The sequence below is a fragment of the Lampris incognitus genome, chromosome 17 (genome assembly GCF_029633865.1).
Source record: "Lampris incognitus isolate fLamInc1 chromosome 17, fLamInc1.hap2, whole genome shotgun sequence".
Lineage (NCBI taxonomy): Eukaryota > Metazoa > Chordata > Actinopteri > Lampriformes > Lampridae > Lampris > Lampris incognitus.
Window position 1 is genome coordinate 30,681,244 of NC_079227.1, and position 72,089 is coordinate 30,753,332.

A 72,089-nucleotide genomic window follows, 5' to 3' on the forward strand; every position below is an offset into this window, starting at 1 on the left:
AAATTGATCACTTCAGATATTTTGCGCTAAACATTGGTTAAAAAGAGAAGACAGACTTGAACTCCCACCTCATTATATGGAAAGACAAATCGAGGGTAATAATCTTCATAAATAATCTTGTACTCTCAGCTTGGTATAAGATGTTAGTACAGTGAAACACCACATTGCTGAACTAAAACATGGAAGCAACGTCGGCGCATGAGCATCTCTTCTTGTTGATTGACTGGAATAATGTATGGCTGAGTCCGAGCCACTTTATTTGGCAAATACAAGACCATCACCACCACTGTATGTGCAGGCCAGTGCTTCCATAAGGACCCTGTCTACATAGGCCAAGATGACTGGCCCAGACAAAACTTCTGCAATGGGGAACGGTCATAGGAGCCTACAAAAATCGAAGACTGCTCAGTGGGTGTCACCTACCCTGTAGCCAGAAACTGCATGTGCAGCACGGGTGAAACAGAAAACACTTTCGGTGAGCGTTTTCACAGTGATGAGCCAAGTTGCCGGTCCTACTATAAAGTCCTAAATAAAGTATTTTCTTGTCTTGCATATGCGCTGTAGAAAGGCCAAAAGCCAAACAAGGGTGATGTGTGTGTTGCATTGTCTTGCCACACGTTAGCGTTTCTTCTTGTCTTTCTATCTTTCTATGTAGCTGGGACAACAGTTAAAAAAGTAGTGGCGCCCCTATTGTGGTCACAGACGGAATTCGTTGAGAAAATACGGCAAGAATTCCCTCAAGTTCGGGATTCTGAATTCTGTTGACTACTAAACTTGTTCTGAATAAACACGACGTTTATCTTCAGTGAAACCGACTTTATTCACTCCATTTCCTCACGATACCAAGTGACCAGCAACTTGCTCTCAGCATGAGCACCACCACAACTGCGCATGACAAGAGACTCCCGCCTAGAAGGGGCAATACACTGCACATGCATAACCTGACCAGAAGGGGAGCTGTCCTCCATTACATTAACTAAATAGGGATGCATAGAGATAACAACATGTTAACAATCTCATTCTCTTTTTTTAAAGAAATAAACAGAAAACAAAAAATGAAATTCACAGCGTGAATTATGGAACATACATTTCCAGAGAAATCAACATGTCATGGAAACATTTGAGAACAAAATCAATTGTCCATCCAACACCCTTTTAACCCAGGTCCCATTGTCCTTCACAGAGTGCCTTTAAGAGCACAAGAGCCGATGCTCCTTTCTTTGTGAGACAGTCAGCGAGTTGAGTTTTCGTGTCTGACCAACGCACCTCCTTGATCTTCTTGCTTTGTATGAGTTCTTTAATGCTACTGATTTCCAGCCTAAGTCTTTTCTCTGTGACTTGCTTTGTAGACTTGAGAGCATCATACAGAGAGTGGTTATCAGTCACACAGAGCACGGAGGGAGCATTCAGTTCAGCATTGCCAGTAGTTAGTTCAGAAAATAGTGTGGCCAGAAACATTGCATTGTCTACTCCATCTGACATAGCAAGAGTTTCCCCTGCGAGTGTACTGCGGACCACACGTCTGATTTTCTTAGAGTGCCAGCTGAGTGGGGAAAACTTCCCTCTTTCTCCCATAAGTGTTATCAAAGTACCTCCCTGTGAACCTCCATCAGGGAGGTTCCCAAACGAAGCATCACTGAATACTATCAAGTTCAAAGCATCAGTGTTTCCCAGACGTTGGAATCTGAGTGTTACCTTTTCAGATTTAAGCTTACGGATAACCTTATTAGCCTCATGAATAGATTGTACTGTTGCCCCTTTTATATTAGAAGCCAAACAACACGAGTCAAACATAACATCAGGTCTTGTTTGTTTAGCAACCCATAGGATTTGTCCTATTTTTGACCGTAGCTGCTCTCTTTCAGTGTCATTAAGGGGCTCACTTCTCTGTGTGGCCCGACCTGCTTGAATGGGTATAGGCTGCAGATTGTCAATGTAACTTTGTTGGTGTACCTGTACCTCACCGTTTACCGTTACAAAATCCATTCCTACATAAGAAAACTTTTCATGCTCCTCACGACCAACCTTAAACACAGATTTCAGTTGCGGGATTACGTTTGATGAAAAGTTTGATGTGCCTGCCCAGAGAAAATCATCTACATGACATGCAAGCACCCCAGTGACCTTACATTGCTCATCCAACCAATAAAATATTGCTGGATCCACCTGAGACACTCTACCACCAGTAGTCTGCATGATTTCCTTCACTTTGTTGTACCAATATAGTGATGCGTCTGCAAGTCCATAAACACATTTCTTAAGTTTCCATACAACATGTTCACAGCCTGCTTCTGTAGGGGGGCGGATATAAATATCCCTGGATAGCTCCATACCCTGTAAAAATGCCGATTTGATGTCCATAGAATGCACTTCCCACTGGTTTTGACATATCACTGATAACATAACTCTAAGTGAATCAGTAGCACATGTAGGGGAATCTTTTGTAGCTCTTGAATATTTATCTCTTCAAAACCTCTGGCAACCAGTCGTGCTTTAGGCACAATACCCTTAGGTGTTTCTTTAAGACTACAAACCCATCTAGTAGAGATACATTTCTGACCTGCATCTTTAACTACCTCGAAGACATAATTATTGTGCCAGTTCTTTATTTCTTCCTGTTTAGCTGCATCAAATGAGATGTCTTTCGTTATAAGTACATCAGCTTCTCTGTCTGTTTCTATGTGGAGATTATCAACTTCTGAGATATCAACTGATACCTTTTGCCCATCACTTCCATTATTCTCTAGATGTTGCATGTTATACCATGTTTTATATTTCCCTGTAGCTTTGCCTGCTCTCCCCAAGACTCTTGCTCTAAGTAGAGTATTGTCACCTCTGTTCATATATGTTACAGTCTGTCCTGTTTTTAAACTCATACCTGCAGAGGGGACAGGATTATCATGTGCATTAGGCTTATGGGCCATTTCAGTTTGTGCAACATTACTTTCAGGTAACTTATTCTCTCTATTTTGTTCACTGGCTAAATCATCAGCTACATTGTTTATACCTTGTTGATCATTTCCTGTTTCTGTGTCTTGTTGATCATTTACTGTTTCAGCATCATTTTCATTTTGTACCATTTGTTCTTCGTTAACCCTTGTGTTCACCTTGGAAAGTCTAGAGTGATGTACTCGCACTAAGATTCCACCATGCCTTACAAAAACAACAGCTCCATCCTGACCAATAACAATTCCTGGTCCTTTCCACTCATTACATTCAGCTCGTTTGTAATACACCTTGTCACCCATGTCATATTTTTCATCTGTAGCTCTGAGCTGTTTACGTAGTGCTCGTCTTATCCTTTCTGAGCACTCTGCTTCAGTGAATGCTTTTCTAGCAGCATGTAGGGCCGAAATGTGCTCTCCTACTCTAGCACTCATAGTAGTACCCTCTAGTGCGGGTGGTTTATCAACCAGTACAGAAGGAAGGTTAGGATTCAAACCATACACAAGTTGACGTGGACTGTAGCCGTGCACATTATGCATACTGTTCTTAGCCATAAGAGCCCAGTCCAGGGCCGTTTCCCAGTCACAGCCACTTTCTCGCCTGACCTTCAGAATGATGTCGGTGAGGGTCTGATTATGCCTCTCCAGTAGTCCGTTGCTCCAGGGACTGTATCCCGCTGTTGTTTTCGTCTCAATGTTAAAGTTCTCAGCCATATCACGGAACTCTGCATTATTGAATTCTCCTCCGTTATCGCTGTAGAGCTTCTGGGGGGCGCTGTGGATTCCTATCCATGTATAAAGAAATGACTTGACGATCTCTGAGGACTTCTTGGTTTTTACAATGCTTCCTGCGCTGAACCTTGTGAATTGATCAATGATGTGGAGGTACCATACCCCTGGTTCCAACTCATGCAAATCTACTGCCACCGTTTCATTAAACGTTGAAGCAAGAGGCAAGCCCACAGCAGGCTTTGGCTTCGTCTTGCTGTATCTATGGCAAATATCACAGTCCTGTACTATGTGCTGCAAAATCGTGTCACACTCTGTGTCTTTATTTCCAGAGCTATGGATGAGCCGCTGCAGCCTCTCGGCGGAGGCGTGACCGAACTGTTTATGCAATTTCAGAAGAACTTTGTGTTTCTCATTTGCGGTCATATTTTCTGTGACTGTGAGGACCTCATCTTCATTCAGGCTGTTCTCTGGAGCCGTCAGTGCTTCAGTTTCTATTGGCTTTGTTTCTGTGCTCTTGTCTCTGATATCTATACAATAGTGTCCCGAGCTGGTTAATTCAAGAGGGATATTTTGATTAAACATCACAGCACTATCATTCTCCATATCCAAAATGGTCCCTGCCCTTTTCAGTGAAGTCTTACTCAGAAGCAGTGGGATATCAGCTTTAACTACTTCAGTTTCCACTTGACATTTTGTCTGTCCTATTTTTGCAGGCAGTTTCAGTATTTTGGAGGAATGTACTATATTCCCATCTCCAAAGCGAAATGGTCTGCTGCTTGGAATTTCACTTTGCGCTATCTGGTTCACTTGGCTTTGACTGAGGTCTGCGACAAAATTTTCCAACCACTTTTCTCCGCATACTGTGCGGGTACATGCAGTATCAATGATAGCTGTCCCTAACGACTCAGTCAGAAAGATCTCTGATGCTGATTCAGACAGCGAGGCTTTGGTAAACAATGTGTCCTCTACTTTTGCTGGCTCTTCAGTTAGCTTTACTTGCTCGCTATTCTTGTGGGGACAGTCCTTGGCCCAATGGAACGTGCTCTGACATACAGCACATTTTGATCGCCTACCGAACCTATCCAGTGGGTTAGTACCTTGTAACGGTGGCTTTTGTTGTCCAACCTGTGTTGTCTGTGACTCTTGTCCAGCTTGCTGCACAACGTTACTTGTTCGTTTAAATCTTCCTCGCGAGCGCTGCTCTGTGTAGAACACTTCATCTTTTACTTGTATGCCATTAGTCGCGTCGACTTGTATTTTCCCTCCAAAAATCCTCCTGAGCGCGGACTTCATTGCCGCAAACGTTAGATCCGTACACGCTGTCAGCGCCATTTGCCTACTCCTCTCGTCTAGACAAGCCGTATCCAAAAGTTTAAAAGCCAATACGGCATCGGGAAGAGTCATATCATACTTTTTCATTCTATTGTATCGCTGCTCAAAGTCAATCACATAGTCCGCCATGGACACAGAACTGTCCTTCTTGATACAGTCAAAATACGAATAAGCATCGTAAGCGCGGTCCCTCTCTTCTTTGAGAAACATTCCATCTAGTTTTGCAATTAAAACGTCCATACCCCCATCTGTATTCAAGTCTGCAGCGGGTATTTCCATGGCGATATCCCTTGCCCTTCCTTCAAGCCCCAGGACGACAGCAAGGGCCTGTTTCTTCTTATCCAGCTCAGTAACGAGCTTCCACATAGCAACTTCATTTTTCCAACTCTCGTACGGTCGGGACTCATCGAACTTCGGTGGAACTTTGTAGCTAGCAGAAGCCATTTTCTGCTAACCATCGACTGCTACCAATGTTGACTACTAAACTTGTTCTGAATAAACAAGACGTTTATCTTCAGTGAAACCGACTTTATTCACTCCATTTCCTCACGATACCAAGTGACCAGCAACTTGCTCTCAGCATGAGCACCACCACAACTGCGCATGACAAGAGACTCCCGCCTAGAAGGGGCAATACACTGCACATGCATAACCTGACCAGAAGGGGAGCTGTCCTCCATTACATTAACTAAATAGGGATGCATAGAGATAACATGTTAACAAATTCAGCCTGTGCAAAGGAGACAGGCGAAAACGGATTATTCCTCCCGATTTATTCTCAGACCACTGACATTACTGACAGCTGAAAGGGCATTATGGCATTTTTTTACCAAATCAAACACAAAAAAAGTTACCAACTGTAGCTTTAATGGTTCTGTTTCGATCAGGGTGACAGACGGTGCCCACCGAGTTTCAAAAAGGTATGGGGTTATTTTCAGACTCTAATCTGCACATGAGTATAAGATTTGAAAGTGGTGTAAGCAAGCGCAAGAGAAAGACACTTGAAAATGATGTGGTAAAGAAGTTAAGACCAATCACTGCTTTCTTGCATCAGCCACACTGACAGAAGCAACAAGCGCCAGCGGTGAAGCGGATACATTGACACCAACAAGGAAATAAGTGTGGTGGAGCTATCCAGCCAACCGCTAACATTCAACCAGAAGAAAGCCTCCCAAAAACAGAAACAGCGACGCAGGACGCGGAACAGCAAGCTGATTAGGAAGCAGCCATGATGCCGGCTCAAAATGAAAATCTCAAACTAATTCAAGAGTCACTTACTGGACAGAGAGAGGCTAAAGAGCCACAAGAAAATAATGTGGATAGAATTTTCAGCTCACACCTGGTAAGACAGGCCAAGTCCAAGGTATTCCAGACGCAGATATAGATGATGCCAAACATAGACCTACTGTATATAACAGACGGTTTGTGGACAGAATTATCACACGAGGAAGTATCCTATTGGGTAGACATTTTTGTTCATCAAATGATCAGAAAATAACAGGAAAATGCATAGATTTCGGTCAAATACGTAAGGCAACAGAGACTCAATGGCTTTACTGTTGCGCACAGTCGCGACACAGACCGATCATGCTTACTGTTGAGCTTAGTCACCCCGGAAAGGCTCATTCTGAGCCAGCAAAACCCCTGAAAATTGCTGTTTATTCCACAAAATGTTTACCGGGTTCGGTTATCGCAACAGTTTTTTCACAGCGTTAATTTTAACTTTTATGCTTTTTGTTTCCCAATCACTGCAGGATTTACAAATAACATCTCATGTCCTTGAGAGGAGGAATTGTGAATTGAGGAATTTAAAACAGCCGTCATCATCCTCGGCTTTACTCAGTTTTGTTTAAAACACTCTTCCATCTTCCTCTTGTCAAATCAAGTCAATTTTACTTGAATTGCCCAACATCACAAATTACAAATTTGCCTCAGTGGGCTTAGGCGTGAGCTTGGGGGATTGGGAGGGGCCTTACATGTGGAATAGGGCCTCCCTTCATCTAAATCCGGCACGGATTGTAGCTTTGTCATCACTGTTCTGTCCTGACAATAAAAACTTGATACTAAAAAGACAAAGTCTGAACTATATCCAGTTGATTAGTGTAATTCAAGACCGCTGAAACCTCATATTTACTTCGGTTGAACTTTAGAAGTCAATTTCACACATAACGAGGACTGGATTTAGTCCTCCATCTCTTAAGTGTAGTTGTGTGATGAAGGGATCTCTTCACAGCCAGTGGGAACAGGAGAAATGATTATACACACCAAAAATATTCACATGGACCTATGGCACGTGAGTCTTGTATCAGGACTGGTTAAGATTTTTTCAACGCTATCCTTTAAGTGAGGTTCAGGTTACACACATTTTTAAAATGTGCTTAAAAATCAGGTCTGATCATGCACATAGACTTATTTAACAGAGTATCTGCTCACAAATTTGGAAGACAAATTCAAAGTTTATAAAATAACTGAGCACCATAGACTTCCTACTCATCTCTTTCTATTTCTGCCTATGTACTTGATATGATAGTCACTGTGTATTTTGTTTGTGTTCTTCTAAACTATGTAAGTTTATACAGTAAGTCCAGATCCTCACAAATATCAGAGGTTTGAAATGATCGGGGTGACCTTGATTATGTCTTCAAGCAGTTCAAAAAGAGAAACCTTATCCGAAAATTGATCACTTCAGATATGTTGCGCTAAACATTGGTAAAAAAGAGTCACTTACTGGACAGGGAGAGGCTAAAGAGCCACAAGAAAATAATGTGGATAGAATTTTCAGCTCACACCTGGTAAGACAGGCCAAGTCCAAGGTATTCCAGACGCAGATATAGATGATGCCAAACATAGACCTACTGTATATAACAGACGTTGGTTTGTGGACAGAATTATCACACGAGGAAGTATCCTATTGGGTAGACATTTTTGTTCATCAAATGATCAGAAAATAACAGGAAAATGCATAGATTTCGGTCAAATACGTAAGGCAACAGAGACTCAATGGCTTTACTGTTGCGCACAGTCGCGACACAGACCAATCATGCTTACTGTTGAGCTTAGTCACCCCGGATAGGCTCATTCTGAGCCAGGAAAACCCCTGAAAATTGCTGTTTATTCTACAAAATGTTTACCGAGTTCGGTTATTGCAACAGTTTTTTCACAGCGTTAATTTTAACTTTTATGCTTTTTGTTTCCCAATCACTGCAGGATTTAAAAATAACATCTCATGTCCTTGAGAGGAGGAATTGTGAATTGAGGAATTTTAAACAGCCGTCATCATCCTCGGCTTTACTCAGTTTTGTTTAAAACACTCTTCCATCTTCCTCTTTGTCAAGTCAAGTCAATTTTACTTGAATTGCCCAACATCACAAATTACAAATTTGCCTCAGTGGGCTTAGGCGTGAGCTTGGGGGATTGGGAGGGGCCTTACAAGTGGAATAGGGCCTCCCTTCATCTAAATCCGGCACGGATTGTAGCTTTGTCATCACTGTTTTGTCCTGACAATAAAAACTTGATACTAAAAAGACAACGTCTGAAATATATCCAGTTGATTAGTGTAATTCAAGACCTCTGAAACCTCATATTTACTTCGGTTGAACTTCAGAAGTCAATTTCACACATAACGAGGACTGGATTTAGTCCTCCATCTCTTAAGTGTAGTTGTGTGATGAAGGGATCTCTTCACAGCCAGTGGGAACAGGAGAAATGATTACACACACCAAAGACATTCACATGGACCTATGGCACGTGAGTCTTGTATCAGGACTGGTTAAGATTTTTTCAACGCTATCCTTTAAGTGAGGTTCAGGTTACACACATTTTTAAAATGTGCTTAAAAATCAGGTCTGATCATGCACATAGACTTATTTAACAGAGTATCTGCTCACAAATTTGGAAGACAAATTCAAAGTTTATAAAATAACTGAGCACCATAGACTTCCTACTCATCTCTTTCTATTTCTGCCTATGTACTTGATATGATAGTCACTGTGTATTTTGTTTGTGTTCTTCTAAACTATGTAAGTTTATACAGTAAGTCCAGATCCTCACAAATATCAGAGGTTTGAAATGATCGGGGTGACCTTGATTATGTCTTCAAGCAGTTTAAAAAGAGAAACCTTATCCGAAATTTGATCACTTCAGATATTTTGCGCTAAACATTGGTAAAAAGAGAAGACAGACTTGAACTCCCACCTCATTATATGGAAAGACAAATCGAGGGTAATAATCTTCATAAATAATCTTGTACTCTCAGCTTGGTATAAGATGTTAGTACAGTGAAACACCACATTGCTGAACTAAAACATGGAAGCAACGTCGGCGCATGAGCATCTCTTCTTGTTGATTGACTGGAATAATGTATGGCTGAGTCCGAGCCACTTTATTTGGCAAATACAAGACCATCACCACCACTGTATGTGCAGGCCAGTGCTTCCATAAGGACCCTGTCTACAGAGGCCAAGATGACTGGCCCAGACAAAACTTCTGCAATGGGGAACGGTCATAGGAGCCTACAAAAATCGAAGACTGCTCAGTGGGTGTCACCTACCCTGTAGCCAGAAACTGCATGTGCAGCACGGGTGAAACAGAAAACACTTTCGGTGAGCGTTTACACAGTGATGAGCCAAGTTGCCCGTCCTACTATAAAGTCCTCAATAAAGTATTTTCTTGTCTTGCATTGGCGCTGTAGAAAGGCCAAAAGCCAAACAAGGGTGATGTGTGTGTTGCATTGTCTTGCCACACGTTAGCGTTTCTTCTTGTCTTTCTATGTAACTGGGACAACAGTTGAAAAAGTAGTGGCGCCCCTATTGTGGTCAGAGACGGAATTCGTTGAGAAAATACGGCAAGAATTCCCTCAAGTTCGGGATTCTGAATTCAGCCTGTGCAAAGGAGACAGGCGAAAACGGATTATTCCTCCCGATTTATTCTCAGACCACTGACATTACTGACAGCTGAAAGGGCATTATGGCATTTTTACCAAATCAAACACAAAAAAGTTACCAACTGTAGCTTTAATGGTTCTGTTTCGATCAGGGTGACAGACGGTGCCCACCGAGTTTCAAAAAGGTATGGGGTTATTTTCAGACTCTAATCTGCACATGAGTATAAGATTTGAAAGTGGTGTAAGCAAGCGCAAGAGAAAGACACTTGAAAATGATGTGGTAAAGAAGTTAAGACCAATCACTGCTTTCTTGCATCAGCCACACTGACAGAAGCAACAAGCGCCAGCGGTGAAGCGGATACATTGACACCAACAAGGAAATAAGTGTGGTGGAGCTATCCAGCCAGCCGCTAACATTCAACCAGAAGAAAGCCTCCCAAAAACAGAAAGAGCGACGCAGGACGCGGAACAGCAAGCTGATTAGGAAGCAGCCACGATGCCGGCTCAAAATGAAAATATAAAACTAATTCAAGAGTCACTTACTGGACAGAGAGAGGCTAAAGAGCCACAAGAAAATAATGTGGATAGAATTTTCAGCTCACACCTGGTAAGACAGGCCAAGTCCAAGGTATTCCATACGCAGATATAGATGATGCCAAACATAGACCTACTGTATAAAACAGACGTTGGTTTGTGGACAGAATTATCACACAAGGAAGTATCCTATCCTATTGGGTAGACATTTTTGTTCATCAGATGATCAGAAAATAACAGGAAAATGCATAGATTTCTGTCAAATATGTAAGGCAACAGAGACTCAATGGCTTTACTGTTGCGCACAGTCGCGACACAGACCGATCATGCTTACTGTTGAGCTTAGTCACCCCGGAAAGGCTCATTCTGAGCCAGGAAAACCCCTGAAAATTGCTGTTTATTCCACAAAATGTTTACCGGGTTCGGTTATCGCAACAGTTTTTTTCACAGCGTTAATTTTAACTTTTATGCTTTTTGTTTCCCAATCACTGCAGGATTTAAAAATAACATCTCATGTCCTTGAGAGGAGGAATTGTGAATTGAGGAATTTTATACAGCCGTCATCATCCTCGGCTTTACTCAGTTTTGTTTAAAACACTCTTCCATCTTCCTCTTGTCAAGTCAAGTCAATTTTACTTGAATTGCCCAACATCACAAATTACAAATTTGCCTCAGTGGGCTTAGTCGTGAGCTTGGGGGATTGGGAGGGGCCTTACAAGTGGAATAGGGCCTCCCTTCATCTAAATCCGGCACGGATTGTAGCTTTGTCATCACTGTTTTGTCCTGACAATAAAAACTTGATACTAAAAAGACAACGTCTGAAATATATCCAGTTGATTAGTGTAATTCAAGACCGCTGAAACCTCATATTTACTTCGGTTGAACTTTAGAAGTCAATTTCACACATAACGAGGACTGGATTTAGTCCTCCATCTCTTAAGTGTAGTTGTGTGATGAAGGGATCTCTTCACAGCCAGTAGGAACAGGAGAAATGATTATACACACCAAAGATATTCACATGGACCTATGGCACGTGAGTCTTGTATCAGGACTGGTTTAAGATTTTTTCAACGCTATCCTTTAAGTGAGGTTCAGGTTACACACATTTTTAAAATGTGTTTAAAAATCAGGTCTGATCATGTACACTGCTCAAAAAAATAAAGGGAACACATAAGCAATGCAATGAAGTCAATCACACTCTTGAGATATCAACCTGTCCAGTTAGGAAGCAACACTGATTTGTGAATCAATTTCACCTGTTGGTAAATTGTCTAATTTCCAAAAGGTGGAAATTAGACAATTTGCAAGACAACCCCTATAAAAGGAATGGATTTGCAGGTGGTGGCCACAGACAATTTGCCTGTCCTCATCTTTTCTGGCCGATCTTTGGTTAGTTTTTCATTTTGCTAGTGCCCTCACCACTAGAGGTGGCATGAGGCGGTATCTGCAACCTACAGAAGTTGCTCAGGTAGTGCAGCTCATCCAGGATGGCACATCAATGCATGCTGTGGCAAGAAGATTTGATGTGTCTCCCAGTACAGTGTCCAGAGCATGGAGGAGGTACCAGGAGACAGGCCAGTACACCAGGAGACGTGGAGGGGGCCGCAGGAGGACAACAACCCCGCAGCAGGACCGCTATCTGGTCCTTTGTGCAAGGAGGAACAGGAGGAGCACTGCCGGAGGCCCACAAAACGACCTTCAACAGGCCACTAATGTGCAGGTTTCTGCTCAAACAGAATGCATGAGGATGGTATGAGGGCCCGACGTCCACAATTGGGCCCTGTGCTCACAGCCCAACACCGTGCAGCCCGATTGACCTTTGCCAGAGAACATCTTGGTTGGCAGATTCGCCATTGGCGCCCTGTGCTCTTCACAGATGAGAGCAGGTTCAAACTGAACACATGTGACAGACGTGAGAGAGTCTGGAGACGCTGTGGAGAACGTTCTGCTGCCTGCAACATCCTCCAGCATGACCGGTTTGGCGGTGAGTCAGTGATGGTCTGGGGAGGCATATCCTTGGGAGGGCCGCACAGACCTCTACGTGCTAGCCAGAGGTACCATGACTGCCATTAGGTACCGGGATGAGATCCTCAGACCCATTGTCAGACCATATGCTGGTGCAGTGGGCCCTGGGTTCCTGCTCATGCATGACAATGCTCGTCCTCATGTGGCCAGAGTGTGTCAGCAGTTCCTGTATGTTAAGGGCATTGATGCTATGGACTGGCCTGCACGTTCCCCAGACCTGAATCCAATCGAGCACCTCTGGGACATCATGTCTCGTACCATCCGCCAACGCGATGTCGCACCAGACTGTCCAGGAGTTGACCGATGCCCTGATCCAGGTCTGGGAGGAGATCCCTCAGGAGACCATCCGTCGTCTCATCAGGAGCATGCCCAGACGTTGTGGGAAGTGCATACAGGCACGTGGAGGCCACACACACTACTGAGCCTCATTTTGAATCGTCTTGGAAGAATTTCCACATAAGTTGGATCAGCCTATGTTCTCATTTTCCACTTTGATTTTGAGTATGATTCTGAATCCAGACCTTAATGGGCTAATAATTTTGATTTCCATTGATCATTCTTAGGTTATTTTGCTCTAAACACATTCCTCTGTCTAATGAATAAAGATTTTCAGCTGAAATATTTCATTCATCGAGGTCTATATTGTGTTTTTAGGTGTTCCCTTTATTTTTTTGAGCAGTGTACATCCAGATACTGAGACTATTGCATGACAAAAATGTCAGCCACAGCACTCAGTGGCAGAGGAGATGAAACGGAACCCTTCAGGGTTCACAATGGAGTCAAGCAGGACTGTGTTATTGCTCCTACCCTGTTCTCCATTTTCATTTCTGCTATCCTCTATCTTATGGGTAAACACCTGCCACAAGGAGTCAGAATCATGTACAGAACTGACGGACAACTCCTGAACATCAACAGATTCAGGGCTAAAAGCAGAACCACCACCATATCCATCTTGGAGCTGCAGTATGCCGATGACAATGCCCTTGTGGCCCGTTCAGAAGAGGACCTACAGTGCATTCTGGATGCTTTTGCCAAGGCATACAAGCAGCTTGGTCTGGCCCTTAACATAAAAAAGACCTAGATCCTCTACCCGCCACCACCCAACACAAATAACCCTGCTCCACCCCCAACTATCTATGTTGACAAAACCAGACTGGAAAATGTGGACCACTTTACATACCTTGGAAGCCTCCTATCCTCCAAAGCTAATATTGATGAGGAAATACACCACCGACTCAGCTGTGCCAGTGGGGTTTTCTCAAGACTGAGGAAAAGGGTCTTTGAAAACCGCGACCTCCAGGCCAGAACGAAAATTCTGGTCTACAAAGCGGTAGTGTTGCCCACCCTACTGTACGGATCAGAATCCTGGACCACATACAGCAGGCACCTGAAGGCATTAGAGGCACATCATCAGAGGTGCCTTTGAAAAATCCTCAAGATCACCTGGAAAGATAGACGCACCAACACCAGCGTCCTGGAGGAGGCTAACATTCCCGCCATCACTGCCACCATTGCCCAACACCAGCTCAGATGGACTGGCCATGTCATCCGTATGCCTGACTCTCGCCTTCCAAAACAAGTCCTATACTCCCAGCTTCTCACAGGACAACGTGCCCCGGGTGGTCAAAAGAAAATGTATAAGGATAACATCCAATCGAACATCAAAAAATGCCACATAGACCCTAAGTCCTGGGAGGACACAGCAACCAACAGGGCGACCTGGAGAAAACTTGTCCGGGAAGGAGCTGCACTTTATAATAATGATCTCCGACATGCTGCAGAAGACAAGCGCAGACTCAGAAAGGAGGGAGTTTCCACCAAAAAGGCCCAAACCAATCCCACAATTACCACCGCCCACCCCTGCCCACACTACACCAAAATATGCGGCTCCAGGATTGGCCTCTTCGCCCACCTGAAGACCCACAAGGACCAAGAAGGAGGACAGTCATACTCGACCCCGAGTGACCGCCGATGATGATGACATGGCAGCTGCTGCCATTGGTGTATGAATGTGTGTGTGAATGAGACTATTGTAAAGCGCTTTGGGTACCATTGGGTGCAGAAAACAGCTATAAGTGCAGTCTATTTACCATTGTGTGAACAGATTCCTAGTATTACTTTTTTTTCAAATTACATTGGCGATCGTATTTTGATTCCGATTCTTCCTGTGTTCATTTTCAGATTACCAACTATGGCTGCGGGAAGCTTGTGAGACTCCTCGTCATCATCTCTGATGACAACAAATTGAAGATCACGCTGCCTGGAGGCATACCGGAGTCCGTTGACGAGCTCACTGAGGAGGTGAAGGCTGCTTGTCAAATACAAGGAAAGTTCCATTTACAGTACAAAGAACTTGCATTTAATGAGTTCGTGAATTTGACCTCAACCGCAGACATTGCAGATCTTAGCATAATCAATGTGATTTCATTGGAGAACATTGATTCAGTGACCCCCATCCTCGCACCACCTGCCTCTCACCTTTCTGTACTTGTGGAGGACTGCATCTTTACGTCAGTGATGATCCTCAAGAATCCCTGATAACCTCTGGGACTGTATCAGCATGCCACTCTTCAGGGTCTGCATCTTAATCCTCAAGGCCAGCAGCATCACAGCCTGTGTCCGCGAGAACTCAACTCTGGCCTAAAGAGTTCACCATTCCACGTTTCTCTTATGACACAGAAGTTCAGCTGGAGAAGGGGAATATGGAGTACATTGCGAACAAAAAGATGTTGCCTGTCAGTTCAAGGATGAAATCAGACATATTGGCTAAACTATCAGAAGAAATCTACAAGTTTAAAGCTTACCCAGATGATCTTCAATTTAGTGCAGTGGCATTGGTGAAAGCACATCCCTGTCTGAAAGAACCTGGGTCCTACAGTGACTGTGCAGGGTGGAAGCGCAACTTAAAAGTCAAGATTGGCAACTACCACACCATGCTGAAGACCCATGGGTGCCCAGAATTGTCCGTTAATTCACTGAAGGCCAAACCAAAGGATGATGCCTACCCAGCCAAGAAGGTTAAAAAGCCGAGGAAGGCTGAAGCCAACTTCTACCCATCGATTCCAGCTGGTGAGACACCAGATAGCCTCGAGAAGGAATAACAGCTTCTCCGGACGGAGGTGAAGAAGCGAAACAACGACCTGATTATAAGGCAGAAAATGGACCGGACGTTCGCATACAGGAGGCAGGAAGTAGTGGACAAAAAGCCACGGGCTGAAGAGTACCTGGAAAGGTGGCCTGCCATGTTCCAACTTGATGAGGTTTGAAAAATGCATAACCCCAATTCCCTTCATACATGCATGTCATACTTGCCTGTAGAGGAGTCCACACACATTTTAGTAGCCTACTTGCCTTATGCCCTGTGGGAAGTTGATTATTAATAATAAATAATAATTCACATGAATCACATGATCTTACACTGCTCAATTCCAAAAGCCAGGAGGCGGGGGGTAAGAGGGGACAAGGAGGGTGATACGGCACAAATTTAGACAAATGTATCGGCTATATTTCCTGCATTTTGGTTTGTCAAACACATGCCTAATTAGACTGTCCTGTCTTTGCACTGTCCTGTCTTGTCTGATCTTCCCTCAGATCAATGACGAGTTCCTCAGGATCACAACAGTTCCCCTGCACTCACGCTTCCTGTCACAGCTGGACAGGCACTCTGAAAACCTGCTCACCAGCTTCAAAGAGAAGGGAGGTGCCACAGGAAGAAAGATGATCGAAACAATGAAGATCTTGGACCAGGTGCAGCATACGCCCATTTCACGCCACGGCCATCTTGGATTAAAAAAAAAAAAAAACAAGTGGTGGGAACTTAGCCATGCCCCCTTCTTACTCAATCGGGAATCAATGCAGCCGGAGCCAGCAGCAAACATGGTTTGGACTACCAACCTCGAGCACCTACCGTCATTTACCACAAATGACATTGAAAAATTGGCAGAGAAGGGGCATCGGATCCCAAGGGATGTACTGCTAAAAGGATATACCAATTGGATAGAGGGCTACATCTTTGTTATTGAAGGTAAGCTAGCGTTTGTTATGGTTGTGTTGACAACGTTATCAGGATAGCCGATGTGACACCGTCCGATCAAACACTTTCCGCTGTAGCTTGTTAAGTTACTAAGTTAAGGTACACTGTATTTGTTGATAAACTTGCTAACCTTTTGTGCTGTCATACGATTTTACAGTCAGGCCGAGTGAGACAGGCATTGCTGTCAGGGCAAGGGCATATCGCTCAATGAGGAAGAATGAGCCGCCTTACCATGTGCAGGTAGTTGGTTAGTAGCCAGGCAAAGTTCAGACATACCTTCAGGAGAACACTTCCATGATGTTTGGTAACACTATGATCTAGTGCTTCCTAAATGCACACTATTTTTTCCCAAGTCCTTGTTAACCCAAACAACATTCTGTCAACATTCAACATGCTTTTAGTTTGAGGATAATAATTAAAGCCTATTCATGACTTCATCCATGATTCTTTCTCTGTTACCAGGTTGATTTTCCATCAGAAGGCGCATTCTTCGGGCAGTCGACATGTAATTGCCAAGCAGGACAGGGCCACTGCAACCATCAGATAGGGTTGTTGTACGTACTTGCACATTACATCAAAAAAGGTTGCAAAGCTGTGCCACCCACAGTCAGCAAGACCTCGCTGCCACAGACATGGCATGTTCCATCTCGGGCCTTGGGCTTTACACCACAACCTGTGAATACACTCAAAGTATGCAAATTGAAGCCACCCACAGATAAGATGCCCCCAAATAAGTACAAAAGAAGTAGTGATGCCATCAGGCCCAATGTATATTGCCCCGTTCCACTCCCCCTACCAAGCGACCAATTTGCACTTGACCTCCAAAAGAACCTTGCTGCCATTGGAAGTAACAGCCAGATGTTAAAGGTACTGCAGGCATCGAGCAGACATCCAGCAAAAAAGGTTGAAACTAAATATGGAGACCTGCCCCTTGGCTCAGTATTGACCTACCAAACACTTAACCTGCCCACCACTAGTGATGACCCCCACTCAGGGCTCGAAATTCATTTTGTCCCAATGTCCCGGGGACCATAAAAAAATCCTACTGGGACACAAATATATTTTGTCTGGGACAATTCCGGGACAGTGAAAAAAATGTCAAAGTAAACTTCGAAATAGGTGTTATTTGCAAAGTCATTAATTATGAGTATCTAGACGTTACTTTGTCGTTTGAATAATTTAATAAAAACGTGTGAATGGCGAAACTACAGAAGGCTTACGTTCTTGCGGCACCTCACGATAGGGCAGTCAATCGCCTGTTCGTGCAAATCATGGAATGCATTCTACGTCATCCACTCTGCCAGTGGCTGCTGCTTGACTGGCGCCAATGCAACATTCATAGAGCCAGAGCGGTAGACCATCATCAAAGACAGTTAAAAGAAGAAGAAGAAGAAGTCCGCGGTGGTGTAGCGGTCTAACCATCGGCTTTGTGTCGATGCAGTTGCCCACTGGGGACCGGGGTTCGCGCCTCGGTCTAGTCAGATCCGACTATGGCCGGACTCGATGAAGCAGCGATAATCGGCAACGCTGTCTTCGGGAGGGAGGCGGAGTCAGCTTGTGTTCGTCACATGACTGCGTCTCTGTGTGTCGGAAAAAGCAGTGGTTCGGCCTGGAGTCGTCTCGTCATGAAGGTGGCGAGGCGAATCCTTCGAGACTGCCGACCGGAGAGATGCAGTTGGCGAACGCTTACAGTACGAGGGTGGGCTTTCGAATTAAAATAGGGATCGATTGGCCACTAAACTGGGAGAAAAAGGGGAAAATGAGAAATAAATTTATATAAAAAAAAAATAAAGACAGAAATGCTGAGGTGGTTGAATAAACAACCCCCTGACGCAAGCCCCAATACTGCCGACTCCCGAAACTAATATTCATACGTTCAATAAAAGAATAAGTATTTTAAACTTATATGGTGGACCAGAGTCCATGGTGTGATGATTATGTGACAAAAAAAAGGATCAAATTATATGTATTCTGCATAATTGGGGGGGGGGGGGGGCGCGACAAGAATTAAAATTTGGGACACTGTTGGTTATATCTGGGACAATACAAAGTAGAATTCGGGACAGTTGTGGGACACTGACGAAAAAAGTTAATTTCGAGCCCTGCCCCCACTCTCCATTTCCACTGCCACCACAACCATCAAACTATGCCACAGCTCTCAACAGGAATGAGAGCATCTATTACGGTGGCATGGCTGTCACCCACCCTGATGCTGAGGCACTGGAGGTCGAGACAAGGGGGCAGAGCACAAGTAAGACCTGGCACCGTGTCCGCGCCCAGCGTCTTGACATCATCAGACTTCAAGAGTATAGTCTCAAGGTAAGACTGGACCAATGGCTATTTATTTCACAACAAATTTCAGTACCCTGTAGTGAATAAAACATCTTTCTAATACTACATATGTTGTGATGTATACATTCTGAAGTTGCTTTACCCCTCTGCCCCCAATATCTCAAGGGTGGCAGACTTCGAGACTCTGGCAGCCAGAATGCAGAGACCGAAGAGGACTGTACAGACACAGGCCATGATGAGAGGAATTGAGTTGGAGCCCGTTGCAGCTATACAGTATGAGGAAGTAACTGGACACTCGGTCTCCACTTGCGGTTTCGCCATCAACCCCAACGCCCCACATTTGGGTGCCTCCCCTGACCGAAAGGTGGTGGATGACTCCAGTCAGCTTCAGCGACTGCTGGAAATCAAGTGTCCTGATGTGGACAGCTTTGTGGAGTGCAAGTACCTTTCTCTAAGACCAGATGGATCTTTTGCTCTCAAACACAGCCATGGCTACAACAATCAGATGATGGGACAAATGGGAATCACAGGGATGATGTGGTGTGACTTTTTTGTGAAGTGCTGAGATGACTACCACCTGGAGCAAATCTACTTTGATGCGGAGGAATGGGAGAATAGGAAAACTAAGCTGGATCTTTTCTTTTTTGAGTACTTTCTGCCTCTCCTGTGCCAGTGAGGAGAGACACACACACACACACACAGGGCTGTATTCAAAGAAGCTGTTTAATCACAATAAAATAAAAAATAAGATACATTTCATTTTTATACTGTACATTCAATATTTATACATTAGATTGTCCCATCTACAATATTTTCATTCTTTGTCCTTTAACTTTAACAAAACCGTTGGTTCATTTTAAACTAAAATATGTTTGGTCAACTGTCATTCTGTTGTAGCAATAAACTGGAACTCGCTACCAACTCAAATCATCAATTGTTTACTAAACTAAGATAGTGATTGCTCATCTCAAGGTGTGGGCTAAGAAAAATCAGACTGTACTGAAATGAAGTTAAATATGTTTCAATCTATCTAAGGTTTGTGTGCACTATTTTCTTGTCAGCTGAATTTAACAAAGGTTTAAAACAGTGGTCCCTGAAAATTTGTTAGGAGAGCACACACAGTCCACAGTTGGTTGACTGTTCCACTTAGTGAAAGGGGTATGACTCCATCAAAAATGTGGTACTCCTTTATGCGTCTTATTGACCGTTCCAACGTGTATTCTCAAGCCAGCAATACTCTGTGAGTCTGTGAGCTCATCACAGCCTAACTGTCCACTTGGGCCTAAAAATGCAGGGATGACAAGTTTTACATCCATTTCATCGAGCAGGTCTTTGATAAGGAAGCCCTTATCGGCCATGACCTCATCACCTGACTCTAAGAGGTCCAGAACACCTGTCCTCTTAGTTATCTCCTTATCAGAAATACATCCTGTGTATAGATTACTTACCAGGCTAACTGACCCTGAGGGAGTGATCCCAATTAGGGATTTCAGTGTAGTGTTACTTTTATAAAGGGAGTATGTCATGGTGTTCAAAACCTTTGAACTAGCTGTCTCGAAGCGGATCTCTGTGCAGTCTAGTATCACTCTTGTGTTTGGGTAGAATTCCCTGAATACTGGTGGCATTAACTCGTCTACGGCTGCTCTACTAGGCCATATTGGGAGGGTCTCTAACATAAAGAACACATAGTTGGCCCACATCGTACAGTTCCTGCTGACTGTGGCCGGCGACACATTGAATCGTACAGATAAATCCAGAGCAAAAAAGCCCTGCCTCACACGGCACAAGAACAGGAAAAACTGATCAATCAGCGAGAAATGCTCTGCATGGAAGCCAGACACAGAAATGCGTTCTAGGTTATGGCTGTTCCTTTGCATTTGAACCCATCGCACCATGGACTTTGTAGTAGGCTGTAAAGCTAGGAAGAGTGCTTTGAGGGTGTAGTAATCCTTAAAACCAATGTAAAACCTGAGCTGCTGAGGAACGATCCAAATCCTCTTGACAGCAGTCAACTAACTGATGACTTCACCAAACGCACTGCCATAACAGAAAAAAGATTGCTCCAAACCACCAATTTGCTGGTGAATTTCATTGTGAAAGATATTTGACCTTTAGCTGCACTACATGGACAAGAGTTCATAGACCTACTGCCTTTTTTGAACCTGGCTACAATGTCCCACCTTACGAAACACCGTTGAATACTATTAAACACCACTATTGACAGCCAGGATCAAAGAGCAAAAGTTGTGATGGAACAGGACTATGATTGTGAGTAGGATTACAGGCTAGATCTTGCCTGAGTTTTGTTTTTATCAAGTGTTTCTCCCGACATTTCGGTTTTTCTTCTTTAGCATTTAAATGGGAGTTTTATCACATGTAAGTTATTGTTGGATACACTGACGCAGCTGAGTTGCAACCTGTTGTTGTTTTTACTTGTTTCTGTTCTGTGTAAATGATGTGTATGAGCTGTCTGTTGTCAGCATATACTTTAAGTTTTGCTAATACAGATTGTCACTTGTTGCAAAGCAGTCCCTTCTCTTGTGGTTTTATTCATGTCATCAGCGATTAGTCAATGTCGACTGAACTTTCATCACAAAACAGCCGCCTTTAAAAAAAATCTGAAGTCATGCAACCCCCTGACACACACACACACACACAAACATGCCTGTTCACCCATTCATCCTTTCCCCCACATACCTTAACGTCATGTTCCTGCAGGTGTCCTCCTCTGGCTTGCAGGTAGTTAAAAGAGGTCCTCAGAGGGGAGCGGTCTCTCCAGCATGAGGATCAGCTCTTGGTCCACTTCAAACCATTCATGCAGGGTCACCGCTGCACTCTTCCCCCTCACTCCTGAGTGACCTGCAAGGAGCAGCAGTGCCACTTCCAGAGGAATCTCACTAAACTTTTCCCCTTCTTGAGTCTGAAAGACACAAAGAGTTTTAATGAGGTTGCTGAGAACCGCCACAGGTTAAGGATTTTAACATAACCCAGGTCAACTTACCTTTATAAGGATTAATTAAAGAATAATGAAGGATAAAGATGTTTTGATTTTAAGTATGTAGATAATGCACTGTGCACTACTGCTTCTGATGAAAAAAAAACTAAAGTTTCAAAAGATACTGACATTTCAAAGAGTTTTTGCTGACGAAAAAAAAAAATCACTCACTATTGTGAAGCTGTCCACTTTTTCCTTGGGAATGTGTAAGGCCACCTTCAGGACACACACACACATTAGTCAGTTTAGACTGGATTTTTAACCAAAGTGTTGTGTATGTGTAAAGCGCACGTGTTTTGGCATGAGGAATATAGACAGGGAGACAAGCAGCAGCAGTAAATAAATGAAGAGATTAATGCTCATTATGAAAATGAACTAGCACTCGGGTCTGTCATTTTTTAAACTTTGTAAATTGGCACGGGACATCTAAAAGGTTGCCGACCCCTGCAGTAGTGATCCATCAAGTGTGGAAATACTTCACTAAATATGAAACCTGTACAACTGTCTCAAAAAATTCAATTCCTTACTGGAATACAACAAAATTACAAATGCCATGCACACTAATCTGAAAAAACATCCTCTAACGCTAGCTGCCGAGGAACGATCCAAATCCTCTCGACAGCAGTCACTTAATTGGTGACTTCACCAAACGCCCTGCCATAACAGAAAAAAGACGGCTCCAAATCACCAGTTTGCTGGTCAATTTCATTGTGAAAGATATTAGACCTTTAGCTGCAGTACATGGAGAAGGCTTCATAGATCTACTGCCTTTTTTGAACCTGGCTATGATGTCCCATCTTACAACACGCCGTTGAACACTATTAAACCAGGGTTCGTGCACGTTTCAACAGGTTAGGTTTAAGACTTTTTAATACCTTTTTTAAGACCACTTTGAATAAAATATAAGACCTATTTCTCGGCAAAAAAGAATGAAGGAAAATTACTATGAAAGAATAAAAAGTCCGAGAATTACTTACAAAGTAAATTTATTAATGTTCAACAAGAACAACTTCATATTCCATCAGAACAATTCTTTCAATGAACATGCAGTAAAAAACAACTACAGTACAGGCACCTCCTACAGACCACAGATTTTGTGTGGGAGTATGAATGAAGTTTGAGGACAGTTGGTGTGCGTTTACATCTGCCAGTCACACACAGCCACAAATTTTATAGAATACTGAGTGTCTGTCTGTGTGTGTGTGTCTGTCTGACACTTTTCCCGACATTTCAATTTTTCTTTTATCACACTTGAATGGGAAGTTATTGTTGCATACATTGACGCAGCGAAGTTGCAACCTGTTGTTTCTACTTGTTTCTGTTCTGTGTAAATGATGTGTGTGAGCTGTCTGTTGTCAGCATATAATACATTAACACCAGAGCGACCAGGATTTCACTCCTACCTAACACGACCATGGGCTTTCAAATTGACGGCTGGGTTTTAAACTCTATATTCTGTCAAGATAAATACTCAGTTGAGATATTAATGCAGTTAGTATGTCTGTTAGCCGCTGTCCAACGCCTGTAAACACTGCAACACGTCGGTGCATCTGAAACGGCGTCTGTAACCAGACATGTTGGCAATAATCAAAAATCATATTTAGACCACTTCTCTGCACTGGAGAACACTAGTTTTTTTTTTCTAGGACAGAGCAATGAACTTCGTGAAGGAAATGATGTGACCACACACGTCATAAAGAGTGACATGATAAGAACGATCACGCGCAAATTACGACGGGCCATTTTGACCACTCATAGTAATTTTAGATAGATCTTATAACTTTTTCATTTTTGTGTGCAATTAATCTAAAACTAATTTTAAATGCAAATGTAGGAGAATTCAGGGAGCGGCAGATCTGTACTTTGAAAATACAAAAACAGCCATAATGACCATCTTGGTCATTCTAGTGTTAAGTTTTATGAATCCAGATTGTCGCTTGTTGCAAAGCAGTCCCTTCTCCCATAGTTTTATTCATGATGTCATCAGCGATTTGTCAACGTCGACTCGACATTCATCACAAAACAGCCGACTTTAAAAAAAAATCTGAAGTCATGCAACCCCTACACAAACACACAAAGTTGCACCACAAACATGCCTGGCCATCCATCCATTCCCACCCCCCCACCCCCATCTACCTCAACATCACGCTCCTAAAGGCGTCTTCCTCTGGCTTGCAAGTACTTAAAGAGGTCCTCAGAGGGGAACAGTCTCTCTAGCATCAGGATCAACTCTTGCTCCACTTCAAACCATTCATCAGGGTCACCGCTGCACTCTTCCCCATCACTCCTGAGTGACCTGCAAGTAGCAGCACCACCACCACCACCACCATTAAAAACTCAAAACTTTTCCCCATCTGAAGACTGAAAGAGACAGAGTTGTAATGAGCTTGCTGAGAACCGCCACAGGTTAAGGATTTTAACATAACCTAAGTCAAGTTACCATTATAAGGATTAATTAAAAGAATAATGAGAGATCGAGACGTTTTGATTTTAAGTATGCAGTTAATGCACTGGGCACTTCTGCTTCTGATAAAAGAAAAACTAAAGAGTTTCAAAAGATTTCAAGAGCTTTAGGGGACAAAAAAAAGGTCACCATTGTGAAGCTGTCCACCTTTTCTTTGGAAATGTGTAAGGTCACCTTCAGGACAGACACACAACACTGCTTAAAAATACTGAATCTAAACTGTATAATGTGTGTGAGTGTGTAAAGCGCAAGTCTTTTGGTATGAGGAGTCTGGACGGGGAGACAAGCAGCAGCAGTAAATAAATAGATTAATGCACATTATGCAAATGAGCTGGCACTCAAGGTCCATGACTTTCTTTTTTTTTTCCTTTGTTAAGTGGCAAGGGACATCCAAAAGTTTAGCGACCCCTGTAGTAGTGGTCCATCCAAGTGTCATGCACACATCTGTAAAAGCATCCTCTAACGCTAGCTGCTGAGGAACGATCCAAATCCTCTCGACACCAGTCAATTGGCGACTTCACCAAACGCCCTGCCATAACAGGCCATAACAAGACGGCTCCAAATCACCAATTTGCTGGTGAATGTCATTGTGAAAGATATTAGATCTTTAGCTGCAGTACATGAAGAAGGCCTCATAGACCTACTGCCTTTTTTGAACCTGGCTACTATGTCCTATCTTACAACACGCCGTTGAACACTATTAAACACCACTACGACAGCCAGGATCAGAGCAAAAACTGACTGAGCAGGACTATGACTGTGAGTAGGCTTACAGGCTAGATCTTGCCCGAGTTTTGTTTTCTTTAAGTATTTTTCCCAAAATATCAATTTTTCTTTTTTCGCACTTTAATGGGAGTTGTACCACATACACTCACCGGCCACTTTATTAGGCACACCTGTCCAACTGCTCTTTAACGCAAATTTCTAATCAGCCAATCACATGGCAGCAACTCAATGCATTTAGGCATGTAGACATGGTCAAGACGATCTGCTGCAGTTCAAACCGAGCATCAGAATGGGGAAGAAAGGTGATTTAAGTGACTTTGAACGTGGCATGGTTGTTGGTGCCAGACGGGCTGGTCTGAGTATTTCAGAAACTGCTGATCTACTGGGATTTTCACGCACAACCATCTCTAGGGTTTACAGAGAATGGTCCGAAAAAGAGAAAATATCCAGTGAGCGGCAGTTCTGTGGGCGAAAATGCCTTGTTGATGCCAGAGGTCAGAGGAGAATGGCCAGACTGCTTCGAGCTGATAGAAAGGCAACAGTAACTCAAATAACCACTCATTACAACCGAGGTATGCAGAAGAGCATCTCTGAACGCACAACACGTCGAACCTTGAAGCAGATGGGCTACAGCAGCAGAAGACCACACCGGGTGCCACTCCTGTCAGCTAAGAACAGGAAACTGAGGCTACAATTCGCACAGGCTCACCAAAATTGGACAATAGAAGATTGGAAAAACGTTGCCTGGTCTGATGAGTCTCGATTTCTGCTGCGACATTCAGATGGTAGGGTCAGAATTTGGCGTCAACAACATGAAAGCATGGATCCATCCTGCCTTGTATCAACGGTTCAGGCTGGTGGTGTAATGGTGTGGGGGATATTTTCTTGGCACACTTTGGGCCCCTTAGTACCAATTGAGCATCGTGTCAACGCCACAGCCTACCTGAGTATTGTTGCTGACCATGTCCATCCCTTTATGACCACAGTGTTTCCATCTTCTGATGGCTACTTCCAGCAGGATAACGCCCCATATCATAAAGCTCGAATCATCTCAGACTGGTTTCTTGAACATGACAATGAGTTCACTGTACTCAAATGGCCTCCACAGTCACCAGATCTCAATCCAATAGAGCACCTTTGGGATGTGGTGGACCGGGAGATTCGCATCATGGATGTGCAGCCGACAAATCTGCAGCAACTGCGTGATGCTATCATGTCAATATGGACCAAACTCTCTGAGGAATGTTTCCAGTACCTTGTTGAATCTATGCCACGAAGGATTAAGGCAGTTCTGAAGGCAAAACGGGGTCCAACCCGGTACTAACAAGGTGTACCTAATAAAGTGGCCAGTGAGTGTATGTTATGCTGCATATAATGATGCAGCTGAATTACAACCTGTTGTTTTTTGTTGTTTTTTCTACTTGTTTCTGTTCTGTGTAAATGATATGTATGAGTTGTCTGTTGTCAGCATATAGTTTAGTTTTACTAATACAGATTGTCACTTGTTGCAAAGCAGTCCCTTCTCCCGTGGTTTTATTCATGACGTCATAAGCGATTAGTCAATGTCAACTCGGCTTTTATCACAGAACAGTCCCCTTTAAAAAAAAAATCTGAAGTCATGCAACCCCTAACACACACACACACACACACACACACACAAACAGCTGCATCACAAACATACCTGCCCACCTATCCATCCATCCTTTCCCCCATGTACCTTAGTATCCTGCTCCTCTGACTTGCAGGTAGTTAAAGAGGTCTTCAGAGGGGAGCGGTCTCTCCAGCACCAGGATCAACTCTTGCTCCAATTCAAACCATTCGTTCAGGGTCACCGCTGCATGCTTCCCCCTCACTCCTGAGTGAACTGCAAGGAGCAGCAGCACTACTTCCAAGGGAAACTCAAACTTTTCCGCATCTTGAGTGTGAAAGACACAAAGAGTTGTAATGAGGTTGCTGAGAACCGCCGCAGGTTAAGGATTTTAAAATAACCTAAGTCAACTTACCTTTATAAGGATTAATTAAAGAATAATGAAAGATAAGGATGTTTTGATTTTAAGTATGCAGTTAATGCACTGTGCACTACTGCTTCTGATGAAAGAAAAACCGAGGTTACAAAAGATATCGACATCTCCAGAGCTATTGGGGACGAAAAAAAAAGTCACTTACCATTGCGAAGCTGTCCACTTTGTCCTTGGGAATGTGTAAGGCCACCTACAGGACACACACAAACACACACACATGCCCGTGCAACACTTAGGTTAAAAATCCCGAGTCTAAACTGAATAACGTGTGTGTGTGTGTGTGTGTGTAAAGCGAAAGTGTTTTGGCATGAGGAATCTGGACGGGGAGACAAGCAGCAGCAGTAAATGAATAAATAAATAAGATTAATGCTCATTATGAACAAGAACGCCCACTCGTGTCTGTGACTTTTTTTTTTCACTTTGGGAAGTGGCACGGGACATCTAAAAGTTTGCTGACCCCTGCAGTAGCGGTCCATCCAGTGTGTGGAAATACTTCACTAAAGATGAAACCTGTACTACTGTCACTTGCAAAACAATGAAGTGCTTTCTGGAATACAACAAAAGTACAAGTGCCATACACACTCACCTGAAAAAGCATCCTCTAATGCTAGCTGCTGAGGAACAATCCAAACCCTCTTGACACCAGTCGACTGGCTACTTCACCAAACGCCCTGCCATAACAGGCCATAACAAGATGGCTCCAAATCACCAATTTGCTGGTGAATTTCATTATGAGACATATTTGACCTTTAGCTGCAGTACATTAGAGAAAGCTTCATAGACCTACTGGTTTTTTTTAACCTGGCTACAATGTCCCATCCTACAACACGCCGTTGAACACTATTAAACACCACTATGACAGCCAGGATCAAAGAGCAAAAACTGACTGAGCAGGATTATGACTGTGAGTAGGCTTACAGGCTAGATCTTGCCTGAGTTTAGTTTACCTCAAGTGTTTTCCCTGACATTTCAACTTTTCTTTTTTCGTACATTAATGGGCGTTTTACCACATGTAAGTTATTGCTGCATACATTGATGCAGTTGAGTTGCAACCTGTTGTTTTTTCGTTGTTTCTGTTCTGTATAAATGATGTGTATGAGCTGTCTGTTGTCAGTATATGCATTACATTTTGCTAATAGGTTTTCACTTGTTGCAAAGCAGTCCCTTCTCCTGTGTTGTTATTTATGATGTGAATAAAACCACAAGAAATTTGAATTTCATCAGCGATTAGTCAATGTTGACTCGATTTTCATCACAAAAGTCGACTTTGAAAAAATCTGAAGTCATGCAACCCCTAACAGACACACAAAAAAGTTGCACCAACATGCCTGCCCACCCATCCATCCACCCCCCCCCCCCATCTACCTTAACATCATGCTCCTGCAGGTGTCTTCCTCTGGCTTGCAGGTAGTTAAAAGAGGTCCTCAGAGGAGAGCATTCTTGTGCCACTTCAAACCATTCATGCAGGGTCACCGCTGCACTCTTCCCCATCACTCCTGAGTTACCTGCAAGGAGCAGCAGCATCACTTCCAGGGGAAACTCAAACTTTTCCCCATCTAGAGTTTGAAAGACACAAAGAGCTGTAATGAGGTTGCTGAGAACCGCTTCAGGTTAAGGATTTTAACAAAAGCTAAGTCAACTTAAAATTATAAGGATTAATTAAAGAATAATGAGAGATATGTTTTTTATTTTAACTATGCAGTTAATGCACTGGGCACTACTGCTTCTGATAAAAAACTAAGAAGTTTCAAAAGATATTGACATTTCAAGAGCTTTTGGGGAAAAAAACAATGTCACCATTGTGAAGGTGTCCACCTTTTCTTTGGGAATTTGTAAGGCCACCTTCAGGACGGACACACAACACCTGTAGTTAAATTATATGCTTTACATTTCTGGTCAAATCTGAATGTCCGACACCTTTTATAACAGAACACAAGCCGTTTTCTGTACAATCGCTACCTATTTCGTAAGTGTAGGGTCACCGAAATGTGATTTATAACGATTAACTTATTCCCACGTGTATTACAAAAAGATTTGAAATGGGCCATTTGAGACTACTGCCATTATGTAGACCAGTGACAGACCTTAGTCGGTATGCAGATATTGGATCGTCGACAGCAGAATGGTCGCCAGAAACTACAGTTATTTTCCTGCAGCTGCACTGCTTTCACACTGCCCAAAAAAACCCGCTAACATGCGCCAATTTACACTGACCAAAGGCGGACATGAGCGGGGTTTTGCCAGTGTGAAAGCAGTAACATGTCCATTTACATTACTGCCACGTGGTAATTAATCAGAGCCTCTGAATAGCACACAGCTTTGCATACCAACACGGCCGAATGGGTCTCCATGTTAACTGTTCCAATAGATTTGATCATTCCAACGCATGCCAGGCTAACCACATGCATACAAACCTGTTGTCACTCAACAAGTCAAACAGACTGACGAATGGATGACGTTGCTGACTAGTGAGCCACTATTGCAGCAGTGTCAACCAGCACTTGCTACCATCAACGTTACCGTTGGCCTAACATGACATTTAACATCCTGTGACTTCACAACTATATTATTCATAACTGCCTGGTTTACTACTAACAAAAGACGTGGGATGAGTATTAATCTTAACAATACGACTGGCTATTTCTCCCAAATTTACTGATTACACTGCGGCCGTAACCACGTGTCACGTTTTCCTGCGTAGTGGCTGCTTAACTTGCTCACATACTCAAAACTCTGCGGCCTGCGTCTTTTACAAACACAAGGCGAAACAAAGAACAGCTCAACACCACATTAGCCAACATCTTACACAATGTGTTAATTACCTCGTCTACTGTATCTGTGGCGAACAAATCCATATTGTACGCGGTCAAAATATGCTTAGTTTATTTCGTTCGTAAAACGCGCTTACCGAAATAGAAGCCATCTTGTAGATGGTCCCAGGCACGTTCGCAAGCCCCCCCCCCCCCACACACACACACACACACACACGGGACGTCGTTTTTAAGGCCCAGTTGTCCTCCATATGGGAACAGGCCTGAATACAGCGGCATGTACAGTAAGAGAGATATGAGCAAAAACGCCACGTCAACACAAATGAACTGCTGGGTCTCAATTACACAGAAGCTCGCCCAACGGTAAAATGGCTGCCGGGGCCTGTGTGGGACATGACGCGCGGAACATGGCGCCATGCTTGCCGGACAAAAGAAAGGTTTTGGCCAGTGTCTGTGGCCAGCCCCTCGCTTACAAACCTAACGTTACGTTTCCCAAGTTAAGTGGCGAAGACACGTTCAAGTCGGCGACATAAAAAAAACAGCCATTTTAGCTATCCACATACACACAAGTTGTCTTCACTCCAGTTGGTAACACGTGTTAAGGCCGGTATTAGCTGCTAAGTAGGCGTTATAACCTGATATAAGAAAAATTATGTCCCACAGAATACCACACAAAACAGCTTGCGTTGACTTGTGTGCACATTACATTAAGTCGCAACGTTATTTCTCAATCAGCAATATTCGGAAACTTTACATCTGGATAAAAATAAAGTTACCGTCCGCGGTGGCGTAGCGGTCTAAGCGTCGGCTTGGTGTCGATGCAGTTGCCCACTGGGGACTGGGGTTCGCGCCCCGGTCTCGTCAGATCCGACTATGGCCGGACTCGATGAAGCAGCAATCATTGGCAACGCTGTCTTCGGGAGGGGGGCGGAGTCGGCTTGTGTTCGTCATGTGAATGCGTCTCTGTGTGTGTCGGAAAAACAGTGGTTCGGCTTGGATTCGCCTTGTCACGAAAGTGGGGAGGCGCTTTCCTTCGAGACTGCCGGCCGGAGAGATGCAGTTGGCGAACGCATGCAATACGAGGGTGGGTGTTTGAATTAAAATAGGGATCAATTGGCCACTAAATTGGGAGAAAAAAGGGAAAAATCAGAAATAAATTTAAAAAAAATAAAAATAAAGTTACCTCCTGTCACGACCTCCTAACGAAACGCGCCGGACACGGGCTCGTCACAAAATGGCGGTGATCAGGATAATGACCTCCCATCACCCCAGGCGTGCGTCCCGCCCCTAAAGCGCCCGCCAATTATATTCAATTTTTTAAAACAGTATTTTATTTCAAATTGTTTATGTGATGAAAGACTACTGTTTCACTTCTTCGTTTTCACATCTAGGCAAATATTACGTGTTATATGTGTCCAAATTAAGTTACCTGAATCTGATCCATCCATTTTCCAAACCGCCTATCCTGCTCTGAGGTGGCGGGGGATGCTGGAGTCTATCCCAGCAGTCATTGGGCGGCAGGCAGGGAGACGTCCTGGACAGGCCGCCATGCCATTACAGGGCAGGAATATTAGTCTAACTGTTTTAATATCAGCTGCTCCACCATGGTTACTACCTCAACCAGCAGTAATTTCTCTATATTGGTTCGATTACACTCAAAAAGAAATACGGTCAATGTGCAGGCTTATGTGAACACTGTTATAAATGAAATATATGAAATGTTAACACTAATTAGGATCATTGTAATATATCCATACTGCCGCTAGGAGGCGCTGCTGTTTTCGGGAGTTTCCGGGTTGCGGAGTTCTCTCACGGGTGTATTGAAGTATTATAGTTCTACTATAATACTTCCTTGGGTTCTCTTTACTTTTTTTGTGAAGATTCTTTTTATAACAATTTCAGACTTACAAACATGGCAATAACATTTCCATATTAGCACAATAGGACCTGGTGCATACAAAGGAAAGATTGAAAAAAAATTAAAACAAACGAGAGGTTGAAATAACATCAATATAAAATACATAAAACTAAACAGGGCTAGGGCTTTTTGGTTAATTATATTCTTCTATTATACTAAAAAGTTTCACTACATTTTTTTATTTTCATGACTTTAAGGGCCTTTGTATAAGTAAGAAACTCTGCGAAATACACAAAAGTCAGGTTTCACTTTCACATATTTTGATTTGTGTGTATAACATTTCCCGAAAATAAGAATGCTGTTGACCAAAACAAAAAGTCATCGTTGCTATTGTCCATGACAAGTCAATAAACAATGTCCTTCCGAGAAAAGTTTTCCAGTTGGAAAACCCTTGGGTAAAGCCAGTCATGTACATCAAGCCATAAAGTTTCATAATACACACATTGGAAAAATAAATGACCAGTCGTTTGAGCATCATCACAAAATACACAATTATTGGTTTCAATTCCAAATCGCTGTCGTAACAATTCACTGGATGGATACACTCCATTTAAATTTTTAAAATGGATTTCCTTTGCTTTGGGATTTATGGTGAATTTAAGATACTTAGTAACATGTGAATAGTTCTTTTCGAGTAGACTTGTGAAATTGAGTTTCTGTAAGATACTATAGGGTATGAAATGTTATTAAACATATAATTGTTTTATTTGGGAATTTGACTTCATTAAAGTAACAGCCTCCAATTAAAAGTTGTGGGAGACAAGGGGTGATAGAGTAGAATCCTTGAAACATTTAATAGATTTGGGGATTGCTTTAGTTATACATTTAAATATGTAACGATTTCCAATTAAATCATATTTAAGGCAGAAATTCTCAAATGATATGATACAGCCACTACTATCAACTACGTAATTGGGTCACTGACCCAATACCTTTCTCCATCCAGTCCTTGTTATAAAATGTCCTTGTTATAAAATGATTTCTTTTTAACCATATCTATTATTCCATAACGGTGTATTACGTGGGGTGAAATTAAGACTGTGTAAGAGTTTCTAATATAAAAAGACCTGCTGGTGAAAAGGGGATAATTCAATCGGGAGTCTTTGAATACTGAAGTCACATTTAAGTAACAATTCTATACCTCCCAACTTCTTAACTGTTTCTCTGGGGAAAATGGTACCAAAAGCTATTGTTGTTCAGAAAAGACTTTAGCCAATTGATTTTCAACGTTCCATTTACAAAATCAAAATCAATAGCTTGTAGGCCTCCATCTTTAAAATCTTTGGTCATCTCTGCTTTCTTAACATAGTGAATTTTCATTTTCCAAAGATAATCAAAACTGACCTGATAGATCTTTTTAATAGCTCTATTTGGAATAGCCATCGAGTATGCCAGATAGATGCACCTTGAAATGCTTTCTGTTTTAGTCAAAAAGATTCGACCTAATAAACTAATGTCTCTCCATAACCAAGAGTTAAGTCTAGTTTGGCATTCATCCACTACCTTCCACATATTTTGATATATATTTATGCCCAAGTATTTAACAGTGGATTTTACAGGAATGCTGTATGCCTCTGTTAAATGACTTTGATGAACTGGCATTAACTCACATATTAAACTTTAGACCAGAGGCTTTGGAGAAAATATGAATCATTTGAAGTAGTTTGGGGACTTCAGTTAGCTGCTTCATAAAGATGGTTGTATCATCTGCTAACTGGCTAATGATTACTGATTTCTCAAGTACATCTAATGGTGCGATAGTTGAATTTTTAATAAAGATAGAAAGCATTTCTGTAGCAATTATAAAGAGAGAAGGGGAAATGGGACAACCATGTTTAACGCCGCATTTGATTATAAATCGGGGTGACGTACCTCTTGGTAAAGAGATTGAACAATTTGTATTTTCATACAGATTCATGTTTTGAAACTTATCCCCAAAACCTAATAACCTTAAACAATGGAAATTTTTTTAAAAAGTGCTCAATTGAGTCAAATGCTTTATAAAAGTCAAGAAATAAAATAAAACTATCATCTTCTATTAAATGTCTATAATCTAAAAGATCAAGCACTAAGCAAATATTGTTGTGAATGGATCTACCCTTCATAAAACCAGGTTGGGTATCACTTATAATTTTATGTAGATTCTTTTTTAACCTAATAGCATAAATAAGGGTCACGATTTTGTAGTCGTTGAGTAATGTGATTGGTCTAAGATTATCTAATATTTTGGGGTCCTTATGAAGCTTGGGAATTAAAGTTAGTATAGCTTGTTTCATAGTGGAAGGAAATGTCATATTGTCGGTTGCTTCTTTTAACATAAGAGAGAATGTAACTTTTAATAAGTCCCAAAAATGTCTATAGAAATTGGCAGTAAGTAATGGATGGATGGATGGACATGGAGTGGTGTCACGTGGGTAATGTAGGCTAATCGTGCAGACCAAGTTGATAGAAGCTAATGTTGCACACTTGGACACAAAAGGGACTTCCAGGCGTGCATAAATTGAAAATAATCTTTTTCTTTCTTTCTTTCTGGCACCGGAACTGGAAATACAGACACACAAGCACACCAGTAACGTGGCTGCACTAACGGCTGTCTCGATCTACTTTTTTAACGTTCACTCTTGAATGAAACATAAAATGTCCGCTCTCACGATCACCCTCAAATGCACTCACACTGACAATATTCTGTACACACACACACACACACGTGCTATTATAGTAGGCTACACGTGGTTACACTACCGATTTCCCTCATTAGCAAATTGCCAATTAATTTGCAAAAGTCCGATGTAACTCTCATTTTGCTCTACTTTCATTACACATCTACATGTGTAACCCTGTCTTTCAGGCGGTGAGCCCCAGTAGGGTCTCTGCGTTGTGTTAGCTGACGTGTACCAGGGCCGCGAAGACAGACAGGGAACAGGACTCCAGGTGGCGGTTGAAGCAGAACAGAATGCTCTCATTTTTATAATCTTAAATAAAACACCGAACAAAACTCATCAGTTTCCAAAGCACTTATTGGCTCACGACGGAAATATAAATTAAAATAAACTTCAACTGCCTCTATCAAGAAGTTATTGATTAGCCAGCAGCAACACACTTTTAGCGACGCCCAGATAAGCTAGCTCACCCATACTACACTATTAGCGATTAGCACAAACATCTCTTAAACACTTTTTTTTAAAAATGGTTCCATCCTGCACATAATCACACTAGAAACAAGCGCGCTGCACAAGGTTATAACATAGACAGTGATCTAAATGATTTAAACTTTACTGTTTTCAGTCGTACAGCGCTCAGGAAACGTGCTTACCTTAAAAACGCTGAACAATTTACTCTACGGTGGCTGCGGAGGACCAAAAATACTTAATTTTACGGTACAACGTAACAGAAACAAAGAAAAACACACGATCGCCATCTGCTGGCAAAATTAGAATTCCCTTCTTTCCACCGCTTCCCACCACTTCACCTCAACTGGAAATACACAGACACAAGCGCATCGCCTAACGGCTGTCTGGAGCTACTTTTGGACACGCCCTCCTGCGCCTTACCCAAAGGACCCCTAAGCTGCCCAAGGTGCCTGTGTGAGCTTTACCCGTTGTCACCATAATTAACCTAGTAAAATATTAGTTATTTTTGCAAATTAATATTTATCAGATTATGAACAAAATAAAAAATACTACACGAGAACGGGGGCGGTCCAGTGGTCCACTAATGTGCCTAATATGCTCAACATTACTGCGGGTCCCACACTAACTTTGGTGAGAAAGGGGGCAACGCGACGGCAACCTGAATAAATGTAATTGTGTCCCTGACTGGCTAATTACCAGAACCATTTGCCCGTATGAAAGTCCCTCTGCTGTCTGTCCCTCATCATCATGAACAGCCTGTGGATGTTGCTCAAGCTCAGCTGCCACCTGGCCCTCAACGATCTCGTTTGTAACTTTACTACTGCTGGCCGTGGAACTGCAGACAAACAGCTCCGTCAGCATTATACGTTTCAGAGCATCAGCCTACAGTGAATTAGCTTCTTTTTTTTTTCTTTCAGAATGTTCCCTCCAACCTGCAAGTCTTGCTTCGTGTGAACACATTATCTACTCCAACCTAATTTAACACACCCGATTCTACTAATTACCCACTGACCAAGACCTTGACTGATTGAATCAGATGTGTTTAAATCCGGGTTGGAGGGTAGCTCTCCAAGAGCAGGGTTGGATGCCGTCACATGGCAGCTGTTTTTTCTCTCCACCAGATGGGGATAGAGTGCTACTGCATTCATGGGTTGTTTTTTTCTCTCCTTTTTTATGTGTATTTTTGAGTTTGAGGTTGCATTCATATTAAAGACTGACTTGGTATATTTACATTTTGTATATCTGTACATGCCCTGTGATGGCCTGGCGGCCTGTCCAGGATTTTTCCTCCGCCTGCCGCCCAATGACTGCTGGAGTAGGCGTCAGCATCCCCGCGATCCTGGGAGCAGGATAAGCGGTTTGGATAATGGACGTAAGTATGTAATAGCGCCCTCTGCTGTCGACTGTCAACGTCACTCAATCAAACAAGGGGAGGGAGAGTGAACCAAGATAGAGAGAAAGGGAGAACGGAAAGAGGAGAGACAATGTGTGTGTGTGAGAGTGAGAGTGAGAGTGAGAGAGAGAGAGAGAGTGAGAGAGAGAGAATTTTTTGACTTTTTAAAACAAGTCTTTATTTAACAACAAAATTATCAAAAAACAGACTTGATATCTTTTTAACAAAACAACATTTGTCAAATTACAAACACTTAAACATCCATCTTTTAAGGAGTGAGAGAGAGAGAGAGAGGCGTCGGGGCTGAAAGAATCATGTGAAGACAAAGAATGAGAAATGGATAGGGAGAGAGACACACACACACACACACACACACACACACACACACAGAGAGAGAGAGAGTCAGAGAGCGAGAGAGGGAGACGCATCGAGGCTGAAAGAGTCAGATTTAGAGAAAGAGTGAGAAATGGATTGAGAGAGAGAGAGAGAGAGAGAGAGAGAGAGAGAGAGAGAGAGAGAGAGAGAGAGAGAGAGAGAGAGAGAGAGAGAGAGGCATCGGGGCTGAAAGAGTCAGATTTAGAGAAAGAGTGAGAAATGGATTGAGAGAGAGAGAGAGAGAGAGAGAGAGAGAGAGAGAGAGAGAGAGAGAGAGAGAGAGAGAGAGAGAGAGAGAGAGAGAGAGAGGCATCGGGGCTGAAAGAGTCAGATGTGGAGAAAGAGTGAGAAATGGATAGAGGGAGAGAGAGAGACAGGCATTGGGGCTGAAAGAGACAGACAGAGAGAGCGAGAAGGAGGTATAGAGAGGGAGAAAAAGAGAGACAGGCATCGGGGCTGAAAGGGCCAGATAGAGAAAGAGTGAGAAATGGATAGAGAGAGAGAAAAGAGAAGAGAGAAAGAGAGAGAGCTCGAACAAACAAGTAGACATGAAAAGACATACATGATAAAAGAGAGCGGTGCGGTGGGGTGGGGTGGGGTGGGGGGGGTACACTCCTCGGGTTTTCATAGTCCATGTAGAGGTCCTCTGTTGCTGGATGCAGAGATTCAAAGGGCAGGTGACCTCCTCTTCCTGCCATAAGATCCTTAAAGAGGCCGTGATCGGACGCTCTGGAAGTCTTCCGTGCCCTGAGCCGGCAGGGAAATCCATTCTCAGAGCTGATGTTGCTGCCTCGCCACAACACTCACCTGCTCGGACGCCCCATTCCCAGTCGGCGATTTCAACACACAGTGTGGCTCATGCACTCTCCTGCCGTGAGAACCCACAGCCGACATCTCCTCGACCCCTTTTCTACCCAGCCACATTAATAGTTGGGGATTCCTTAATCAGGAACATCTGTTGTTGTTGTTTTAAATGCAGCCACACACTGTTTTCCCTGGAGCCGCCATCCCTGATATCCTAGATAAACCTCCCGGGGCCGCTGCACACACTCCCGTCCTCCACCAGTCCAGTGATCGTTCATGTGGGGACAAACGATGCAGCTCATCAGCAGTCTGAATTTATCAGCCTTGTTTGTGTGGAGCCATTTGTGAACATCAGCCCAAGAGAGACTTGGGTCCAGTGCATGATAGACAAACAGTGGGCTCATGAAGAGTGTACCCTGGCAAGGCAATTTATGTGTCAGAACTGCAATCGATCACGTGTTTTTGAATGTCGCACCCCTCCCTTCCCCATTGGACGTTGTGCCCGTGATGTGCATGCCGAGGCAGTAAATGGTAGGTTCTTTCCCGTGTAGCTTTATTGACAGCTGATGATTGCCTGTGGCATGAAACAGTCTACTGTCTCATAAAGAATTTACTTGACTCACTGGATTATTTTGCTCCTTATTTGTTTAGCACTTTCCCTACCATTGAGTGTTTCTTTAAACAAAGTTTTACACACACACACACACACACACACACACACACACACACACACACACACACACACACACACACACACACATATATATATATATATTGTAACGTGCATGGATAAGTAGACATGTTGGTCGTTGACTAATGGGTCGGACCCTTCCTCGACTGGTTAACGTTGTCGCTGGCGGAGCGGGAGACACGGGTTCGCGTCCCAGCTGTGACGGTTCCCGCCCCCCGAATTCGCTGCAGTATAAACTTAGCACAAAAAGTAAAGACGTTTCTGTTTGGTAGATTATTTCTTTATTGTAACAATGCTTCTTGGCAATAAATCTTATATCAGGCACCTGATTGTCAGCACCTGGGGTACCAGAAGCTCAAAACAAGAGTCAATAGCAACAGCAAAATAAGCTGTTAAGCATTGGCAGAGAAGATAGGGCAATTTTTTTCATGGGCGCAACCCACATACTCAGCTCTGCTGCTCATCCCACAAATGCATGTTCCTTACCTGTTAGTGCCAGTTTGCTGGTTTAGTGCCATATTTCATATTTCGCTTGTATTTCTCTATTGTTATGCAATATGTATCATTCTATGCATTATGCCTCTGTATGAAACTGGATTCTTGATGGCAGTTCCCTTTATTGCCCAGTAGGTGGCTCTACCTGTCAGAGTGGAAATGCATTACCTGTCTATATAATGTGTATGGTCCTGATGACATTCAGGTGTGTTTGTTACCGGCGAGGGCAAACAAGTTTTTGACCGTCACGTCATGTCGTTTGTTGTGCACTTGTCAAGGTAGTACCGTTTGCTTTAGATCTTTCATGCAATTGTGCATCGGATATTTTTGTGGTGTAACTAAATACACTTGTGGAGTATTATTGCAACGGACCCTGTGGAAATTCAATCATTGATCTGACAAGTGGCCTACTTCAACACGGACGCGTCAATTAGTAAGTTCTAGCCGGTTTCAGCCTCCTCATGGCTTGTAGGTTTATTGTTTTTTTGTCCCAAGTAATTCAAGCCATTACATTACCAATGTGGCACAATTTACAAGGGAAATAAACGGGCTTTCAAACGGTATAAGATAGATTATTTCTTTGTTGTAACAATGCTTCTTGGCAATAAATCAAACACAAATTTCTTTACTTTTTGTGCTAAGTATATATACTGTGATGGCGTTGGAAACTTAAAAGTGACGGCTCAGCTGCAGAATGGCATGGGAAGGTCCTGTGCTTCCATTGAAATAATTTGGAGGAAAAAAAAGTTTGATCACGAGTGTTCCTCTTATTCAACACTAGAGAGAGAGAGAGAGATCGCCCTGTGATGGCCAGGCGGCCTGTCCAAGGTATCTCCCCGCCTGCCGCCCAATGACTAGTGGGATAGGCTCCAGCATCCCCGCGACCCTGGCAGCAGGATCAGGGGTTTGGATGATGGTTATAAGCATGAAACAGGCTTTACCGTCTCACAGAGAATTTACTTGACTAACTGGATTTTATATATATTGTAACGTGCATGGATAAGTAGACACGTTGGCTCTAGTCGAGCGGTTGGCGATGTTTCCCGCAGTGCGGGAGATACGGGTTCGCCTCCCGGTTGTGGTCCCGAATCTGCTACAATATATTGTAGCGAATTCGGGGGACAACGCAACCACAGGAACTGCCGCGGCCGGGAAGCGAACCCGTATCGCCCGCACCGCAGGAGACATCGCTAACCGCTCGACTAAAGGGTCAGACCCGCCGGCCTGCGTGTCTACTTATCCATGCGCGTTATATATATATATAAAAAAGCGTTTTTTCCCGAAACCGTCAATGGTGTTTTAAGTGCTCAACTAATGAGTAGCGGAATATCAACACTGATACAGGAAAAGTGACTGCAATGCATTCAAACTTTTTTCTCTCTATCCGTGTTGATATATATATATATATATTGTAGCGAATTCGGGGGGACAACGCAACCACAGGAACTGCCGCGGCCGGAAGCGAACCCGTATCGCCCGCACCGCAGGAGACATCGCTAAACGCTCGATCGGTCAGCCCCGCCCACAATATTGTAAAAAAAAAAGACCGATTCTCTTCGATCACGTGACTGTAAACATTCTAGAACGTATGTATGGGCTATAAATGTGGCGCAGCAGCCGCGGACAGTCATTTGAGCGATTGACGCCGGAGAGAACACATCAGAGTCAAGAGCCACAGAGAAGTGAGAAAGTTAAGAAGTGCACGACAACACAAGAACTGGTTTGAACCAAGACTCCGGTCAGCAGGAAAACAGCCGGCAGGTAGAAACAGACCAAGCCAGACAGGTGAGGAACAAAGTGACACACTTCTTGTAGTGATACTGACAGACTTCGTGTTTGCCACTAATGTGGCGAGCAGACCGAAACACATTTCATAGGCGGCGCTAGTAAGAGGCTAGGGTAAAACGTCATCCTTCAACAAAACCATTCTTTATTTTTTGGGGGTAGTAACTATTGGCAAACTTTAAAAGTCGCCACTGCTAACGTAAATTATATCAGGGAAAGAAGCAGGACGGAGGTCCAAATGCATGCAGGGACGACGACGACATCATCATCATATCCTACAAAAAAACACTGAACATTTGCCACACACTCTATTCCTTTTAGTCGAGCGGTTAGTACCGTCACCTTGTGGCGCGGTACACCGCCGATCGAATCCCGCACCAGGCGTGAAAATAACCTGGTTGCATTGTTCTTATTGTTATTTTATTATTTCAAAATTCATAAATATTATTTTTTGATCATTCTTGATCATTTTATTGCTGCTCGATCTATTTCAGCACCAACCCATGTAGACTATCCTAGTGTGCAATAATATTCACTTACACTTGCAAAAACTCTATTGAAGCCAAGACGTGTCACACGAACTGCATAGCCAAAACATTTCGCATAACAGAAAACACAAATACAAAAGCCACAACACAAATGCATAAGCCACCACACAATAACTTTATCTATATAGCGCTTTCCTAAAACAATGTTATAAAGTGCTTTAGTTTTTTCCACTTTGCAAAGCGTTTTGGATATGCAGTTCGTTCGACACGTCTCGGCCACCGTAGAATAGACCCATAGCGTGCACCTGATGCGAGTCGCGAGCGCGCCCTACTAAACGTCCCTCTCAGGTCGTCCATGAGTGAGTGACCACAATTTGCGACGCAAAGCCCACGGCGGCAGTTACGCAGCGTCGTGTGAAAAAAGTTTAAATAAGTATGGGGTTGAGATCCTTTGTCTCCCAGCCACAACTTGTAGGCCCACGCAAACACCCTTTTCTTTCTGACATGTGTGACCCTCCTAAACACCAACAAAAAACATATCTGACTGGTAAAGGCAAATTGACCTTAGGATCTGTGTGAAGAATGAATGGAGTTATTCTGCCGTGCCATCTCAGTTTGATGACACCAGTGATAACATATAGGCCTGACAGGACATTTGATTGACATTTTGAGTCAAATGCTCACAGTTGAATAAGGTTCGCTGAACCGTATTTTAGCATGATGAGGACTTTCTTATTTTCAAGTGCCAGTCTAGCTGTTGGGTTAAGCTAATTTTGATTTATGAAAATCCTAGGAAACTTAGCTTTCTCATATTTGATGCCCTAGCGCTGATAATCATTGACATCTGCCATCTGTTGTATAGCAAACAGTCAACATCACTGTCCTCATTATATAGCAAAAATAAAAGATCAGTTTTGACAAAAGTTATAATTTCATTGATCCTGTTCTGTATTACAGTGTCCAATGACAGAAGACGGGGAAAGCAGCATGGAGAGACTCCCGACTGTAACACAGGAAGTGAGGAGATGGCGAGAGCAGGAGCCTCAGAGTAAGGAGATACCCCTCAATGCATTGCAGGTGGTAGCTCTCTCGCAAGAATGCCTGGAAAAGACCACATACCTTCAGAGATGTCTCCAGGAGAGCTCTATTTGTTATCAAGAGAAACTCTTCTGCCAGAATGAGCTCCTCAAGAGCAAGTGTCTCCTCAATTCCAAAGAGGCACTGGTTGCTCGTTCTGCTAAGGAGGCCAAGGAGCAAGAAGATGAGTTGACTGTATTGCAAGAGGAGAGGAGGCGGTTGACAGAGGTGGAAGTTCTCCTGCGAATCATCCTGGACAGGGCTGTATACCTCCAGAGATCTCTCCAGGAGAGATCTGTTTATCAAGAGGACGTCCTCCTTCAGAATGAGATCCTCCGGAGCGACTGTCTCCTCAAAGCTGAAAAGGCGCAGGTTGCTGTTTTTGCCAGGGAGGCCATGGAGCAAGAAAAGGAGTCAATCCTAATCGACAAACATGTGCTCCTGCATCAGGTGGAGACCCTGCAGAGAGACGCTGCCCTGCAGAGAGATGCCTCCCTGAAGGATCAGGAGTTAATTCAAAGTGCTAAAACGATTTTTGAAGCTAACTTGGATCTGCTGGATTGCCTCTTTCAGGAGCTTTGGCGAGGGAAGCCGAGACCAGAAAAGATACAGGCTGCCCTCCTCAAGGCAGAGGAGCTGTCATATAGACACCTTGAGCTGTTCCAGGAGGAGAAGTCTGCAGGTGACAGAGAGCAGGTGGAAGCCGTGCAGAGAGACGCCATCCTGCAGAGAGTTGCCCCTCTGAAGACACAGGAGTTAAAAACTGCTGCCATGGAGGAAAAAAAGCTTCTGGTGGAGCAGGTGGAATGCCTCACAGACAATACTGAGCTTTGGGAGCAGAGCAAACAAAAGATGGCTGCTGCCCTCCTCCAGGGAAAGGATGATTTAAAAACACACCTCCACTGGTGGCAGGAGGAGAAGGAGCATCTCCTTACTCATCAAGAGGATCTCCTCTATCAGAATGAGATCCTCCACAGCAAGTGTCTTCTCAGATCCAAAGAGGCACAGGCTGCTATTTCTGCTAAGGAGGCCATGGAGCAAGAAATGGAGTCAATCTTACAAGACAAAGTCATGCTCCTGCAGCAGGTGGAGGCCCTGCAGAAAGATGTCGCCCTGAAGGATGAGGTGTTATTTCAAACTGCTAACATGGTGATTGGTAATAGCTCAGCCATGATGGACTATCTCTCTGGTAGCAGAGCAGACGACAGAGACAGGTATGATCACTGTGTATCTATTGGTAGATGGAAGAAACAATGCATGTTACATTATAGACAAATAGACAACTTTGCCATTGTGTCAGTAAAATGGATCAAATAAGTTTGCAGTAATGTAAGAAAATCAGTGTACAGAGGTAGGACGTATTAAAGTGTATTAACAGTAGAGTGATAAGAGTTTTGTCCTTTTCAGAACTTCATCTAAGCGACAAACATTCTCAACTGATGAAGAGACAGAGGCCGAGGGAAGACATAAGGTCAAGAGCAAGAAGGGCCGTCTCCAGCGCTTCTTTGAGAGGTTGAGGAGGAATTTTTGCTGCCGTTGTTCCTCCATTGATGAAGAGCTATCTTGAAACAGCACTTTGTGGAGGATGTAAGAAAGGAGACGAGACCATATCTCCTTTTGACCACACAGCAGGGGGATCGTGGGTAGGCTGAGGTTTTGATATTGTGAACTTTTCACTTGAAGTTAGTTGGAGGAAATAAATGACCCCACGGCTAAGCCCTGAACCCACTGTCTTAAAGGGACCATCTGTGGTCCACGTGGTTAATATGTAACCTGCAAGTAGGTCACTACACACGACCCCCCCCCCGGAATTCACCATGAAAAAAAGGGATAAAAAAAATCAAGATAGTGGGGGATGAATAATGCAGCCAAAATGGCTCCACTTCAAGGGTGTAGGGGCAGGTGGCATACACACCGAGGGGGCTGGGCCAGTTGAACTGGCCTGTCCAGGTCCAAGTGAGGCGGCTTGAGGTGGTCCACCAAAACCCGTCCCGGCTTACTGTACATGTCCAGCGAAAAGTTCTTAGCCCCCGCCGCCAGGACATGAAAGGGGCCGTCATGTGGGGGGAGGGGGCAAACAGACCTCGGAGACGGCGGGACAGCCACGGGACAAACAGATCTCGGAGGCCGCGGGACGACCGCGGGGCAAACTAAACTCTGAGGCGGCGGATGGCCGCGGGGCAAACAAACCCCGGAGGTGGCGGGACGGTCGTGGGGAACAAAGATTCCGGAGGCGGCGGGATGGCCGCGGGGCAAACTGAACTCGGAGGCAGCGAGACGGCTGCGGGGCAAACAGACTCCGGAGGCGGCGAGACGGCCGCGGGGCAAATAGACCACGGAGGAGGCGGGACGGCCGCGGGAAAAACATACTCGGAAGCCGCGGGACGGCCGCGGTGCAAACAGACTTCGAAGGCGGCGGGACGGCCGCTCGGGAAACTAAACTCGGAGGCGACAGGGCAGCCGCTCGTGGAGCAGGTTTCGGAGACGGCCCGGCAGCCGCTCGTGGAGCAGGCTTTGGAGGCGCCCCGGGGACGCTGGGCATCTGAGGCTCGGGGACGCTGGGCAGCCGAGCCTAACAGGTCGGCTGAAGTGGCCGGCTGAACAAGAACCTGTACAAGGCGATTGGTAGTCGGACAGGACGTCGGCTGGCTGCCAAGGAACATGGGACTGGCGGAGTCTCCGGGGACCTCCCCTGGCCAGGCGGGTTCCCCAGAATGGGTCCAGGGCTGGAGCCGACTCAGCACCACCCCCAATCGGTAGTTTACCGGGCGATAGGCAGGCTGGCAGCTAGTGGCTCAGTGTCAGTAGACCGGGAGGCGGACTGCTGGTTATCCAGCCGAACAACTCCTCGCCGGAGGCCATTCACCCCAGACACCAGCCTCGGCCTACATTGTCTCCGGTATGCCGAACCATCTGCTGGGTCCATACTGGTCAGTTCGTACTGTCACGGTGGTTGCAGGAAGAGGACCCAAGTGCAGACGGTGGAGGCAAACCGGTTCCGACACTTCTTTTATTACAGGGAACGAAAACAGCAGGTACAGATAATGGGGAGAGCGAACAACAAGACGTGGCAACTGGCACTTACCCGGTTTGGTGATTAGCCCATGCTGGCGGAGCCACTCAAACAGCTGCCGGAGGTGGACCAGGTGCTCCGCCGCGGACGTACTGGCCATGAGAAGGTCGTCCAGGTAAACAACGGGAACGGCATATCCCGCAGCACAGAGTCCATCAGGCGCTGAAAGGTCTGCGCAGCCCCCTTGAGCCCAACTGGCATCATCAGGAACTCCAACAGGCCAAACGGCGTAATTACTGCCATGTTCGGCACATCCTGTGGGCGGACTGGGCACCTGGTGGTATCTGCGCACGAGGTCCACCTTGGAGAAGATGACCGCCCCCACCAAGTGTACGGAAAAGTCCTGGATGTGCGGGACGGGGTAGCCGCCTGGCGTTGCTGAGGTGGCGGAAATCACCAAATGGGCGCCAGCCGCCGTTAGCCTTCGTGACCATATGCAGGTGGGAGGCCCACAAGCTGTCGGAGCGGCGCATGATGCCGCGACGTTACATCTTGTAAAACTCCTCCCTAACGATGGCGAGCCGAGGCGCCGTGCAAGGGCGTAGACTGGGGGGGGGCAGTGGTGGTGATATAGTGTTCCACGCCGTGCTTGGTGACTGCTGACGAGATGATGGGCGTTGTGAGGTCCGGAAACTCAGTGAGCAGATGCTGAAATTCATCTCCGGTGGCAAGAATATTGGACAAGCCGATGGGACCCGCCTCCCCCGACGTACACGGGTAGGAGCAGAAGGAGACGGCGTCAATCTGGCGGCGGATTTTAACGTCCACCAACAGTCCATAAGCGCTAAGGAAATCCACGGTGAGGGTCCTTATAGCTAACTGGGCTTCGATGTGAGCGAACCATGCTGCCGCAGACGTCTCCCAGAAGTCGGGCAGTTTCCGCGACACGGCGTTAGCCACTGCCGCTGCACTGGTAGCTTCATTCTCCATGGCTCACGTCGGGGTCACCAATGTGGAGGATATAAGAACGGAGACGAGACCGCTTCTCCTTTTGACCACACAGCCGTGGGGTCGTTTATTTCCTCCATCTAACTTCACGAGAACAGTTCACAATATCAAAACCTCAGCCTCGTTTCTACCCCCCCCCCCCGCTAACCCCTGAACCCACTGTCTTAAAGGGACCTTCTCTGGTCCACATGGTGACTATAACCTGCAAGTAGGTCACCACGTCTCTCTTCAACCCTGCTACCTAATGGCCAACAACGGCCTTGGAAAAATAAAATCAGCTGTTTCATTTATTTGTTGTTGTGTTATTGTCATCAGTCATTTATGATACTTAAAACTGCAGATAAACTGACATTAGAGGGAGATTAGCATATCAAGTGTGTCTTGAATACTTGTATGTAACTTGCAGGAAGTCTGTGTACATTCATATATACTTTGATTAAATATGCAGTATATGTTTAGAATATTACCGACGGAAATAATCAAAAAACAAATGTAGTCAATGCGAGTATCTTAAGATTGTAGCTTCGATTTGATTTCATGTGTTAGTCAGCTATTATATTCACTACTAAATGCCTTCCAGAGCATTTTAAAACACTGAAATCAAGAAAATGGGGAGATATTCTTGGCTTGGTGGTCCTGTATTACTAAGGGCTCCTTTGTAAACAGTGTGAGTATTGAGTGATTGAGTCCCCCACAAGACTCTACAGAGGCTGGTGAAAGCAGCAAAGCACATCATCAGGACTGAGCTACCAGCCATGCCGGACCTCCACACCCAGAGGTGCAGGAAGAAAGCCCAGCCGATAGTTGGGGATCGCAGCCACCCCAGCCACAAACGGGTCACTGTTGCCATCTGGAAAACGGTACCGGAGCATCCGGGTCCGAAACAACAGGCTTAAGAACAGCGTTTACCCACAGGCCATAAGACTCGCCTGAGGGGAGAGAGGGACCGCCTCTCTGCAGCTGGATGGGAGGGAGTTATGTCAAATGTTTGTGAAGAAGTATCTTATTTTGATGTGTATTCATAACAAAAGTAAAATTACACGTCATCTTTTGACTAAATTGCCATCTATCATAGGTAATGATATTGATAGATTGGTTTGTTGTTGTTCAGTATACTTATTACATTTTGTGGAGCTGTGTTGAAAGATGGGCCTTGCTGGCGTGGCGAGTCCTGCCCGAGCAGCCAAGAAGTGGGAAAACTTAAAGAAATATAAGGGTTGGCTTCATTGTATTTAACTATATCCCTAGATAATGAAAGTGTACCCCACTCAACCTGGACACTACTTGGCATCCTATCCTGTTTCAATGTTTATTTTTATTTTTCTGGTGATGGTGGTCACGTGGCTCGGGTCCTGGTCTGTTCTGGTGGCGTCTGGGCTCGGCTTGGTATCCTCCTCATCATATATTTTATAAATCCATTATAATTCTGTTATCCTCTTTCACGGTTGTATTCTGTAAATTGTGTACACACAACATCCATTGCACGTTGTCCAATACTACGTTATTGCTGTACCTATAGCATAACTAATAGTGTGACTGTATCAATAAAAATCAAAAGGAGATATATATCATGGTTCTTAAATGCTCTGAAATGATCCCACTGCACTGTTTTGAAGCCCAGCAGAAGATTCAGTAAAGTGTTCAGTTTTTCAACACTGAAGCAATCAGCCAAATGTTAGCTTGTGTGAACATAAATGAGGCCCATGAATGCTTCAATGAAGTCTGGGTTGAACAAATGTGAACCTGTCCGTTAATATTTTGTTCAGGATACACGCTGTAAATTGTGGGAACGCAACCTCGAAAACGCAATCACATGTTGATATTCTTATAGTCTCGTGTTTCAAGACGTTATCCAGTCCATCACATGGCAGCTTTTTTTCTCTCCACCAGATGGTGATAGAGAGTAACTGCAGTCATTGTGTATGTGTTCACATTGAAGAAAGACTCCGTGTTTAATACTTACCACACTGACTTCTGACGTCTTGGTATGCAAAGCCTTCACATTTGTTTGTAATCAACAAACTTACAATACCCATTCCTTTGTTGTTTTTTCCACAACTTGGGTTATTTAAGATTTCCGTACCTTGACAGGTCATCGACTCCAAAGAGCACTGATAGTTCCCGTTTTACACATAAATTTGATATTTAGCCAGACATTTAAGCCTTTCCCAGAGCGTCCCATATAACCCACATTAAAACAACCCAACGCACGCAGTACGAGGGTGGGTGTTTGAATTAAAATAGGGATCGATTGGCCACTAAATTGGGAGAAATCAGAAATAAATTTATAAAAAAGAAACGTTTTCGTTTCGTCTTCGCCTCTTACTTGTGTCTCCTGCTGGGATGTTTTCTCTGCAGACCTCTTAACCCCTGCGATGTGACGCCACATTGGGTTTTCTGGCTCCCTCCTCCTTCCTCGAAAGTGTCTGTGTGAATTAGCAGACTCGCAAGACAATCGTCCCTATACTCTGCCTCTGATTGGCTAACCAACGACGGCAACAAGTACTAGCCAATCAGAGGCAGAGTAGGGCGGGTCATAGGGGGGAAAATAAGGCAGATTAACGATTCAGTATGTCACAAATTGCTACTTTTCTTTACCCGCCACTGTGGCTGGTAGGTTGAGCAAATCCACCCGCATTTGGTGTGTAGCGGGTGCTAATTGCCATCACTGGTCTGCAGCCCTCCCCGAATAGCAGAGGGGGTGGAGCAGCGACCGGGACAGCTCGGGAAAACAGGGTAATTGGCCAAGTACAATTGGGGGGGGGGGGGACTCTCGTGTAAGCCGCGAATGAGCTAATTAGCCCATTAAAACAGCAACACTCACCTTATGTAGCGACACAGCATATCCTGACTGGTTTTAACAACGTAACTTCAACGTGAAATAAACATTTTAAGTCTTGACATGAAATATAAATGCTAAATTGCTAACTCACCAGCATGTTTCCATCAACAGAGAGGAGCGCCGTCGAGCTCCTCTGGCCGATAACTCCTGTGTGTGTGTGTGTTGCTCCGCAGCTGAGAGCGTCTCTCCCTCTCTTCGTGGCAACACCGACACTTAAACGCTTCAATGTCCGTCACTCACAGGTTCAGCACGAGCTCTTAGGTTCACCACCTTACTGGTGAACGAAGCTGCAGCCACACTGCAAACACGCAGAAGCTCCGGACTGCTCGGACATGTGTGGAGCAGAGATGCTGGGTATACTGGGAGAAGGATGCTGAATATGGAGCTGCCAGGGAAGAGGAAAAGAGGAAGGCCAAAGAGGAGGTTTATGGACGTGGTGAGGGAGGACATGCAGGTGGCTGGTGCGACAGAGGAAGATGCAGAGGACAGGAAGAGATGGAAACAGTGATCCGCTGTGGCGACCCCTACTGGGAGCAGCCGGTAGTAGTAGTAGTAGCTTAGGGAGAGAAAAAAAAACTACCGCAGTTTTCCCATGATGCGTTTAAGGGCGTAGTTAAATCTAGTACTCGCCGGCCCATGAAGCATTTAGGGACCCTCTGTAATTTAGACTGCAAAATAACCCGGGTCACACTAGCACAGCTCATGTTTTCCACACCGCATACAAGGAGGCAAACCTGAACAGACCAGCATTTGAGCAGGAAATCCATTGTCAGCAGGTACAAGGTGTCAACATGGGGAGAAACTGCATTCAAATGTCTCATGTACCAATATATTCAGCAGCACATCGCTGGAGAAATGAAGAAAAACACATTTACACTGACAGTTAAGCATGCTCCAACATTTTCACTGCCCTCCCTTGTAAAAAACTGGTAAACTTCAAGTGTACTTCATTAAGTATGCTTTAGTATCAAGTACCTTAAGATATGCTATTTCATATACTAGTAGTATACTTGTAAGTATACTATTTTAATACTTGTTGGGACTGGTCTGATCTAATGTCCATGCATCAGTATCACTACCAGTGAGTAACTTGTACCACCTTCAGGGCTGCAATGAACTAATATTTTCATAATCAACTAATCTAATGATTTTTCTCAACTAATCATCTGGTTTGTAAAATTTCAAAAATAATGACAAATACACATCACAAGTTACCAGAGCCCAAGATGAAAATTCTTTACTTTGTCCGTCGAAAAGTAAAATAAAAAACAAAGTGTTATTGTTATAGAAGCTTTAAACAGCATGTGTGGTATTTTAACCTTATACGTGATTTGCACTATTATTTGATTATCAAAAGTGTCAGTGATTAATTTTCAGTTGATCGACTAATTGATTAATCTTTTCAGCACCAGCCACCTTATGTCAAAAATGTGACCTCTCCCTTTAATATCGACTCACAGCTAAGGGAAGCTGATCTGGCATCTTGTGGTACACATATTTAACTAAAACATGTTAAGCTGACCTCCCCAAAACACCGGAAGCACGTGCTGCAACTCAAAACAATGCTGAAGGTGCAAGTGGTCCCAACCTAACAAGTCCAACAAAACCAACATGAGAGTTAGGGAGACGTCAATCAAGCATAGTGTGTCCACAGCCAGACAGCTGAAGACAGACCAGACACAACTAGCTAGGCAGGCCAGCGCCCCCCATTCATTTTCTAGCTGCACAGGTTTGCTGGGGTTGAGGGGCAGGTGGTCGGCACGATGTGAAAAGCTGCAATTACTGAACTTTGACACCAAAGAGGAGGAAAATTTACAGCATAGCAACCAATCACCTCTGAGATCCACTGTGCATGTTTACCCTCTGCCAAACAATACTTTCCCCACAATACTCCTATAATCTTCATTGTCAGACAGCAGTAAGGTGTTGGCCTGATGTATTGAATGCCTTCACATGATTACTGACGACAAAAGTAATCAAATTCATACAAAGACGTGTAAAAGAAAGTATGTATTCCAAAATGTCAGTGTTGCAGCTTGATCTTGTTTATATGTGTAGAACACATTGTTTACATCTGCCTCATTTATTTCTGCATACTTGTTTTACATGTTCACAAAAGACAAGCCTATTATGAAAGGAGGAGAAAAGCAATAGTTCACCTCTTCTGAGTAGCTGATAACAAGGTCAACACTAGTGAGGTTAGTTTTTTTTATATATTTTTATTAACGTTTTTTGCAGTAACAACAAAAAAGAACACACTTATGAAGCAAGCAAATCAGTTAATAAATCAACCCAACCATAACAACCATGAAAAGAAAAAGAAAGAGAAGAGAAAAGAACAGGGGGAAAAAGGGGAGGGGAGGGGGGCATTAATCAGGAGACAAGAGATTGAAAAGAGTTAAAAAAGCATCAAAAAGGGTTGCCATCTGCCATAGAAGTTATCAGAGTGTCCTCTCACAGCGTGTCTGGTCTTCTCCAGCTTAAGAAAGGACATGGTGCCCCTGAGCCACTGAGTGCTGGAGGAGCTTTGGTAGACTTCCAGTGGAGAAGAAGGTGGCGTCTCACCAGTAAGGAAGTGAAAGCTACAACATCTAACTGCTTAGAGGTGAACTGGTAGCAGCCTTCTGGGAGCCCAAATATGGCAATATGGGGAGAGACTTTTATAGTTTTTAAAGTATTTCTGACATCGTATCACAGCAGTTCTGCCAAAAACAAAATAAAGGACAGCAGCAGAACATATGGGTGAGACTGCAGGAGGAAGCATGATGAGGTTACATTTTGTCTCAATTAATTACACCTACATGTTAACGACTCACAACTCATATATAGAGGTGGACAATAATATTTAGCTAAGTACATGTACCACCCAGCCACCAAAACATTGTACTCACACTTTACTGGCAATTTCAATTTTGTGAGACTTATTTACTTTCACTCCACAACATTTCAAAAAATACTATACTTTTGACTGCTGTAGAATAGTTACTTTACAGAGTAAGTTTTAACATGAAAAAAACAAAAAAAACAAACCCCCCCCCCAATATTGTTATCGTTGGGGTTTAAACAATCCAAGCACTTGCCTATATGAATTAGTTCAACCACCTACAACATTATAATAGTGTACTTCTTAAAGGTGAACTCGTGCATTGTAGGCTACCTTACAAGCATGTATTAAAAATACAAGACCGAGGTCCATCCATTATCCGAACCGCTTATGAACTTTTGGAACAACTATATAAAATTGGTGCTAATTACCAGGTTTGATCTCTTATTTAGATATGTATTTTACTGAATAATACAACAGCAAATAGTTTCATAAGTCACTTTTGCTGACACTTCCTATGAAAAAGAGTAAACTGCACGCACATTTAAACTGCAGCCTATTGTTTTACTGCTGAAATGAAACGCCAGTCAGACACAGCTTCTGCACCGACCCACGCAACGTGTGAACCCAAACAAAGCAAACATGGTGGCATCTCCACAGAACCATAGATGGAAACATCATATAGGCATCAATGACTCTAACCCACACTGAACTGACACAGCGGAGTCTCTGCAGACATGTTGCTGCATCACTTGTGTAGCATCTAAGGTAGGTGGGGGAAAGGATGGATGATGATGGATGAAACATGGCTGACGTGTGTGTGCGTTAGGGATTGCATGACATCAGATTTTTTTTAAAAGTTGACTGTTTTGTGATGAAGTCGAGTCGACCTTGACTAATTGCTGATGACGTCATGAATAAAACCACAGGAGAAAGCACTGCTTTGCAACAAGTGACAATCTGTATTAGCAAAATTTAAAGTATATGCTGACAACAGACAGCTCATACACATCATTTACACAGAACATAAATAAGTAGAAACAACAACAGGTTGCAACTCAGCTGCATCAATGTATGCAACAATAACTTATATGTGGTACAACTCCCATTTAAGTGCGAAAAAATAAAAATGTCAATGTCGGGAGAAACACTTGAGGAAAACAAAACTCAGGCAAGATCTAGCCTGTAAGCCTACTCACAGTCATAGTCCTGCTAAGTCAGTTTTTGCTCTTTGATCCTGGATGTCGTAGTGGTGTTTAATAGTACTTAACAGCGTGTTGTACGATGGGACATCGTACCCAGGTTCAAAACAGGCAGAAGGTGTACAGTGAAGATAAAGTACTTATGTCTTGTGCAGAAATATCAACTAAATATGTCATTCCAATGAACCACATTTTCAAATATCTTCAAATCAGGAACTTTATATCTTCGTCTCAAAACCGTTCATTATTCATTCATCGTCCATGTAGCACGGCGGTCTATTCCGTGGCCTAATACCTACCAACACGGGGATCTCGGTTCAAATCCCCATGTTGCCTCCAGCTTGGTTGGGTAAATATTACCCCTGAAGTGTTATCACAGGGTGGGATGAGTGGGAAAACATTCTTTTTTATTTTGGGGATAGCTGGTTTGCGAATGCTCTGCTTGGCAAGTACATCACAACAGATCTTAGCAAACAACTAAAGTTAATTTTATGTTAGAATGTAGTACATCACAAACCTCCGTTTTACCGATGACATGGACGGCCTGGCCGGTAACGAACAATAGCGGACAAGCCTGGTTGAACACCTTGACAAGACATCAAAGGCATACGGCATGGACACCAGTGCCGAAAAAAACAAACTAATGACTAATAACCCCCATGGCATTACCAGTAACATTCAGGTCAATGGTCAGACACTCTTGACAGTCAACAAATTTAAATATCTTGGGGCCATCGTCACAGATGAAGGGTCAAAACTGGAAGCCCTTTCCTACATTGCACAAGCAACCGCAGCACTCACAAGGTTAAAACCAATCTGGAAAGACAAAAACATTAGTACCGGGTCTAAAGTCAGACTGATGCGCTCACTAGTCATCTCCATCTTTTTATATGCGTGTGAAACTTGGGGACACACAGCAGATCTCCAAAGAAGAATAAGCGCAATGGAGATGAGATGCTACAGAAAGATTCGAGGCATCGCATATAGAGACCATATTACGAATGAAGAGGGGAGAAGAAGGATCACACAAGCCATTGAGCTTGGCAACCGACGTCATTGCGCAATGCATTCTGCGGAGGAGCCGCCATATTGTGATGCCATGGATGCTAGGCAGTAACACGCAATGTTTTCTTCGTATGCTTAAAAATACTTTGAAACAAGATGGATTATACAAACACAAACTCCTACCAGACACCAAGAAACGCTATATTGACAAAATCAACTTTATTGGAAATGTCGATCCTTATGAAACCCCAAAAGACCAAGGGATCCGCCACCCTGACGCCTTACCTCCCCCCTCACGTTTCCTGATAGTTTTACATATCTTGTGTGTGGTGTCAGTGCTTATACCGCGGATAATTTCGTAATTATAAATCTTTGGAAGCCCATGTTCAGTTCACCAATGGATGGGTACATGACCTGGAGATTTATAAGCCTGTCAACGGTGAAAACGCTGTTGTCCGAACGAAGGTACCAGCTTTCTTTTAGCATTCTTCCTTTGTATACCGGGCAACGTTACGTAGAGAATACATTAACGTTACAATATTCACATTTGTCTGTGTCCAAGTTACGCACTCTAGGCAACTTATTGAACCGCCTTTAAAGCCCTGGGTGATCGTCAGCTGCAGTGGAAAGGTAGTGTGTGCACACTGCACATGTATGGCAGGAGTAGCAGAGACATGTATTACCCACGTAGGTGCTCTGTTATTCCAAGTGGAGGCTACTGTTCAGATTCGTGGAATAAAAACTGTCACAGATGTGCCAGCACACTGGGTTTTGCCTAGCAATTTGAGCAAGATCAAAGCTGACGTGGGATACAGGATTGACTACACCTCATCATCTAGGCAAAATAAAGTGCTTGACCAGTGCATAACTGTACCCTCCACGGCGTCAGACATAAGGAGTCGTGCCCAAAAAAGGAAAACTCCACTTGCTAAACTTGAAGAGTTGTCTGGACTAACAGATGTACCATTTCCATTCTGTATTACTAAAGATTCCAAACGAAGCTTCTTAGTATGTTGAGTCTTTAGTCCTATATGTAGGCAATGTCTATATTCCAAACACACTGGTGTAATATGATTTCTAGGCTGCAGTGTTCATAATTTAGTACTTCACGCAGTGATGTTTGTGAATGTGCTGGACCATCTTTCCAACAGGTGGTGGCTTTGAATTAATCAAGTTTTATTGTCACGTACAGCAAGTTACATAATCATACACAGTATAGCCTAACATAGATATTAGACTGCATGTCCCTGAGGAAATTGCGGTAATTCACAAGGTTAATGTTTTGGCATTAGCTAGAACTGATTAGATCTGCCCCCAGTAACTGAATTTAATTCCAATGGTTGGCCAACTTGGCGAAGAGAGAAAGAGGAGGCGTGAAGTGAAGAAGTGTGGGTGAAACTGAAGATGATGTGAAGGATACTGTGTCTGTCCTATCTGTGTGGCAGACCCAGCCATAGACGTATGGACCCATCCTTAAGACTCACTAGTGGCTATGAACACAAACACACGAACACTCAAAAGTTAACAGGTCACATCAAGTGCTGCACATTCAGGCTACAATCAGGTGGTTAAATAATTGTTTGAAATTCATTCTGGAGAGTAATAATAATACAAGAATTTTATTTGTATAGCGCATTAACAGAGAACATACTGTAAACACAGAACGGATCAGTTATCGAGTTGCCATACATGTGAGAAGCCCCTTGGTACATGTACTGGCATTCTCGCGTGCGTTACTGTACAAACATTGAGCACGTCACTGACTCCTCCCACATTGTACACATCACAGCCAACATCAAACACGTCACCGATCTGAAGGCTGCAGTCAGGGGCTTCTTCCTTGGGGAGGTGGAAAGGGATGTCACACAAGAGAAAAAGGTGTCCTGGACACATACATTTGTGTGCCTCCCAGAGCCTGATGTTGTTGCTGTGCCCAATCCTGTGGAGGCTCTTAGTTTTTGGATGCTTGTGATATAGGAAAGAAGATTTAACTTTTCAGAACAATATGGGGGAATCACACTTATTTCACAGAACATTTATACAACACCTACCCACCATTCCGTGAAGTTGGTGGTTACACACTTGCAAAGAGTGACAGAAGCAAGAAATTAAGTAAGATCCCTATTCTGCAGTCAGGATACTGTATTGAGTACCTACAATGTTTTGTCGACATCAAGAGGGCTCCCCTGTATATAATTCCAATACCTCGGGGACTTGCCTTGCATCCGCCTAAGGTTTTTTTTAGATCCTTTGAATTGTTTTGTTTCTTTTAAAGACTGTTAAATGCTATGACATGTGATCTCAAATCTTTAATTTCAGGCCCCCGCTGTGATAGAGATGTTTGCAGTGTCAGAAGTGTTAACATGTATTCTCACTATATTATGTTCAATACAGTAAATGTTCACAGCATGGCTTTTGTGGATACTGCGGACGCATGCGCGGTGGACCGGACGGTCTTGGAGGGAAATGCTTTACTTGTTGTGAGTGCAGCTGGCTGGCGTGATGGCCGGTGCGTAGAGAGAAATAAAGTTTCTCAAAAGATAATAAACGTCATGTTTATTCTAGTTTGACAAGAAGGACTTTCCCCTTTGTGACCTGGCACAGCGTTTCTCAAACTGTATGCCGCAGCACCCTGGTATGCCGTCTGACAGCGTCAGGGGTGCCGTGAAAAAATTTGCAAATCTAACATTTTTCATATCAATTATCAAAAATTAAAATACTAATTTATTTTACAAAATGTTACTGAATAAATGAATGGATGAATAAATAAATTCATTTCAGATAAATAAATAGCCTACATACTCATGAGAAACTGTCTCGCGTGCCCATTTCCCCTCCCACGTTACATACGGGTCAGTGCAGTGCGCGGTCACGTAAGGTCAGGGCATCGTTGCTATCATTTTACACGTCCTGACATTCTGATGCCGCTAAAACCCAAAACCAAGCCATGGATCGTTTCCTAAAAAGAAAAGTCCCACCAGAAGCTCCAACAGATGGGGATACTTCAACAGACACTGACAGTGAACCGGAGCCTTCTTCTAGCAACAACCGGCTTTTATCCTCCAGTTCGGAGTCGTCTGCACCCGTCGTACCACCGGGAGATGCTAATGTTAGTAAAGGCAAGGCTACTAGCAAGGGCAAGGCTAAAAAGACAAAGACAAAGATTTTGCGATACCACGACAGCTACATTGCATTTGGCTTCATTAGTACCGATGATGCATGCCCTCTCCCGCTCTGCCTCGTATGTGGAAAGACACTGGCAAACCAAACTATGGTTCCCAACAAACTCAAACGACATCTGAAGCAAAAACACCCACACCTTAAAAACAAGGGGAAGGAGTACTTTGTTCACCTTAAAACCCAGCAATCGCGGCAAGAGAAAGTCATGTGTAAAGCTGCCAAAGTATCCGAGAAGGCTCTGGAGGCCAGCTACCTCGTAGCAGAAATAGTAGCGAAAGCCAAGAAGCCCCACACAATCGCAGAGTCCGTCATAATACCTGCTTGCACGGCAATCGTTACCAAAATGCTTGGCCCACAAGCTGCCAAAGAAGTAGCCAAGGTCCCGCTGTCAGACTGCACAATAGCGAGGCGAATCAATAGCATGTCTGCCGATATTGAAGATGTCGTTTTGGATAAAATCAAGGCCAGTGGACATTTCTCCTTACAACTCGACGAGTCAACTGATGTGAGCGGGCACGCTCAGCTTTTAGCAAATGTTCGCTTTGTTGATGGGGGCCGTATTAGAGAGAACTTTTTATTTTGCAAACTGCTCCCCAACAACACTACAGGATAAGAAATCTTCCGTGTGACAACTGAGTATCTTGACAAGGGTGGTTTGAGCTGGAAGAACTGTATCGGTATTTGCACCGACGGCGCAGCTGCAATGACGGGCAGTGCCAAAGGTTTCATTACCAGGGCCAAAGCGCAAAACCCTGATATACGAACAACCCACTGCTTCCTTCACCGAGAGGCACTTGTTGCTAAGACGCTACCAAAAGAACTTTCCGACGTACTGAACAAAGCAGTGGACATGGTTAATTACATCAAGGCGCGCCCGTTAAAGAGCCGCCTTTTTTCCATTCTTTGCGAGGAAATGGGAGCAGAGCATCAAAGCTTGTTGTTACACACAGCTGTCCGCTGGCTTTCACGGGGTAAAGTTTTGACTCGAGTGTACGAGTTAAGAGAAGAATTGAGGGCCTTCGTGATAGATGAGAAACCTGCATTTGCAGAGCTACTCGCAGATGAGCAGTGGTGCGCAAAACTCGCGTATATGGCTGACATATTTAAGCACATAAACGAGCTGAATATCAAAATGCAAGGTAGACAAGAAACCCTCCTCTCCTCATCTGACAAACTACGCAGCTTCAGGTCCAAGCTCACACTCTGGCGTTCCTTAGACCAGGGCAGGCTGGATATGTTTCCCCTGTGCAATATGCATACAAACAACACCACATTGTCAGGCGTAATAGCCCAGCATCTGACCACTCTTGACGAGCGATTCAATCACTATTTTCCCTCTGAGTCATATGCTGAGTTTGACTGGGTCCGTGATCCTTGGAGTGTGCGTGCAATGGAAAGTGCAAAGGACTGCTCACTTCCAATACAGGAACAACTGATGGAGATCAGGGAAGATCGCACTTTGAAAATGAGATTTTGTGATGTGGAACTGGACAGCTTTTGGATATCAGTGGGAAACGAGTACCCATTGGCTTCAAAATGCGCTGTTGCTATTCTACTACCCTTCTCCACAACCTATCTATGTGAACTGAGTTTTTCAAGCCTGACGTACATCAAGAACAGGTACAGGGAGCGACTAAGGACTGTGGACCAGGATCTACGTGTCTGCCTCTCATCCATCCCTGCCAGGATAGGGCAGCTTTGTGCGTCTTCCCAGGCCCATGTCTCTCATTGATGGTGAGTCACGCCCCCTCTCGGCCTCTCTCTCTCCCCTATGCACTCCTGGCTCTCAGTTGTGGCATATTTGTGCGTGAGTGTGTGTTCATGTGCACATGTAGGCCTATCTCACTTTTTAAATGCGGGTTGTGTGTGGGTGTGTCTGTGTGTGTGTACAGAGGCTGGATGGAAGAGTACAGATGGGAGTGTTCCTGCCATTTCTTTGTGTGAAGTTCCTGTCACTTCATTATGCTGGGAAGGGGGATGGCAGTTTGAAGGACTTATTTTGACACTATTTTTTATTCTGGAGGAATGTTATCTATTTACCCACCTTATTATCTGTCTGCCTATCTGTTCATTGATACACGCCGTCCCCTAAAAATAAAAAAGGATATTTGCACTAATAGAGGGATGCAGTGTCGTTTTTAGCTATATTTTTACACTGGGGTGCCTTGAGATTTTAGGCACTTAAAAAGGGTGCCTTGGCTGAAAAAAGTTTGAGAAACACTGACCTGGCAAGCCATCGCAGAATATGGTAATATGCACAATTGCATAGTTTCATGGTGTAAGACTTCCACTCGCTGGCTAGCTATGAGCTGCGTCTGAACGACAACCTGTGTTTGGCCAGCAATCGGTGGAAAGTGCAGTTTTAGATGAAAATCTCTCTGCATGTCAGTGCCAAAAAATGGCGGTAGTATAGATTTTAAAGGTTCAGTTTTCAAACCCAGGTAAAAGGTAGTTGATATTTCAGCTCAAATGCCAATCAAATACACCTCTCCTTTCCGTGCTCATGAAGCAACGTAGGCACATGAGCATCTCTCCATGTTGATTGACTGGAATAATGTACGGCTGAGTCCGAGCCACTTTATTTGGTAAATACAAGACCATCACCACCACCGCTATGTGCAGGCCAGTGCTTCCATAAGGACCCTGTCTACACAGGCCAAGATGACTGGCCCAGACAAAACTTCTGCAATGGGGAACGGTCATAGGAGCCTACAAAAATCGAAGACTGCTCAGTGGGTGTCACCTACCCTGTAGCCAGAAACTGCATGTGCACCACGGGTGAAACAGAAAACACTTTCGGTGAGCGTTTTCACAGTGATGAGCCAAGTTGCCGGTCCTACTATAAAGTCCTCAATAAAGTATTTTCTTGTCTTGCATATGCGCTGTAGAAAGGCCAAAAGCCAAACAAGGGTGATGTGTGTGTTGCATTGTCTTGCCCACACGTTAGCATTTCTTCTTGTCTTTCTATCTTTCTATGTAGCTGGGACAACAGTTACAAAAGTAGTGGCGCCCCTATTGTGGTCAGAGACGGAATTCGTTGAGAAAATACGGCAAGAATTCCCTCAAGTTCGGGATTCTGAATTCAGCCTGTGCAAAGGAGACAGGCGAAAACGGATTATTCCTCCCGATTTATTCTCAGACCACTGACATTACTGACAGCTGAAAGGGCATTATGGCATTTTTACCAAATCAAACACAAAAAAAGTTACCAACTGTAGCTTTAATGGTTCTGTTTCGATCAGGGTGACAGACGGTGCCCACCGAGTTTCAAAAAGGTATGGGGTTATTTTCAGACTCTAATCTGCACATGAGTATAAGATTTGAAAGTGGTGTAAGCAAGCGCAAGAGAAAGACACTTGAAAATGATGTGGTAAAGAAGTTAAGACCAATCACTGCTTTCTTGCATCAGCCACACTGACAGAAGCAACAAGCGCCAGCGGTGAAGCGGATACATTGACACCAACAAGGAAATAAGTGTGGTGGAGCTATCCAGCCAACCGCTAACATTCAACCAGAAGAAAGCCTCCCAAAAACAGAAACAGCGACGCAGGACGCGGAACAGCAAGCTGATTAGGAAGCAGCCATGATGCCGGCTCAAAATGAAAATCTCAAACTAATTCAAGAGTCTCTTACTGGACAGAGAGAGGCTAAAGAGCCACAAGAAAATAATGTGGATAGAATTTTCAGCTCACACCTGGTTAGACAGGCCAAGTCCAAGGTATTCCATACGCAGATATAGATGATGCCAAACATAGACCTACTGTATAAAACAGACGTTGGTTTGTGGACAGAATTATCACACAAGGAAGTATCCTATCCTATTGGGTAGACATTTTTGTTCATCAGATGATCAGAAAATAACAGGAAAATGCATAGATTTCTGTCAAATACGTAAGGCAACAGAGACTCAATGGCTTTACTGTTGCGCACAGTCGCGACACAGACCGATCATGCTTACTGTTGAGCTTAGTCACCCCGGAAAGGCTCATTCTGAGCCAGGAAAACCCCTGAAATTTGCTGTTTATTCCACAAAATGTTTACCGGGTTCGGTTATCGCAACAGTTTTTTCACAGCGTTAATTTTAACTTTTATGCTTTTTGTTTCCCAATCACTGCAGGATTTAAAAATAACATCTCATGTCCTTGAGAGGAGGAATTGTGAATTGAGGAATTTAAAACAGCCGTCATCATCCTCGGCTTTACTCAGTTTTGTTTAAAACACTCTTCCATCTTCCTCTTGTCAAGTCAAGTCAATTTTACTTGAATTGCCCAACATCACAAATTACAAATTTGCCTCAGCGGGCTTAGTCGTGAGCTTTGTCATCACTGTTTTGTCCCGACAATAAAAACTTGATACTAAAAAGACAAAGTCTGAACTATATCCAGTTGATTAGTGTAATTCAAGACCTCTGAAACCTCATATTTACTTCGGTTGAACTTTAGAAGTCAATTTCACACATAACGAGGGCTGGATTTAGTCCTCCATCTCTTAAGTGTAGTTGTGTGATGAAGGGATCTCTTCACAGCCAGTGGGAGCAGGAGAAATGATTACACACACCAAAGATATTCACATGGACCTATGGCACGTGAGTCTTGTATCAGGACTGGTTAAGATTTTTTCAACGCTATCCTTTAAGTGAGGTTCAGGTTACACACATTTTTAAAACGTGCTTAAAAATCAGGTCTGATCATGCACATAGACGTATTTAACAGAGTATCTGCTCACAAATTTGGAAGACAAATTCAAAGTTTATAAAATAACTGAGCACCATGGACTTCCTACTCATCTCTTTCTATTTCTGCCTATGTACTTGATATGATAGTCACTGTGTATTTTGTTTGTGTTCTTCTAAACTATGTAAGTTTATACAGTAAGTCCAGATCCTCACAAATATCAGAGGTTTGAAATGATCGGGGTGACCTTGATTATGTCTTCAAGCAGTTTAAAAAGAGAAACCTTATCCGAAAATTGATCACTTCAGATATTTTGCGCTAAACATTGGTTAAAAAGAGAAGACAGACTTGAACTCCCACCTCATTATATGGAAAGACAAATCGAGGGTAATAATCTTCATAAATAATCTTGTACTCTCAGCTTGGTATAAGATGTTAGTACAGTGAAACACCACATTGCTGAACTAAAACATGGAAGCAACGTCGGCGCATGAGCATCTCTTCTTGTTGATTGACTGGAATAATGTATGGCTGAGTCCGAGCCACTTTATTTGGCAAATACAAGACCATCACCACCACTGTATGTGCAGGCCAGTGCTTCCATAAGGACCCTGTCTACATAGGCCAAGATGACTGGCCCAGACAAAACTTCTGCAATGGGGAACGGTCATAGGAGCCTACAAAAATCGAAGACTGCTCAGTGGGTGTCACCTACCCTGTAGCCAGAAACTGCATGTGCAGCACGGGTGAAACAGAAAACACTTTCGGTGAGCGTTTTCACAGTGATGAGCCAAGTTGCCGGTCCTACTATAAAGTCCTAAATAAAGTATTTTCTTGTCTTGCATATGCGCTGTAGAAAGGCCAAAAGCCAAACAAGGGTGATGTGTGTGTTGCATTGTCTTGCCACACGTTAGCGTTTCTTCTTGTCTTTCTATGTAACTGGGACAACAGTTAAAAAAGTAGTGGCGCCCCTATTGTGGTCAGAGACGGAATTCGTTGAGAAAATAAGGCAAGAATTCCCTCAAGTTCGGGATTCTGAATTCAGCCTGTGCAAAGGAGACAGGCGAAAACGGATTATTCCTCCCGATTTATTCTCAGACCACTGACATTACTGACAGTTGAAAGGGCATTATGGCATTTTTACCAAATCAAACACAAAAAAGTTACCAACTGTAGCTTTAATGGTTCTGTTTCGATCAGGGTGACAGACGGTGCCCACCGAGTTTCAAAAAGGTATGGGGTTATTTTCAGACTCTAATCTGCACATGAGTATAAGATTTGAAAGTGGTGTAAGCAAGCGCAAGAGAAAGACACTTGAAAATGATGTGGTAAAGAAGTTAAGACCAATCACTGCTTTCTTGCATCAGCCACACTGACAGAAGCAACAAGCGCCAGCGGTGAAGCGGATACATTGACACCAACAAGGAAATAAGTGTGGTGGAGCTATCCAGCCAGCCGCTAACATTCAACCAGAAGAAAGCCTCCCAAAAACAGAAAGAGCGACGCAGGACGCGGAACAGCAAGCTGATTAGGAAGCAGCCACGATGCCGGCTCAAAATGAAAATATAAAACTAATTCAAGAGTCACTTACTGGACAGAGAGAGGCTAAAGAGCCACAAGAAAATAATGTGGATAGAATTTTCAGCTCACACCTGGTAAGACAGGCCAAGTCCAAGGTATTCCAGACGCAGATATAGATGATGCCAAACATAGACCTACTGTATATAACAGACGTTGGTTTGTGGACAGAATTATCACACAAGGAAGTATCCTATCCTATTGGGTAGACATTTTTGTTCATCAGATGATCAGAAAATAACAGGAAAATGCATAGATTTCTGTCAAATACGTAAGGCAACAGAGACTCAATGGCTTTACTGTTGCGCACAGTCGCGACACAGACCGATCATGCTTACTGTTGAGCTTAGTCACCCCGGAAAGGCTCATTCTGAGCCAGGAAAACCCCTGAAAATTGCTGTTTATTCCACAAAATGTTTACCGGGTTCGGTTATCGCAACAGTTTTTTTCACAGCGTTAATTTTAACTTTTATGCTTTTTGTTTCCCAATCACTGCAGGATTTAAAAATAACATCTCATGTCCTTGAGAGGAGGAATTGTGAATTGAGGAATTTTAAACAGCCGTCATCATCCTCGGCTTTACTCAGTTTTGTTTAAAACACTCTTCCATCTTCCTCTTGTCAAGTCAAGTCAATTTTACTTGAATTGCCCAACATCACAAATTACAAATTTGCCTCAGTGGGCTTAGTCGTGAGCTTGGGGGATTGGGAGGGGCCTTACAAGTGGAATAGGGCCTCCCTTCATCTAAATCCGGCACGGATAGTAGCTTTGTCATCACTGTTTTGTCCTGACAATAAAAACTTGATACTAAAAAGACAACGTCTGAACTATATCCAGTTGATTAGTGTAATTCAAGACCGCTGAAACCTCATATTTACTTCGGTTGAACTTTAGAAGTCAATTTCACACATAACGAGGACTGGATTTAGTCCTCCATCTCTTAAGTGTAGTTGTGTGATGAAGGGATCTCTTCACAGCCAGTAGGAACAGGAGAAATGATTATACACACCAAAGATATTCACATGGACCTATGGCACGTGAGTCTTGTATCAGGACTGGTTTAAGATTTTTTCAACGCTATCCTTTAAGTGAGGTTCAGGTTACACACATTTTTAAAATGTGTTTAAAAATCAGGTCTGATCATGCACATAGACTTATTTAACAGAGTACCTGCTCACAAATTTGGAAGACAAATTCAAAGTTTATAAAATAACTGAGCACCATGGACTTCCTACTCATCTCTTTCTATTTCTGCCTATGTACTTGATATGATAGTCACTGTGTATTTTGTTTGTGTTCTTCTAAACTATGTAAGTTTATACAGTAAGTCCAGATCCTCACAAATATCAGAGGTTTGAAATGATCGGGGTGACCTTGATTATTTCTTCAAGCAGTTTAAAAAGAGAAACCTTATCCGAAAATTAGTCACTTCAGATATTTTGCGCTAAACATTGGTAAAAAGAGAAGACAGACTTGAACTCCCACCTCATTATATGGAAAGACAAATCGAGGGTAATAATCTTCATAAATAATCTTGTACTCTCAGCTTGGTATAAGATGTTAGTACAGTGAAACACCACATTGTTGAACTAAAACATGGAAGCAACGTCGGCGCATGAGCATCTCTTCTTGTTGATTGACTGGAATAATGTATGGCTGAGTCCGAGCCACTTTATTTGGCAAATACAAGACCATCACCACCACTGTATGTGCAGGCCAGTGCTTCCATAAGGACCCTGTCTACATAGGCCAAGATGACTGGCCCAGACAAAACTTCTGCAATGGGGAACAGTCATATGAGCCTACAAAAATCGAAGACTGCTCAGTGGATGTCACCTACCCTGTAGCCAGAAACTGCATGTGCACCACGGGTGAAACAGAAAACACTTTCGGTGAGCGTTTTCACAGTGATGAGCCAAGTTGCCGGTCCTACTATAAAGTCCTCAATAAAGTATTTTCTTGTCTTGCATATGCGCTGTAGAAAGGCCAAAAGCCAAACAAGGGTGATGTGTGTGTTGCATTGTCTTGCCACACGTTAGCGTTTCTTCTTGTCTTTCTATGTAACTGGGACAACAGTTAAAAAAGTAGTGGCGCCCCTATTGTGGTCAGAGACGGAATTCGTTGAGAAAATAAGGCAAGAATTCCCTCAAGTTCGGGATTCTGAATTCAGCCTGTGCAAAGGAGACAGGCGAAAACGGATTATTCCTCCCGATTTATTCTCAGACCACTGACATTACTGACAGCTGAAAGGGCATTATGGCATTTTTACCAAATCAAACACAAAAAAGTTACCAACTGTAGCTTTAATGGTTCTGTTTCGATCAGGGTGACAGACGGTGCCCACCGAGTTTCAAAAAGGTATGGGGTTATTTTCAGACTCTAATCTGCACATGAGTATAAGATTTGAAAGTGGTGTAAGCAAGCGCAAGAGAAAGACACTTGAAAATGATGTGGTAAAGAAGTTAAGACCAATCACTGCTTTCTTGCATCAGCCACACTGACAGAAGCAACAAGCGCCAGCGGTGAAGCGGATACATTGACACCAACAAGGAAATAAGTGTGGTGGAGCTATCCAGCCAGCCGCTAACATTCAACCAGAAGAAAGCCTCCCAAAAACAGAAAGAGCGACGCAGGACGCGGAACAGCAAGCTGATTAGGAAGCAGCCACGATGCCGGCTCAAAATGAAAATATAAAACTAATTCAAGAGTCACTTACTGGACAGAGAGAGGCTAAAGAGCCACAAGAAAATAATGTGGATAGAATTTTCAGCTCACACCTGGTAAGACAGGCCAAGTCCAAGGTATTCCAGACGCAGATATAGATGATGCCAAACATAGACCTACTGTATATAACAGACGTTGGTTTGTGGACAGAATTATCACACAAGGAAGTATCCTATCCTATTGGGTAGACATTTTTGTTCATCAGATGATCAGAAAATAACAGGAAAATGCATAGATTTCTGTCAAATACGTAAGGCAACAGAGACTCAATGGCTTTACTGTTGCGCACAGTCGCGACACAGACCGATCATGCTTACTGTTGAGCTTAGTCACCCCGGAAAGGCTCATTCTGAGCCAGGAAAACCCCTGAAAATTGCTGTTTATTCCACAAAATGTTTACCGGGTTCGGTTATCGCAACAGTTTTTTTCACAGCGTTAATTTTAACTTTTATGCTTTTTGTTTCCCAATCACTGCAGAATTTAAAAATAACATCTCATGTCCTTGAGAGGAGGAATTGTGAATTGAGGAATTTTAAACAGCCGTCATCATCCTCGGCTTTACTCAGTTTTGTTTAAAACACTCTTCCATCTTCCTCTTGTCAAGTCAAGTCAATTTTACTTGAATTGCCCAACATCACAAATTACAAATTTGCCTCAGCGGGCTTAGTCGTGAGCTTTGTCATCACTGTTTTGTCCCGACAATAAAAACTTGATACTAAAAAGACAAAGTCTGAACTATATCCAGTTGATTAGTGTAATTCAAGACCGCTGAAACCTCATATTTACTTCGGTTGAACTTTAGAAGTCAATTTCACACATAACGAGGACTGGATTTAGTCCTCCATCTCTTAAGTGTAGTTGTGTGATGAAGGGATCTCTTCACAGCCAGTAGGAACAGGAGAAATGATTATACACACCAAAGATATTCACATGGACCTATGGCACGTGAGTCTTGTATCAGGACTGGTTTAAGATTTTTTCAACGCTATCCTTTAAGTGAGGTTCAGGTTACACACATTTTTAAAATGTGTTTAAAAATCAGGTCTGATCATGCACATAGACTTATTTAACAGAGTACCTGCTCACAAATTTGGAAGACAAATTCAAAGTTTATAAAATAACTGAGCACCATGGACTTCCTACTCATCTTTCTATTTCTGCCTATGTACTTGATATGATAGTCACTGTGTATTTTGTTTGTGTTCTTCTAAACTATGTAAGTTTATACAGTAAGTCCAGATCCTCACAAATATCAGAGGTTTGAAATGATCGGGGTGACCTTGATTATTTCTTCAAGCAGTTTAAAAAGAGAAACCTTATCCGAAAATTGATCACTTCAGATATTTTGCGCTAAACATTGGTAAAAAGAGAAGACAGACTTGAACTCCCACCTCATTATATGGAAAGACAAATCGAGGGTAATAATCTTCATAAATAATCTTGTACTCTCAGCTTGGTATAAGATGTTAGTACAGTGAAACACCACAATGTTGAACTAAAACATGGAAGCAACGTCGGCGCATGAGCATCTCTTCTTGTTGATTGACTGGAATAATGTATGGCTGAGTCCGAGCCACTTTATTTGGCAAATACAAGACCATCACCACCACTGTATGTGCAGGCCAGTGCTTCCATAAGGACCCTGTCTACATGGGCCAAGATGACTGGCCCAGACAAAACTTCTGCAATGGGGAACAGTCATATGAGCCTACAAAAATCGAAGACTGCTCAGTGGATGTCACCTACCCTGTAGCCAGAAACTGCATGTGCACCACGGGTGAAACAGAAAACACTTTCGGTGAGCGTTTTCACAGTGATGAGCCAAGTTGCCGGTCCTACTATAAAGTCCTCAATAAAGTATTTTCTTGTCTTGCATATGCGCTGTAGAAAGGCCAAAAGCCAAACAAGGGTGATGTGTGTGTTGCATTGTCTTGCCACACGTTAGCGTTTCTTCTTGTCTTTCTATGTAACTGGGACAACAGTTAAAAAAGTAGTGGCGCCCCTATTGTGGTCAGAGACGGAATTCGTTGAGAAAATAAGGCAAGAATTCCCTCAAGTTCGGGATTCTGAATTCAGCCTGTGCAAAGGAGACAGGCGAAAACGGATTATTCCTCCCGATTTATTCTCAGACCACTGACATTACTGACAGCTGAAAGGGCATTATGGCATTTTTACCAAATCAAACACAAAAAAGTTACCAACTGTAGCTTTAATGGTTCTGTTTCGATCAGGGTGACAGACGGTGCCCACCGAGTTTCAAAAAGGTATGGGGTTATTTTCAGACTCTAATCTGCACATGAGTATAAGATTTGAAAGTGGTGTAAGCAAGCGCAAGAGAAAGACACTTGAAAATGATGTGGTAAAGAAGTTAAGACCAATCACTGCTTTCTTGCATCAGCCACACTGACAGAAGCAACAAGCGCCAGCGGTGAAGCGGATACATTGACACCAACAAGGAAATAAGTGTGGCGGAGCTATCCAGCCAGCCGCTAACATTCAACCAGAAGAAAGCCTCCCAAAAACAGAAAGAGCGACGCAGGACGCGGAACAGCAAGCTGATTAGGAAGCAGCCACGATGCCGGCTCAAAATGAAAATATAAAACTAATTCAAGAGTCACTTACTGGACAGAGAGAGGCTAAAGAGCCACAAGAAAATAATGTGGATAGAATTTTCAGCTCACACCTGGTAAGACAGGCCAAGTCCAAGGTATTCCAGACGCAGATATAGATGATGCCAAACATAGACCTACTGTATATAACAGACGTTGGTTTGTGGACAGAATTATCACACAAGGAAGTATCCTATCCTATTGGGTAGACATTTTTGTTCATCAGATGATCAGAAAATAACAGGAAAATGCATAGATTTCTGTCAAATACGTAAGGCAACAGAGACTCAATGGCTTTACTGTTGCGCACAGTCGCGACACAGACCGATCATGCTTACTGTTGAGCTTAGTCACCCCGGAAAGGCTCATTCTGAGCCAGGAAAACCCCTGAAAATTGCTGTTTATTCCACAAAATGTTTACCGGGTTCGGTTATCGCAACAGTTTTTTTCACAGCGTTAATTTTAACTTTTATGCTTTTTGTTTCCCAATCACTGCAGAATTTAAAAATAACATCTCATGTCCTTGAGAGGAGGAATTGTGAATTGAGGAATTTTAAACAGCCGTCATCATCCTCGGCTTTACTCAGTTTTGTTTAAAACACTCTTCCATCTTCCTCTTGTCAAGTCAAGTCAATTTTACTTGAATTGCCCAACATCACAAATTACAAATTTGCCTCAGTGGGCTTAGTCGTGAGCTTGGGGGATTGGGAGGGGCCTTACAAGTGGAATAGGGCCTCCCTTCATCTAAATCCGGCACGGATAGTAGCTTTGTCATCACTGTTTTGTCCTGACAATAAAAACTTGATACTAAAAAGACAAAGTCTGAACTATATCCAGTTGATTAGTGTAATTCAAGACCGCTGAAACCTCATATTTACTTCGGTTGAACTTTAGAAGTCAATTTCACACATAACGAGGACTGGATTTAGTCCTCCATCTCTTAAGTGTAGTTGTGTGATGAAGGGATCTCTTCACAGCCAGTAGGAACAGGAGAAATGATTATACACACCAAAGATATTCACATGGACCTATGGCACGTGAGTCTTGTATCAGGACTGGTTTAAGATTTTTTCAACGCTATCCTTTAAGTGAGGTTCAGGTTACACACATTTTTAAAATGTGTTTAAAAATCAGGTCTGATCATGCACATAGACTTATTTAACAGAGTACCTGCTCACAAATTTGGAAGACAAATTCAAAGTTTATAAAATAACTGAGCACCATGGACTTCCTACTCATCTTTCTATTTCTGCCTATGTACTTGATATGATAGTCACTGTGTATTTTGTTTGTGTTCTTCTAAACTATGTAAGTTTATACAGTAAGTCCAGATCCTCACAAATATCAGAGGTTTGAAATGATCGGGGTGACCTTGATTATTTCTTCAAGCAGTTTAAAAAGAGAAACCTTATCCGAAAATTGATCACTTCAGATATTTTGCGCTAAACATTGGTAAAAAGAGAAGACAGACTTGAACTCCCACCTCATTATATGGAAAGACAAATCGAGGGTAATAATCTTCATAAATAATCTTGTACTCTCAGCTTGGTATAAGATGTTAGTACAGTGAAACACCACATTGTTGAACTAAAACATGGAAGCAACGTCGGCGCATGAGCATCTCTTCTTGTTGATTGACTGGAATAATGTATGGCTGAGTCCGAGCCACTTTATTTGGCAAATACAAGACCATCACCACCACTGTATGTGCAGGCCAGTGCTTCCATAAGGACCCTGTCTACATGGGCCAAGATGACTGGCCCAGACAAAACTTCTGCAATGGGGAACGGTCATATGAGCCTACAAAAATCGAAGACTGCTCAGTGGATGTCACCTACCCTGTAGCCAGAAACTGCATGTGCAGCACGGGTGAAACAGAAAACACTTTCGGTGAGCGTTTTCACAGTGATGAGCCAAGTTGCCGGTCCTACTATAAAGTCCTCAAAGTATTTTCTTGTCTTGCATATGCGCTGTAGAAAGGCCAAAAGCCAAACAAGGGTGATGTGTGTGTTGCATTGTCTTGCCACACGTTAGCGTTTCTTCTTGTCTTTCTATGTAACTGGGACAACAGTTAAAAAAGTAGTGGCGCCCCTATTGTGGTCAGAGACGGAATTCGTTGAGAAAATACGGCAAGAATTCCCTCAAGTTCGGGATTCTGAATTCAGCCTGTGCAAAGGAGACAGGCGAAAACGGATTATTCCTCCCGATTTATTCTCAGACCACTGACATTACTGACAGCTGAAAGGGCATTATGGCATTTTTACCAAATCAAACACAAAAAAGTTACCAACTGTAGCTTTAATGGTTCTGTTTCGATCAGGGTGACAGACGGTGCCCACCGAGTTTCAAAAAGGTATGGGGTTATTTTCAGACTCTAATCTGCACATGAGTATAAGATTTGAAAGTGGTGTAAGCAAGCGCAAGAGAAAGACACTTGAAAATGACGTGGTAAAGAAGTTAAGACCAATCACTGCTTTCTTGCATCAGCCACACTGACAGAAGCAACAAGCGCCAGCGGTGAAGCGGATACATTGACACCAACAAGGAAATAAGTGTGGTGGAGCTATCCAGCCAGCCGCTAACATTCAACCAGAAGAAAGCCTCCCAAAAACAGAAAGAGCGACGCAGGACGCGGAACAGCAAGCTGATTAGGAAGCAGCCACGATGCCGGCTCAAAATGAAAATATAAAACTAATTCAAGAGTCACTTACTGGACAGAGAGAGGCTAAAGAGCCACAAGAAAATAATGTGGATAGAATTTTCAGCTCACACCTGGTTAGACAGGCCAAGTCCAAGGTATTCCATACGCAGATATAGATGATGCCAAACATAGACCTACTGTATAAAACAGACGGTTTGTGGACAGAATTATCACACAAGGAAGTATCCTATCCTATTGGGTAGACATTTTTGTTCATCAGATGATCAGAAAATAACAGGAAAATGCATAGATTTCTGTCAAATACGTAAGGCAACAGAGACTCAATGGCTTTACTGTTGCGCACAGTCGCGACACAGACCGATCATGCTTACTGTTGAGCTTAGTCACCCCGGAAAGGCTCATTCTGAGCCAGGAAAACCCCTGAAAATTGCTGTTTATTCCACAAAATGTTTACCGGGTTCGGTTATCGCAACAGTTTTTTTCACAGCGTTAATTTTAACTTTTATGCTTTTTGTTTCCCAATCACTGCAGGATTTAAAAATAACATCTCATGTCCTTGAGAGGAGGAATTGTGAATTGAGGAATTTTAAACAGCCGTCATCATCCTCGGCTTTACTCAGTTTTGTTTAAAACACTCTTCCATCTTCCTCTTGTCAAGTCAAGTCAATTTTACTTGAATTGCCCAACATCACAAATTACAAATTTGCCTCAGTGGGCTTAGTCGTGAGCTTGGGGGATTGGGAGGGGCCTTACAAGTGGAATAGGGCCTCCCTTCATCTAAATCCGGCACGGATAGTAGCTTTGTCATCACTGTTTTGTCCTGACAATAAAAACTTGATACTAAAAAGACAACGTCTGAA